Source organism: Pezoporus occidentalis, unplaced genomic scaffold (assembly GCF_034315485.1).
Source record: "Pezoporus occidentalis ecotype Australia unplaced genomic scaffold, CSIRO_AGI_Poc_V1 ctg91, whole genome shotgun sequence".
In the NCBI taxonomy this organism is placed as follows: domain Eukaryota; kingdom Metazoa; phylum Chordata; class Aves; order Psittaciformes; family Psittacidae; genus Pezoporus; species Pezoporus occidentalis.
This window is the reverse complement of record NW_026916273.1, coordinates 1,935,037-1,995,984: the sequence shown is the minus strand read 5'-3', so window position 1 is coordinate 1,995,984 and position 60,948 is coordinate 1,935,037. Positions and strand designations below refer to the sequence as shown.

At 38.9% G+C, this 60,948-nt stretch overlaps 1 protein-coding gene across 3 annotated transcripts; it reads right to left on the bottom strand.

Moving 5' to 3' along the window:
* Positions 1–4,147: 4,147 nt before the first annotated feature.
* ATP10B (ATPase phospholipid transporting 10B (putative)) lies at positions 4,148–59,376 on the bottom strand. Of its 3 annotated transcripts, none has more exons than XM_062605353.1 (22): positions 56,694–59,376; positions 55,475–55,669; positions 42,602–42,806; positions 38,997–39,082; positions 36,203–36,309; positions 32,454–32,585; positions 30,095–30,222; positions 28,709–28,961; positions 27,450–27,685; positions 23,180–23,359; positions 22,030–22,615; positions 21,386–21,492; positions 20,535–20,661; positions 18,874–19,058; positions 15,414–15,726; positions 14,150–14,226; positions 13,478–13,603; positions 11,913–12,113; positions 10,057–10,137; positions 9,838–9,942; positions 9,422–9,609; positions 4,148–6,451 (listed from the first exon to the last, which is right to left on the bottom strand). In XM_062605353.1, the coding sequence occupies exons 1-22, from the start codon at positions 56,966–56,968 to the stop codon at positions 5,944–5,946; spliced, it is 4,401 nt and encodes a 1,466-aa protein (XP_062461337.1). In that variant the 5' UTR covers positions 56,969–59,376; the 3' UTR covers positions 4,148–5,943. The 3 variants fall into 3 exon arrangements, with proteins under 3 accessions (XP_062461337.1, XP_062461340.1, XP_062461338.1); XM_062605356.1 differs by lacking the exon at positions 56,694–59,376 and adding an exon at positions 53,379–53,460 and having other exon boundaries at positions 55,475–55,617; XM_062605354.1 differs by lacking the exon at positions 56,694–59,376 and adding an exon at positions 53,379–53,818 and having other exon boundaries at positions 55,475–55,572.
* Between the last annotated feature and the right edge of the window lie 1,572 nt (positions 59,377–60,948).

Genomic DNA, 60,948 nt, shown 5'->3' with positions numbered 1-60,948 from the left:
TCTCACGAAACTGCAAATCAGTCTAAGTTTTAAATGAATGCAAGTCAAATGCACACATGCTGCCAGAGTATTCCTTTTAAATAAGCTGCATTCCAAATCAGTATTAGGATGTAAATATTTATTTGGTGTGTGCTTGGACTCCTTTATCAAAAGGCGCTGGAGAGTTACATTCCTTTGGCCTGCAAATTTTAGCTTTGGGTTGGTTTTTTTTTATCTGAGAACTAATAGCTGCAAGCACAATTCTGGCTCTTTGATGTCTCTGGACTATATTCCTTCCTTACTGTGAAATTGAAGATTATAAAAAGCAGCAATGGATCTTAAGAACAGATTCCCATAATTTATATACATTCAAAATTTTTGAGAAATCTTATTTGAATCTTTAGAGCATTACCTCCACTCGAAAGAAGATTAAAAGCAAAATCATTTTAGCCTACTACAAAGTGTGGGGCCATTCTTCACAGTTTTCCGCACTTAACTGAGAGCACACAGGGACTCATGCCTAACTAGTTTTACTTATAAAACATGTCAGACAGACACTTCAAACCTTGAGTGACCTCTGAACAATGCCTAAAAGTCATTTAAGAAGCTTGTTTGGAAACTTCCAGAAGCCCTTAGACATGTTCTTCCTTTATCATTATGGTGCATTCCTGGTATGGAACTTATTAGACCATCTCCTGTCCCATGTACACAGTAACAGAATGAAGAATCTGCTTTCCTCTTCAGATCTTGATTTAGACCATGACATTACTGGCTTCAAGCTGCCTAAACATTACGAAAGAGGAACACTTCAGACTGAGCACGTATAGATGGTAGCTGCTCTTGACAAAATTCTTCAGAAGTATTAACAAACCAAGAAAGGCTCTAATTAGATTTCTGTTGAACCCAGCTGGTTCTAAACAAGCTCTATTGGCCTGCCTGCAGATTTGTCCATTTTTTGGTGTTTTTTTTTGTTTGCTGTGGGGTTTTGATTGTTCGGTTATTTTTTTTTAATTGCAACAAATAAAGGTACAGGTTTTCCCTAAATGGTCTGAGTTCAAATAGAACAATGTTAGTAAACCAGGGAGGAATACCAGCATACAAAAGGAAGGTCCAGCTGTGTTTAGATTTATCTTCCAATGTATTGTCTACTTATTTTACATTGTTTTCAGTGCTTGGAATACATTGTTTCCATTTGAGGTTCTTTGGATGCCACCTTATGCAAAGTACAATGTCCAGGAAGACTGAAGTACCTGCTGACCCACCGGAACAGCCCAGGGTACAGTAAGCATAGCAGCTATTAAACCAATGCATTCAACTGCAGACCCCAGCTTTGCTTTCTGGCTGGCTTCAAACTCTTTCCGGGACTGCAGGCAAAGTGGAGAACAACTCCACATTGTGGAGAACAAGATCTGAACAATTGAAAGCATAACACACAGCTCTGACAAGTTCCTTGTTGGGGTTATCTGAGGCAGTTGAAGAGATTATCTGTGGCTCTTGTGCCACCCTCATGATGAGGGCGATGAACTGTGGTGGAGAAATAACCCCCAAGGCTGGCAGCAAAACTGCTCCCCAGTCCCATAGAGATCTTGACTCAGCTTTGTGGTGTTGAGCGGATGACAACAACAAAGCAACAGCTTTTGATTTCTGTGAAGTCAAGGTCAAAATCAGTTTCCATGCAGCAAAAACTTGACCTTTTGGTTACAGTGGTGATCCTTTACAGAGCTCTGCTTTCCTGTTGAAGAACACAATAACCACTCAAGTTCTTTGGGCACTAACACGGAAAGAAACCTGCAATGTATGCCTGGAGGTGGGAGCATCCTTCAGTAGCTGCACTGCGGATGGAGAATAAATGACCGTTGCCTTGAATGTCTTCAGAAAACAGACAACTACCCCTCTGATGTGTTTGGAAAAATAATGATTCAGACTCCGTTCGGTCTTAGTCTTGTTTATGCAGCTGAGAATAATCAGGTGTTAAATTAAAGAGCAGGGCAGCAAGTTCTGCTCACAGTTTTCTCATGTACTGATAATTGCAGCAAGTTCCAATCACCAGCAATGTCAAAAGTACTTTATAGATCTTCAGTGTTATTTGGTCATCTTTCTAAATCCCACCCTCTGTGATCATTATCTTCAAGAGCCTCTTGTATCCACGTTTATATTTTTACTCATGAGTGCTGCTACAAGTACCTAATCATGCCACATCCTGCCTGCAGTCACCTTGCCCCTAAAGCAAATAGCTCTGTACTGGCACACCACCTCAAACTGCAATCAAACAAATGAATTAAACATTGCAGCATCAGCCAACAGAGTGACAAAATATACGTAATTCATCCTTGGGAAAAGTGGTTTCTGTGCTACAGCACGATGCAAACCTAACTCTACATAATTTAAAACCTGAATTTGTATTTCTGAGAGATAGAAGAAAAAAGAACAAACTGGATTCTTCCCTTTACCCCACCTGAATAATTCTGGATTTTAGACTGAACAGCTATTACTGATATCAAGCAGATAATCAACTGTAACTTTCAAAGACCACATCTCCAACTTGCTGTGCTAAGACACAAACAAAGTGTAGACAATGGGTATGCATTTCCCGCACCTTGTATTACGAAAACCTGAACAACTTACTTCTGTTGAGAACACGATGGATGGCTCTTCACTGACCATTGCAAGCAGCCTGTCATTGCATCTGTTAGTCAACCAGTAGACCTGGTAAGCCAGCTCCTGTTCACCTCTATATGAGGTGCCACCTTCAGTTTGCCACATAGGTATAACTCTATATAACTCAAAGCACTGTTGCATATACAGTATTATTATAATAATATAATAGACCAAAAAAAAAGAGTATGCAGTAATTCCATAAAAACACATTAATTTTAGTGTTTTATAGTCCAAGTACATGAAATATTGAATATCACCAGAGGATACATTAAAAAGTGAGACTCCTGTTCTGTTGTGAAGCATTCATTCCCATTAGAAGTAATGGAACATGTATCTTGACAGTATTATTAAATATATATTGAAATAATAAAAAAAAAAGCTAGTTTGAATTCCAGTTAGGTCTAAATAACCCATTTAGTAAATACACTTCCCCTCTTGTATATAAATTCTTTGGAGGGATTGCTTTCTTACTGTAGGCTTATTTTCATTGGAAAAAAAAATCATGTTTTTTAGCTCTAGATCCTACTTCCCAAAGGGGTTTCAGCTCATGATCAAAGGGAAGTGCCTGTTCACCATCTTTTCAACATGAAATAGTTCATCATTACTGCTTACCCAAGAGTACAGGGAAGATCACACTTGATTAGGAGTGACTATAGATCCTGATCTATGTCAGCATCTGCTTTGGAGGAGGGATGGTAGCACTGTCACCCAGGAGGTAGGGTATCAGGGGACAGATTTGTAAAGCTGTAGAGTCAGCTGGGATGCAGAGGCCAGGTCTTGCCTGATGCTGCCTTTTTGTTTTTCTGGTTGTTTCAGCTTTCTCTCTCCTTGAGGATCAGGAATGCTTTTCTTCTATGCTGCAAAATCTTCAAGAAAATGAATCTATTGAACTGTTTTGTTATCATCTTCCACAACAGAATTAACAGATTGTAGGTCTAGCTGTAGAATTACTTAAGGCAGCCATTCAAATCTGGATTCTTTCCTTTAAGTGAAATAACTATTTTTGGTCACAGTCTGGAGGCGACTTACGGACTGTCTTCTACTTATTTCATCCCTTAATATAGTGAGGCCTCTATCACCATAGCACTTTTAAGGGTAATTTTGTAGGAGATCATAAGCAGTCCTTCCTTCATTCCCCTTCTTAAAGGGCCCTCCTTTAGCTATATGCCATTCCTGAACCTAAGCCCAGCTGTCAGGGCAAAATGCATGGTAGAACTGTTTTGCAGAAGCTGTGATGAGAAAACATGGAACTAATTGGTGCTTTGAATTCAGGAATGTCTACAGGTCTTCTAGATTTGCTTAAGCATAACTTGTCCAGCCCTTTCCCATATATGCTAAGTCCCTTTGTGCATTCAGAAATATTTGATATCTAGTTCTTGTGATAAGCATTCCTATGGCATGGCCTACTAAATAGAGGAGCGACCTCTGAAAACATGAGTTTGCCACTCATGAGTGACATAGGAAAACCACTCTTCTGCCTCTGTTTTTGTCCTCTCAACAACACACCAGATCATGACCATATTACATTTATTATTACAAAAACACTTCACATTTTGTAATAAAATGCATAAGAAAATTGTATCTTCTTTAAGCTCAATAGAAATGGACCACGTAATGTAAGAACATGGTTGTGAATTGTGAAGGTTTCATCTTAAGTCTTGTCACCCAAGGTCCATTCCCAGCTAGTGAGCAAACATTTGAGCAATCTCACACTCCATTAACAATAATCTCAGCTATGCCTAATTCCCTTCATTTTGTACATCATGCAAAAATATCTCTTTCTGAATTGTTTTACAGCTGACAGTTAATACTTTAGCAATTACAGCTCTACGTATGCTCTTGCTCTGGCTACCAGAAATCCCAGTGGCAGATATGCTACTCAATTTTGCCTGAGTTGCTTTAAAGTAACATCTTGAAGACTTTAGTTACAGCAATTATTATAACACACAGAAGTTAAATTAGTATTTTCTAAATATAAGGTTATGAAACAGATCACACATTGTGAGGGTAAATAGCCAAATTAATATGGCATGTATAAAAAAAGGCTTAAAACCTACTTAAGTCAGAAGCAGCGGTAGATTCACAAAAGCACAGTTGCCTTGAATTTTAAAAAGTTCAGATTTCACCCCACATTGTGAAGAAAAACTTGGGAAATGGGCTTAGTAGTCAACATTTCTATAAGAAATACCAGTCACCTTTCATTGCATTGCAATACATAGTGATGATGGTGACATTTTCTTCCCCCCTCCATCTCGCTGCTCTGAGATACTGAAAGGGATGAATGTATTATGCATATTTTGGTCATTATACACTATTTACTTACTGCAATGTGATTAGTGACCTTCATATATTGCTTGTAAAAATCTTCATTATTGGATCTCCATCAACTACTAAATGTAAACAACTGTGGGGAGGAACATAATTTATACTTGGTTGAATGCAGCAACACTATGTAATAATATAGAGAATGTAAGGAAGAAACTGAATTTCTAGATGAAAAAGCAGGGACAACTTTAGAATTCTAGAACGCATGTCCTTGAATTTGACTTGTTAAATCTATCTCCTTCTGTAGGTATGAAGTAGACTCCACTTGTCCCTGAGTTATTCTCTCAGTTCTTGTAGTTCAGTATTTGCATTTTTCTACTTCATAAATTCTTTTGTTCTTTTCTTAACAGTATCGGGTCAAAACACTGGCTGCATAAAAATAGTGAGCTTACTGTTCGGGGAAACAGACTATAAACTTGATATTGTTATACTGATGAATTCCATATATTAAAACCTGGAACATTCTGTCATCTCTTTCCAATGCTGCTATTCTGCAAATACCTTTAGTCCAAGAGGTAACATATTTTCCAGGCAGAACTGTAATTTTTAAGTTAGTAAGGTCTTTTTAAGATTTTGATAGTAAAAGCTAGAGTGGGATGTGTTGCTCTAAGACTTAATATAGAATGGATTCTCTTTCTATTACCTCAATAGCATAATAACATTGAAACATTACTAGTACAATTACTCCCAATTACTGTAAAAGAAAAAATATCCCTTGATGAAATAAAGTAATTGTGCATTTCTCAGAAACTGTGTGATGCTCATTTGACATTCCTCTAATGAGACAAAACCAGGAAGACCAAGTCATGTAATGACAAACTACATGCACGCTTAGGAAAAGTCACATATTAGAGATGTTATTGTACTACTCCTCATGTCTCCTTTTGTAGCGAGCATCATGGTTAAGTATAAATAGACTTTTTATTTTTCTTATAGTATCCTTCTCCACGTGGACTGTGTATCCCATTTCTGAATGTTTCTTCAGAGTGTCACTGCACTAACAGATCGCCGATGACTTCCATGGTTAAAACTGTTCTCATTACCTTTAGTCAGTTTGTCACTGTCCTGTCCAGGAGTTGTTATCCTGCTGGGTACAAGGGGGTAGTGGCCAGAGAAAGGTCCTGCTGAAGGGTCTGTAGCAGTAGATTCTTCCTCTGCCCACCTATTAAAGAAATAGTAGCCTTCTTCAGGAGTCTGTTTCCTGAGATGATTCACGTTGGAGGTTGACAGCCTCTGACTTTCTGCGTCCCTGTGAGACACCGCTGCTGCTTCTGGATGTAAAAATGGTGACTCACATAAGTGGCTGATGTTTTGGTCAAGATCATAATTAGATGTAGGTGATGTCACAGGTGTACCAGAAGTAGGTTGTTTTCTTGATCTCAATTTCTGGATTTCAAGATCCTGTTGCCCTTTAGGAAGTTTGTCGAGTTGCTGTGCCTTCAGAATCAGAGGTGTTCCAATGGTTCCTCGCAGAGCAAAAATAAAGAACCTGATGAAACAGGAAAATAATGGATTATTTTACTAGAGGGTTCCTTCCACAATCTGCATCACAGAACATGGATCCAGTTGCTAATTTTCCATTGCTCTACAGGCATCTAGTAAACACCTTATACCTGGGTTGACTCCTGGATTTAATGCAACATGTAAGTATACACCTACCTTGTCATGTCAAGTCAACTACATGTAGATAAATACTAAATAAATTATAATAGAACCACCTGATTAATGAACACTGTAAGAACGATGCACAGAAACTTACCAAGAGATGCAGTATTTGAAGAGGTGGAGTTATATTTACACTGCTAAAAAAGGCTAAAGAAGGGATCTTGATTCAATACATATTATGAACCCAGAAATTTAAAAACCTTGGCTTATGTATTTGCTCAGGAGGCAGTAAAAACCAGAAAGTGTCCTACCTCCCGTTTGCAGAACAGAGAACTTATGTAAGCATATATTGTGAGCAGTGAGAAAGCACACAGCCTCTCTCCATGTTGTGTCAGTTTTGTCTGAAAACCAAGTCTCTTTCAAAGCATCTTTTTAATAGGATTTGACCTTTACATAGATGGCCTCGATATGCATTTTAAAACAAACATGGGGACTCTTTGAAACTGTGTTAAGAAAGCTGCTGTCCTCACATCCTGCTGCTAAATGTATGCATAAATAAGTATAACAAGATTAAAAAACCTAACAAGCCAAACAAAGTACAGAAAGGTCTTTTAAGGCAATGGGTTTCTCAGGCCTATCTGCACAAGTAGGAGTGGATAAACATATATCTGGTGTGCCTGGGCTCAGGCTGGTTAATCCCATAGCATCTCAGGACTGGGAACTGTTCAGTTGCTAATTAGAGTTGGGCAGCTAAGAGCACAGCCACAGAGAGATCAGGTCTGGCTGTGCAGATCTGGTGTGGATCATATTGTCCTCTCTCCCCTCAAGCTGTCCTCTGTATCTTCTGTGCAAACTGCAGGTGGACCAGACAGGAAGACAGAGAAGGGACGGAGAACTGTGTATTTCATCCCATGAACTGCTTTCATTTGCTTCTGCCCTTCCCGCAGCCCTGCAGAGTGTGAGACCCAATTACCTGTCAGGCCTTTGCAGTGCTTCCTGGCAGACCACAGCCTGCCTTCCATAGCTGGAGAAGCAGATCTGGTTCATATGTTGAAATCCTCCAGAGACACAGTACTTTCCCTTGCCAGTGAATGAACATGATATTCAGAACCCTTTCTTCTCAGACTTGAAAGCTTTAGTACCTAGCACAGTGCAGTTTGAGTCCCAAAATAAAGTTCAGAGGCAGTTTTGAGACGTGGATGCATGAAGGATGCACTCCAAAATGCTCCAGGAAAAGCCTGTGTGCAGGGAGGGCACAGGCAAGCTCCCACCAGGCGCCTGCACTGTCTCAGAAGTGCCAGCTAGCATAGAATGCAATAGCAAAAGGGAGAGCCAAGGAGAGCAAGGATGTCAACAAAACATCTTAGAAGCTTCTTACAAGTAAACCAGAATCTCAAGGCTCCAAGGTTTCTGAAGGAGACAGGGAGCTGGCAGTGTGGTGAGATGAACAAAGTGAACTTAAGTGCACTTTGACAAAGGGTGGTTTCACCACTGCTGTGATACGTTGACACAACTAAATTATAGCAGAGATACTCTGTGAACTGAAGGACTCTGCAGAACATAATCTGGTGTACCTACATGAAAGAACTGTAGTTCTCCAACTTTGAAGATAGGAAGATACAAATCTTTAAGCTCCGTATCCTGCTGAGACAGCAACAATCTTAAACTTGCTGAATTCCTAAAATGGAGATAAAAGTTCTCCAACCACATGTTTGACATAGCTCTCAGTAGAAAGCTCAGGGTCTAAAATGACACAGTGAATAAGGGCTGATAGGAAAACAAAAATCACACAGAAGCAGAACAGACTGGGAAAGGATGCCCTTCCTAGAAGACATGAGACCTATGTGTTATTTATCCTGACCTGCAGTTATATAATGTAACCTGTAATCATAAGAGTATCTCAACTCAAAATGGGGAAATAATAATTTGAAGAGAAATATTACCTGCCTCGAAAGGTTCTTGTTTAGACAAAGTTAAGGCTCAGATTCTAATGCCTTAAAGCACTTGCAGAATCAGACACTAAAAATATTTTCCTGTTTCTCCCAGTGCCAGTGTGCTGCACTACGTGACAATTAGGATGAGAAGGACACTAGGAAGACAGTGAAACCAACCATTTCTGTCACTGCCCAAGGACAAATAGAGATTTTAAATAAGTAATGAAACTCAGACAAAGCATATCTGCTTAAAGAATGATTATGGTAGTAAGTATTAAAAGCAGTATGGTTACCACATACATATATAGGAACAGAATTGCTGTGTTTTTCAAACAACCTTTCTCAGCAATCTATCAAAATAACTATCCCTCTCCAAATAGTATTCAGCCTCCGTTAAAGCTATCTTTAACCTACCTGATTTGTCACACAGAGTAAAACTAAAATTCTGGCTGCAGAAAATTATTTAATATATAAACATGTTTTTTAATTTGGTCTAATAATGCACTATAATGTACTTATAAACAGAATACATTCTGTAACTTTCAAAGCATACAGGACTATTTCAAAGTCTGTAGTTTTTATCAGCTCAACAACATTGTGTTTACAATAAGGAACAATTACGTAACAGATTTGTACTGGTAAACCTTCTTAAGCACCCCAGAAAGAAAGGTTTTCCTGGTGGGAAAACAAAAGCAATAGATATAAAATTATTCTTTAGGGCTGTATAACTGAATAAATTGATGGTTCATGAACTGGAAAGTTGAACTCGGGCATCTGACTTCCACACTCCTCACCTGTCCCTGTGTAACACATGTGCCCAACATACCACATATCTATAACACAGCGTTACTGCTGTTTCACTCAAATGCCTACAAACTCACGAAATGAAAATTGAGAGGAAAGCAGCGCATCATTCAAACCTTGGCAAGAGTGCGATGACGGGGGTAATAAGACACAGCAAATAGAAGGTGGGGTCTGAAAGCTGTTTCTCCATAATCCAGTAGGGATTGGTAGGAGGGTTGCAGAGCACACAGGAGGCATTGTAGATCACAGAGAAGACCAGGTAAAACGCCACACTGCCAATCATCGTTACCAAGTGGAACAGGGTCTGCAAGCAGAACGTGCAAAATGAGAGTGATGATTGTGACACAGACTCGGGGTGTAAGACAGGAGGATATAAAGTCGGATTAGAAAGAACATATCCAATAGTGCATCTGCCACCCACTTTTTCTGACCCGGAATTCAGGTAGATGGCTCTAAAACACAATGTCTATACAGTATGCTGCGTTCACAACAGAAAAACAGTAAAAATGATCAGGACAGGTCAAGCACGTACCCATGTTTTCATTTCTAGAGCCTGGTGCAAGAGAATGGTCAGGAGGGAGACGGTATTCATAGGGTTTCCAAAGGAAAACACGTCTATGTCAGAGTCCTCATAGGTCTAGAAAAAAGGCAGATAGACTGTGATGAACCTTGACAATTCAGAAGTGAATTTATCTGTTGGTTTTTTTAAGGAGAACAGGAAAATGAGAATATTAATGACCCTGATACTTACCAAGTAAGGGACAAAGAAGCAAATGAGGCTCTGATAGAAGGCATCCAACATTGTAATAATAAAAGTTGATAGGTTGTATATCTGTAGGAATTTACAGATAAGAGTTATTATGATGGGAAACACATCTCCAGGCTGCCCTGAAGACATAATTGCTGCCTGTTTTTCTTCTATTCATACTACTGATTCTAGATAATGGGTCTCTCTTCATGAGTAAATGGCTCCTGAGCAGCTGATTTAGACCAAACGCTTATCTGTGAAAATGCATTTTCACTGTGTTACCTGAAGACAGACCTTGACTGAAGACAGACCTTGACTAAAGACAGACCTTAGGAAGATTAGCCAGTCAACTAAAGGTCTTATAAGCTGAATGCCATGAATGTTCCCCACCTCCCCAAAGGATCCCATTCCTCAAACATTTTTCAAACAAAGCTCTTACCGGAGCTATAGAATTGGTAAGATTTCCTTTCAGTGCTGAAAGGAAACATCTGTTTTATACCATTTTAACTTGATTACTTGGCATATTTATACTTATCTAGTGACCTGTGTGACCACAGCTCCTGTGGAGCGGGGTACGTTATTGGAGTGACAAAAGGCTGGACTCATGTTTTTTTAATGCAGACAAAATGCCAAAGCAACAACAATAAACTCTTCAAAATGGTAAAGAACATATATTTTTGCACATATGTGAGGTCCAAGAGTTCCTAAGAAAAATGATAGAAAGTCCTAAAAGCCTCAAATTCTGCACTCTCTTGCCTTGGTTTTTCAAACCATCATTAAACACAGTGTAAACCACCAGTGTTCATCAGTGCCAAAAAATCACAGTCCAGGAAAATGAAAGTAAATATTAGGAGAAAAGGAGCAAATTCCTAAGTACCCTGCAATTTTAAACTCCAATAATTTCAAATTTTGCTCATTAACAATCTCATAATTTCATATTAAAAATATTAAGGCAATTGGGAGTAAGTGCTACTGTACTGTATTTATCTGCAAAACCAGGTATGTATGTCTGTATATGTGTCCTTTTTGCAAACATATTTATATCAGGCTGGTTCTTGAAACCTCATAGGCAAACTGGGGTAAAAACATGTCATATTTTCTGGGTGTTGTCAACACTGAGTAGTCGCAGTTAAAAAAGTAACTAAATGAAACAGTTCATGCCTGGAACAGGCTAAACACCAAACTGTGACAAAATCCTTTATGCATCAACAGGTGTATTTCTGAGTGTGAGAGCAGGAAAAAAAGCCAGTCAAGTTGGTTATCAATTCAAGTCACTTTGCTGTAATCTTTTAGCAAGCTTTTCTTCTTCAGTAGGTTGAGACTGTTCAAAGCACCAAATCTGAGTAGAGTTTAATCATGGACCAGCTAAACTATTTTATCCTAATTAGTTACATTTCTTATCCTGTTTTCTCCTTATGCCTTCACTGAGAAATTTTCCATCAATATGGTGTGTACATATATATATATATATACATACACACACACATATTTGCTCCATCATCTCTTCTTCAGATCAGAAACACCAAACAGAGGGCTAGCACATCACTTATTAAAACGCAGCACGCTGGTACCAAACTGGATTGCTCTATATATTTAATGACAGAATAAACCTTCCCATTTACATCTTCCAACTATGGAACAAACACCCAGCCTCACTTCCAGCAGGCAACTTCAATCATATGTTCCTTACCAGTTCTTCTGACAGCCACAATTATACCTGCTTTTAGTGAACATCAATAAACTAGAAACCATAAATGGATCATTTGGTTGCAAATAAATCTATAATTCGCTCCTCACAAAACCAAGACACCTGCAGTCCTTTGGCTTATCAAGCAGTTATTTCAGCAATCAAGACATACCTCTGAATTTTGTCCATTCTTATACAACTCTGGCAAACTTAGAAGTGTTTCTGCAGAAACATCTCTATCCAGGACTCCAAAGAGAAGAGGGGGCATTGAGGTGAAGAAGAGATTGAAAAAAATCATCTGCCAGTAATCTATCATTGTGCTGCCTGAGAACCCACAGAAGAACTGGTACCAGAAGAGCAGGTTGACATAGCTCTGTGCAGAAGCAGATACAAACACAAATATAAACTCTTACAAGCCGAACTGTGATTCCCCACACGAGCAGAAGCACATCCTTCAGGCTGATATGATTTCATTTCTCTAGGCTGTGGGAGTTTTGAAGCTGCACCTTTTCTGGGGCCTCTTTTACATCCACTTCTTTTCCCTACACTGTTCCTAGCTGTTACAGCTGATATGGACTTTAGTTTGTAATGCACAGATGATCTATGTCTCTCATAGTTCCACATATGAGGTTTATGTAGTACACTGGTTATTAACAGAGTCTCCCAAGAATATGTTATTTTGGTTAAAGGTACCATCAGGAGACAGCTCAGCTCTTTATTTCATAAAGCAGTATATCCTAAGGATGGTCTTCACACTGATCCACTGTGATACAGCTTTTTAAAAGCCATTAAGTTTCTTTAAGAACATATCAGAGTATAATTAAGCAAACTGTTCACAGCTCTGAGCACCAGATTTTTCAATCCTTTTGCAAACTGGTTGTCCATGCAGAATCAAAAGGTCTCCTGTGCCGTAAGGGTACTGGGGAGATAGTCGAAGAGCAGCACCCCAGTCTGGAGAGCTATTTTGCATTGAAAATTACTATCTTTTGAACTCTAAAAGGATGCCCAATCAAGAAAAAAGAAATTTCCATTTTCATTATAAATGTTAAAAGTGATAAGAAGCAATCTTTATTCAAAATTATATATATAAAAAACCCCGATCCAGATACTTTGAATTCTAAATAGTCTTTCATGCTCAGAGTGTATTTCATGTCAAATGGACTTGTTTGCACAGTCTTGTAGAAACTGTATTACTATCAGGTTTTTCCACTTTACATTATTCTTCAATGCACAGCTCATTTGCATATACATTAAATTTTTAATAAAAAATGCCAGATATGACCACATCATTACTTGCAAGTGGTTCCTATCAAATTAAATGCAGAAATTCAGAGGTTTCACAGGCAAACAATTCTTAGTGCAATGTCATCTTACGTATTCTGGCACTAATAATCTGCTCTTCCTTATGCAAATTTTATTTTGAGGCTCATGGGTATTATTAATAAAGTTTCTTGAGCTACCTATAAAAGTTACTAAGCCTTGAGTCCTTTTCCCTCTGGAATAACGCTGTTTCAAAATACATTTAGAACCCATATTTTCCTTAGTGCTTTATAAAGCACACTACTAAGAAGGAGGTAGCATGTTATAAACTTGAAAACTGAAGAAACAGGAAGTCTAGCTTCATAAAAAGTAAGAGAGTATAACCTGCAGAAAAAACCAAACCAACCACCCAAAAAATCCCAGCCCTGGATTTAATCTTTGCTAGGATGGAAATTTCCAGAGTCTGAAGAGTCTTACCACGTTTTTGTAGAAAAAGTAAATCACCATCTTTGCCAGGCGAGCATAACACCAATGTCCGTGGACGAGAAGCAGTTTTTTGAGGTGCTTAAATCGGGATATTGCAAAGTCGCTAGCCATGACTGCCTTCGGTAAAAAAAAACAGAAGTTAATTTACAATATGTTTTTTCCCTATCAACATAATGAACATGGATGAGGAAATGATTTCCTACTATTGAATGTTGTAGAAAAAAATCCAAACCCAATAAACCAAAACCTTGAGAAAATAGTTGGAACTTTCCATCTCTGCAGAACTGTCTATCTTAGAAAAACGAGGAAGGGGGATACAGAAGAAGGAATCTGGGGCAGAAAACACTGAAAGACAATAAACAAAACCTGGAAATGTTATAGCAGAGAGGATTCAGACGCCAGATACCGACCTAACACTGGACAGGCATCTGCTAATTTTCCAGGCTTATGAGCAAACATACGCTTGTCCGTGCATTGTAATTGTTGGCTCAAAACACTCTCTTTTGGCTGAACCCATAATTACAAACTGCATATTAATTTATAACAGTAATGATGCCAAATTGCATTTTTAAGATGACACTCGAGTATAGGGCTCCTATGAAACTTCATAAGCAGCAAGAGACCATCTGACAAATGAGGAAAGGAAATAAACTGAAGGCATACCTGCATGCCTTCTTGGCCAGATATCCCAATTCCAATATCAGCTGCTTGAATCATACTTACATCATTTGCACCATCACCTAGAATGGGAAGATAAAAGGGACCAATAAAGATGCAAGAAAGGGTGCTTGGTACGAAATGCCTATATGAGAAGAAGAAAAACCCCTTAGCTATGCTGATAAACAAAGGCTATTCTGTACTGCCACACATCTTAGGTTTGAGTTACTTAGGGTAACTCATCATCGAGCAGCAAGCAATCATGACCTCTAGGCTCTGATCTTGATTGGAACATCTTTTCCAGAAGACCTGGATCCACCAGGGCTAACCCCAACATTGGGACCAGCTGGGTGGTGGTATGGACACCCCGACACGATCTAGATCTGCATTGTTTTGTATGTTTGTGCTTAGTGAACTCCTTGCACTCAGAAACACGCTTTACAGCACCCTACTTCACTAAATTCTCTAAATCATATGATAAATTTGATTGGTGCTGACAGTGTAACAAGCCAGTTTCAGAAGTTATTCTGCTTATTTCAACTTGCAGCAATGTGTTTTATACATAACCAAATTTCCATGGAAAGAACAGCCATGGTTGTTGCCTGCAATGTGAAGATTTTGAATGAGGTTAGCTGACAAAACACAACAAATGAAGGGGAAGGCTGAAACCCTGTATTTTGAACTCTAAGGCAAAGCAAGAAATTTGAAAATACATCAGACACTTCCTTTTCCATTTGGTCCAGAGAGGTGCATTTTTTAGTTTTAAGTCATAAAAATCAGTTCTGTAAGCATTTTAGTGGGAACACTTACCAAAAGTGAAGCATGAAACTTAAAGCATTTCACATTATTTGGATGTGAAAAGCAAAAGAGTCTGTGTTTAATACCACTCTTGGGATAACTCTGTTTTTATCAGTTTGGAAAATCTGACAGGAAAGAGCTTTATGAAAAGGCAAAACAGTGACTACTACTGACTGCTTTCCACACCCAAAGGAATGTGAACATACATTTGTACTGGTGAACATGAAAGGTACTGCTGGGAGATTCTGAATTTGGAGTGCCTTTATCTTGCTTAAATGGGGGACAGGATTGCTCAGTGAAAGCTGAAGAAAGACTTTTATGTGGCTTTTGATCGGGAAAGAGTATTTAATGCTGGTTTCCCACTGTATCTATCTGAGGCACAAAGAATAGCTCATACACTATATTCCATACACTTCCATAACTCATAAGGAAAAAGCTTCCCCCTTTCTCCCGAGATTCAGAATGGAGGTACCTATCGACAGGGTCATCACGTTAAGCTGCCTCCGGACGAGCTTGACCACCATGCTCTTCTGAAGAGGTGTGGAACGGCAACACAGCACTGAGTGGCAGTGCTTCGTCAGGGTCAGGAACTTCTCCTCCAGGCCCCCCTGGAAGATGACGCTCAGTGTCCGCCCATCAACCACCAGCCCAAACTCAGGGCTTGGGGCCTCAGAGGCTGCAAAAGATGCTGGGATAATGCCAAAAAATTTCCTCCGTGGTTTTTCTACCTCATAGTTCTTCCTCACCTCTTCCAAGGTTAAATTCAAGAGAGATTCACAGGTTTCCTGTGGGAAAACAGAAGTAGTTCTAGAAATAGTTATCTCCATCTCCCTTTACAGCACAGCACCTTGCAAAGTGTATATTTGTGTATTCACACCAGTGGGTTTAAGCCTATCAGGTAAACATTAGAGAAAACCGAGAAACTCACTGATTTGTCAGATTTGAGAGTCAAACCCTTCAGTGAAACACTGTGGATCCTATCAGCTAGTTAGCTGTAGTAAAGAATTACTTTAGAAGAAAATAATCTTCCCATCAGGAGGACATATTTGTATTTGGAATTAGAGTTGAGAAATTTTAAAAAACCTCCTTTTTTCTAAAAGGACGTTTTCAAAATCTAGTTCTGACGTGCAAGGTGTGAGATACTGCAGTGTTTGCTTCCCTCAGAAACAAAATGGTAGAGAAACAAGAGCTGCAGATTTTCAGAATTAATTGGTAGCTTTTTCAGTTTGGCCTTTTCTAGGTCACAAATCAGGTGTGTGTCACACGCACATTTCTGTTAGGGACAGAAATAAAGCTTCATATTGCCCAGCACTGTGTAACAAACACAAACTAAGTCTTTCCCTCTTTGCAGATCTGCCTCATTTTGGAATGATGTCCCCTTTTAGATGCAAACAACTGGAACTGAATTAGTATCAAACGCAAAAAGATTTAAGGTGAGCATTTTTACCTCTCCCATACAGATCTCCTAAATTGCCACACTACAATCAGAGAAAAGCCAGAATGATCTAAAAGTATTTATGCTACCTGTTAATACTAAAAGTCCTCCTTCTATGGCATGGCACTGAATACCTGAGGAGCTAATCACTCCCTTTTCTACCTTTTCTGTCAGCTTTATTGAGAGATGATTCAGTTCTAAAATGTTATTTTCACTTTATGTTGCATAATGTACATGTGTAGGATGTTTGCAAGATTTAAATTACACTTAAGTGGGAGGTTCTGGAATCAAATGTACCTCTGACATCTAATAAAAAGCTGCATCTAGCCTGCACACTTAAAACCTATAAAAGAAATATCAAAGCAGCAGCTTCTTTCCATGAACAAACCAAAAATTGCAGTGGAAATTCCTGCTTTGCCTTGGCTTTGCTTTTTAAATGAATGCCCCAAACAACCTCCTTGTGTTGCTGTTTACTGGAAGATACTATTCAGCATTCGAATAAGCTGCTGGGCTCAGGGGGTAAAGAGATTCCCTTCCCACTGAAGCCAGTTCAAGGGTTACTTCTGGCTAGATTAATGAGGTAAATGCTTTGTATGCATTATTTGTTTTTCCCTGCTGCTGCCATTGGGAGACCCTTTCAGAACCAATGTCCTCGGCTTCATTCTGCGAGGGAGGGAGCTAAATCTTATTGTAGAGCAACTCCAGTGCCCACTGAACCACCCGTATTCACACCAGAGCCCATATACACACAGCTTGCATCTGAGCCTGGATCAAGGGCTGTATAGGTTGTTATGGATAAATGCTCAAGCCTCTGATTCCAGGAGTCAGGGTGGTCCTGCCTGCAGCACTTCTCTGACAGAAACCATCTTCTAATTTCCATCCTAAATATATTCATTCTGCTTCCCGTTAAAGCAGATATGCGTATCAAATGAAATTACACATTGAAGCAAGGAATGCATTCCGTGCCAAATTCTGTATCATCTATGCGTGTTTCCCTATTTCCATGGCATTAAAAGAGACAGAGATTTGCATAGGATTTTATTCTTGTTTGGAGAGCTACTAACTGCAGACAAAAGCATTTAGAAAGTAGGCCATCTAACTGCTGTATACAATTGTCTATCACAAGAAAAACAGTCAGCATTTTAACTACAATTAATCCTCACAATAGCTTTATAGAGAGAAAGGCAAGCTTGTGTTATTAACCCCTCTTCTGTGGGGAAGAAAAGCCTGAGGTAACCAAGACCTTGTTGAGGCTCGTCTCTTGTAACTCCTGATACTGCTGAGTATGGGTCAGACGTGTAGGCTGCATAGAAAGGACAAAGCAACACAGCGGGAAAGGGCAGTGACTCCTGCCTAGAGCATCCCTGGGCATCCAGAGCTATAAGGGAAATAAGTCACTAGCAAGAAAATAGAGAAGGGCATCACAGCTGGCATTTTGGACCTTGCTTTCAGGTTTTAAAAATGCAACGGGTCTGGTTTAACTATAATGCCTGAACTTGCTCTCCCCTAAGTCCATCTTACAAAGCCATTTCTCCCACCAGGACACCTGGAGGGATGAAATGGTAGGCTGTGCACAGTGGTAGCCATTCTGCTTTCAGAAAGCAAGGTGTTGATTTCCTGGTACCCTACATTCACAAACCTGCTTCATGAACTGCAAAAGCCAAGGTTGTTTTTCCAATGTCTTGTACTCTCACCGTCCTCAATGGCATTTATCTTCTTCGAAGGTTAGGACTCATTTTCTCTCTTCTGTTCAGACAGTTTCAACAACAGCCATAGATTACACTACAGACTTCTCACTGTATTTCAGTGAGTCATGGGAGCTGACAGATGCCCCTTGAAGTGGTTGTCCTCATTTTGGAGCACGTTTGCTTTGCCTACTGCCTTGCTTATTGCCCATGCAAATTCAGGGAATATCTGTACACATCAACAACTATGTCAAGAAAGTGATTATTTTTTAACTGGCCCACAAGAACTATATTCAGGTTTCCAAGAAGGTGAAATGCTGTTTACACAAAAAATACTGGATTAAATTGTTCACTAATAAATTTCTGATTAAAACTAATCCTATTAGGGAACATGCAAGTAGAAAGTTCTAAACTGAATTGAAACTACACCTACATACCTTTTCCAGACTGAATTACACAGTACTTTCCAAATGTCTTCCCACAGGTAGCACAGAGGCTTAAAGTATCATTGTAACTGAAATTTCCATTGCAAGATCAAAAACCAGATATCAACATTATTAAGGACTCAAGCAGTCTATTTTTTAAAAAGAATATTTTAATTTGGAAAGATCATTGTATGTTAATTAAGTAAAACTCTAACTGTCTTGTGTTTCAATTCATGCTGTTACATGTGATCTAAAGGGTTTCTGGCCTAATGCTGCTATGTAGGTTTTAGGACGTCTGTTTTGTGTTGAATGCAGTCTAAAGCAAAACACTGTCAAGCTGCAAAGAGAGAGAAAGATAGTAAATTCTGTCTCTCTCTCTCTACTCACCTTACTTTCAGTGTTAATGGTGAAGACAGTGTCTCTTTGGTTTAAGAGTTTACAGGAATATGCAATGTTAACTGCTGTTTCCTGTTTGTCTCCTGTCAGCACCCAGATTTGTATCCCGGCTTCTCGAAGAGCTGCAATAGTGTCAGGCACTCCATCTTGCAGCCGATCCTCAATCCCTGTTGCTCCTGGGCAGACAGGAAAAGAAGTTAAGTAGTTTTCTTTCATTTCTTTCATTTCATGTCGCTATTTTCTTTTTTAAGAAGAGGTCTTTGACTTCCAGCCGTGATCCTGAACTGATTAAGAGCTGATCCAAGATCTTGTCCAGCAAACAAACACACAGGCACAAGATCTGCATTTGGATTAAGATCTGAATGTGTCAGCAATCAAGTTCTGGCATTTCATTTTACTCGTTGCTAGAACAATGCATTTCATTTCTTTTTAATAATCCAAAATGACAATGTACTGGCAGAGAAATTACACCACATGCATTTTTAAAGTACTGCACTAAGTCCCATCAAAGCAACCAGAAGAAGATGAACCTTGACTATTTAAATGAATGCTATCCCTATTATCCAGTCAAATGCTTCACCCATCAAAGGGAGAAGCACTGGAACAGTAAGTTTTCTTTTTGAAAATGCACAAACTTAGAAGCAGATGAAAGCACTCATCCTGATAACCAGTCACCATCTGTATGTTGCAACATTTCTCCACTTATCTCTTCCACTAGAGGTCAGTTTGAAGATGCAGCAACTCTGATACATTAAACATGGATATTGATTTAAGCTAAAAAAAAACATTTGTGAAATTAAGAATGAAAGCACACAAGATCCTTAAGATTTGGCAAAGGTTAACAGATTCTGACAAGATCAACATTACCTCTTATGTGGTTCTGCTTATGGCATTTACTGTTATTACTCTAATTTTTTAAGTCATTGCAAAGATTATGAGAAGCCATAACACTAATGGCTTGCAATCACAGAAATTCAGGATAATGAAGTACGGGCACAGATTGTATTCACAGAAAGGTGAGACTGAGATAGCTCCAAAAATCAAAGCCCTAAAGAGCAAAATGTTTGGAAACAAAATGAATTCCTCCATAATTTGACAGAATAGTGTTAGATATGGGGATGATGGATGATACCCAAGTGCCAATGAATGTAAGCTTTAACATGAAATATTTTTTTTACAGAGTGCAGAAAGCAAACATGACAATGCAACAGCAGCAGGAATTCACTAGCAAAAATACCTATGCTTTTAAGTTACAGGTTTTTATAATACAGTTTAGTTACCCGAATTCCCTTGGAATTTGTGCTCAAACCTGAAGTTAATTTATAGTATTTTAAAGGTTTATCTAAGGACACAGACCCATGATTGAATTATGGGAACTTCATCATGTACTGTGTTAGCTAAGCCACAGTATCAGCTGATGTACATGGTTTTTACTCCTGGCACATGTTTTCAGTACACTTTTTTCAAAGTTAATGCTGCTCAAAATGTTTAGACAGTCATTGGTCTGTATACCCTAGCCCTGAGATTTCCAAACCTCAGAGGAAGGCTTTTTGATATAAATTAGTATAAGGTGTTGTCTGTCTCATTGCCAAGAATATCACAGGAGAGCAAGTGAGATACTTCATACAATGACAATTCTTATTTTTAGCTACCCAGCAAGGTGAGTTTGGTCTCCAGATGCTGTGCTGTCTCCATTAACAACTCATCTCTGTTGTCAATTGCAGCTTCTGCCTCCCGACGAAAATTGGCCCATTTCTGAAAGTCATCTTCATTCAAGACCTGCATAACACAATTTAAAACAGAGCTCATTTAAAATTTAAATAAGAGAAGAATGCAAACATTCTGGATCACAAAGACTTAACTCCTATCCAGGCTGGTAAAGTACTGTGCCATCTTTAAAATAACACAAACTCTTCCAGGAGAAGACTGCAAGAACTAGTAGCAATGAGAAAAATAGACCTGCCTTCCTGTGCGCATACATGGCCTACAGCTGAGACTTTAAAAATGTGACCCAGAGAAACTCTTGAACACACAGCCCTTCATTAGGACTTGGAAGTGGAAAACACAGTTTCTGAAGGTTACTCTGTGTTTCTGCAGGTCTCGAATATGACCTATGTGTTGCACATAGACAACTTCTGTATTACAGTATCAGGCTAAGATGTACTAACCCAGTCCGAGGGCAAGATTTTTGAAAGCTGAATGCCAAGCAAAACAGAAATAGGCTGGCTCCTCTGTGGGCTTTTTATTTCTTGCTTGGAATCATTGTGGAAAAGGTCAGCTAGAGTTACCATAAGAGAAATAGAAATTAACGTTTTGAGACTGACCAAAAATCCATCATCTGCTCATACTGAGGAAAAAACAAAGACAGACTGCAGAACAACCAAAGAGAGGGACAAAAATATGGGTTGTGCCTGACTTGTTCTTATAACCATTACATATTTCTAATAAATCTATTGGCTTGTATGGAGCAAAACCATAAACAGTTAGGCTAATGCCCTCCTACCTTCTTAGCTATGCACAGAGTTCGTAGGCCATCACGGGCATAGTAGTCCAGATGCTTCTGTGTTTTTTCTTTTATTCTTTTCATTCTCTTCTCTGTGCTAATGTCATCTGTGAAATACAAGGAAAAAAATCCTTAGTTTAAGCACAGACCATTTCAGTACCTAATGGCCTAAGGTTAAAAAGGAGTGGGCATTAGTGAACACTTGATTCCAATATAACAGCAATTCCTTTAAAAGCCCAGAAACGCTGGCAGCGCATCAGCTGAAAGCCTGCTAAAGATGCTTGTTTCCCTTAAGACACCATGGCTTGGAATTTTTTGTTTGTTTGTTTGTTAATGTTATAGCACTCTTGCTGACAAGCTGAAATACGATGGTCAGGCCCTTATGACAGTATTATTGCAGTGTACACAATCCACATGGGTTAGCGCTGTCAGGGAATTTTAATTAGCCCATTCCATATTCTGAGCACTACTCAGGTTAAATAAATACCTCACTTCTGATCTGCAAAGATAACACTAGAGAAAGCTGCTTCTTTTTTTTTGTACTTCTAATGCCTAGATAGAATATTTCATGCAGAAAAGAGTACTGCAAACTCCTTGTGCTTCTTTATAGGAGACACAACAAAAATAGCTCATCGGCTAATTACCTTTGGCAGAGTCTTCCAGCAAGTCCATTATAACTGAGTCAGCTCCTTTTGTGTAGACAACAATCTCTTTGGTTAGAGGGTGTCTCACCACTACGGACATCCTTTTCCTTACTGAGTCAAATCCCAAAGTGTAGAGAATATCAAAAGTCAGGAGCGTGCCCTGTGGCAACCTTACGGTCACCTGCTCAGGAGTTCGGGACACTAAAGTAAAGCTGTATGCCTGGGCAGCATAGACAAGCGCTGCCTCATCTGGGCTCTCAGCCTCATAACAAAAGTCTGTTGGCAAAGAACTGTTAGTCACAGATTTGAAAACTTCATCCAAGGAAGCACTACCAATATCGGCGCTGTCCTTGCCCTGGAGTCCATCGTCTCTACGGCTGGCACAGCAGTCGTTGTCATTGTCACAGCAATCCAGTGCAGCAAGCTGCTCCTCTGTGTTTCTTGCACTTAAGCTAGCACCTAGGTCTGAGCTAGACTGAGATGATGAAAAAGACTGACTAAGGCTTGCTAATTTTAGCCTCTGAAATATCTGGTGAATCTTCTCCAGAGTGATTCCTGATGGTTTTATTGGCGGTGGTACCGTGACCTAGGATTATGAGAAAACCTATGATTAAAAAAGAAATAAACATGAACTACAAGATACTTTTCAAAGCCTCAATATATTTTTCTGTTTATAAATGAAGATAATGAGAAAATCAACCTTTTTCTTTTTTTCTTTTTTTTTTTTTTTTTTCCCTATTTAACTGTGGTGAGGAATTCAGTAGGGGAATCACAGGTGAGTTGGCATCCAAAGTTGATGGTGATTTGTATCTCTACCTCCGAAGCAGAGATGGAATCAAACCCTTTGTAGTTCTGTCAATAGCCTGAGAGATCAAGAAAACTCAGTATATTCAACATACTTCTTATAGCATATATAATAGAAAATCTAAAAGAAAAAGTGAAGTAGCCATAGCTATTCATCAAACATAAAAAGCCATGTTAGGAAGGCATATTCACAGGCAGGGAAACAGTAGATACTACAGAAAAGGTTAAAGAACTAAAGGAGAATTTCCAAACCATTTTTTCACCATTTCAGGTTTCACGGAACACTACAGTATGTTGTTAAATAGAAGCATAATCAGTTTTCCTCATATACTTGAAGTTAGATTACCCTTTGTCTTGGCTCAGTAGCTGTGGAGACCAGGACTGTATTGCAGATGGCAAGGGCAAGAAAAAAGTCAGTAAGGGATGTGGAAGTCTTCATATGTATAAAAGGAGAAAGGTTTTCAGTCTGGAGCGCAGCTTCTCTCACTCGCCTCAGCAGCCTGCTGTCAGGAGTCACATCCTTTTCCTGGAAGAGAAATTACTTAATGAAGATTTTTTCCCATTCACCCTTGTCCTTAAGGAAGAACTATCAACTAGAGAGCTGCTTCTAGCCTCTTACTGAATTTACATCTAGAGTTATGTAAGGCAAACACCTTTTGTACTTAACATCTAGGGAAAAAAGGATACATTTCTAAGAGCTGTATAACTAGATAGTTTGAATGAAATGCATCTTGGAATAGAAGACGATTTCAGAAATTTATTTCGAGATCTACTAGAAATCAAAAATAATCTATGCTGTGTCCCCCAACTTTGAAACTGCTGACTACTGAACTAAGGGCCATTCCAAATGGAAGTGGACTTGTGATCTCCCATTTCAGTTTAGGAGCTGATTGTTATTTCAACAGAGAATATACTGTGCTTATGGCTTGGCTATAACAGTATAACTTTTTTGTTTCCAGAGTCATTTTGCTTTGTGTCCAGAAGAAGCAGCTGTCTCAAACTGTTCTTTCTCAGTTTTTACAATGAATACATACATACTTCATTTGTTCCTGAAATGTTACTGTAATTTTACTACCACACTCTTTCTAATCAAACCTAAATTTGCAAGCCAAACTACTTAATGTCACTTAAGATTTAATTTGATATAGGGGTATGAGAGTATTACTTTTAATGGAAATTTCATTTTAGCAGAGCCATAGTTATCAAAAACTTCCAAATTTAAGAGAGACCTTCCTGTAAGCCAATGCTTTTGGATGCCTTCTTTAAGGAACTGCCAAAATGATTTATCTGCTTTCTAGCTTATCTCAGTTATTACCCTCTCATCCTTCAATCTGGCACAGTTTTCTTAAGTTCCATATATATGCAACAGAAGTCAGGCATTCACCTTCACGGCTATGTTGTGCTGAGCTCAATATGTTGCATAGTAACTCCTGCTTGCTAAAGTGAATAGTGGTTCTTAAATCATCCTAATAATTACAAATAAATCTGCTGTTTATTTTGCAGCACAGAGTGCAATTGAAATCCAAAGAGGAAACAAGGTTTTGCACTTTCTCTGCTGCAGGAAGCTGTGGTTCCTGTGGCTCAGTGTTTTCATGTTTCTTTTGTTTCACATATGGAGGAATGTTTTAAGTACAGATGCAGTCATTTCTCCAGCAAACTGATACATACTGAGCATAAGCCTGATTTTTGTGTTATCTTCTCTGGTCTATTAAAAGGAATCAGGGGCTGAAAAATTAAAGCTGTCATTCTTCCACAAAACTTCACTGCAGGAGACAATTGCTATGGGTAACTGTCTGTTGCCAATACTGTGCTTAGTCCGTTTAGCAGTCCCAAATAGCTTAACCGAACAATTCTAATGAAGAACACATATGTGCAGACACAATTGTCAAAACAGTTATGTTGGGAATTATATTAGACTTAAAACATGAAGGATCAGAAACTCACTGACTTGCCCAGCTATTCGTATAATGTCCTTGTGCATTTTCACAATTGGAATGAACCCGATGAACCACAAATTACTACACACAGATCTCAGCCTCTCCTACCTGTCACCATCCCGCCCAATCTCTTTTGCACCTATATCTTCAACATCAGCCTCTAGTTCATGCCAAAATGCCGTAGTGGATATTCCACTTTAGCAGAAACTTTCTGAACTCAAAATTTTCCTCTGGAAAAAACAGAAACCTGTCAGGTCAACTGTGGCCTCAGGTTTTAGAAACAGCGATATAAAAAAACCCTATTTATTGAAAAGGTTCTCTCACTTTCTTTTTCGTGGTGAAAATAGGGTGACCTGAACTTCCAGCCTTATGGAACTTCAGGAGATAAAAATATTCAGAAAAACAAGTCTGTTCATTGACCAGCCTGAACTTATATAAAAACAAACAAACAAACAAGTAAATTAAACAACACTCATGATGATGATCAGTTAAATTTACCAACTTTTCAATGTTAGCAATTTTTAGTGAAAAGCCAATGTTATAAAATGGCTGGTGCCATTCAGTTTCTGAAATATCCTTATCAATTTTATAACATCTCATCTAATTTATGACACTAAAACCTTGCGACAATAGAACAATTGAAATCTTCATGAACTGTTTTTAATAGCAAGACACTTTATTAGAATTATTAAATCTAGAAGGAAATGGACTGTCATGATCTTAAATCATAAGAATAGCTAAAAAGCAGACAGAGTAAATATTAATTCCTTATCTTCTTCCTTTGTTCAAAGATGTATTTTTTAAAGAAACTTTGACTACTGAAGTACATTCAGGCCCATGATACTTTCTGTGTAACTGGAGTACTCAAGATGCTCCAGATTTGTATTAAATTACAAATGTATCAGAAAAAGGTGATAAAAGTTCCAAAGCGCAGGAACCACAGAGGCACAGAAAATTTTATTATCCCCATTTCATTAATAGGGAATTGGCTTGCCTGATAAAGAAAGATACTACTATGCATCATTTGAAGGACATCAATACATATTACACCCTCTGGGCAATTACTACTTATTCATATTTGTCATAGAGGTTAAATGATATATCCAGATAGAGTGACACCTATTAGCAGCTAAGGCTGGTTATTTCCATGACAGAAGCTTAATCTTCCTCTGCAAAAATCTTTGATACTAGTTCCTCAGGTATTGCCCTTACAGTGGGGAAAAAAAAAAAAAAATAACATGGCAGTGTATTTATAGAAGATGTCTGGCAGTAAAAACCATAATCGGTGAAATATGCTGGCAAGAAATTAATTTATCACATTTAAGAAGTCTTATGAGGACCATAAGAGGTCCTCAAAAGTCACGATCTATGGGTTCTCAAAAACCAGTTGAGGGGTTCTCAACATCCCATGAGGACAGGGCTGGCAAATGCTTAGGATAACAACTGACAAACACCTCATATTCCAAGAGCAGAAGTACTGACTGTTATCTGCTACATGACAGAGGAACTAAATGAGGCAAATAATATTTTATAATAAATTTACATCCTCCCCAAAAAGTCAGTAAATCTAAAACCTTGCCAAGAAGTTTTGAGAATTTTGAAGGGTTTTCCAGGCATTTAATTTTAATTGGAGTTCTAATTTTGAAAACGTTTGACATTGTCCTAGAGTCCATAGAAGCCTTGTCTGAAATGTCTGTTAAGAAGACTTTCAAGAAGAAAAGAACAATCTGATTTTAATTGGGTTGCCTTAGATTTCAATACATTTCAGGTCTAAAATTCATCAGAATCCAAGACTTTCCTAGAATTGCAATGAAGACAATGTGTCCTTCCAAGTCAGTACACACCAGGTGAGGCAGAGGTCACCTAGGTACTGAAGGAGGACAAGGCTTTTCAGAATCTTGCAGATTTCGACATCTTGCAGGGTTTAAGACCTTATCCTGAAAAGTCCTTTTAGTTTAATTTCTATTATCTTTGTGCTGCTTTCTCTCTTTTGCCTTGAAAAATGCAATATTTATCTTTTGACACACTAACAGACTCCCAGAACTGCTCTGGAGAGTGAATCTTGGGCATTTTGCAGGCACAGCGCAGGCGTGACTATACTTTGTTTAACAGAGATATGTTGCAGTGCTAGATGCAGAAGTTTGTGGCTTTTTGAGTTATGTCTGAACTCAGATTTCAAAGCCATATTCTCTTCCTGAACATCATCTCCCAGGAGGACCTGTGCCTCCTGTTTCTGCAAAGCCAGGCTCCAGACACGTCCGTAGGTCCTCTTGCACAATCCCAGCCCAGAATCCCCACTTCATTTTGGTGAACCAGAACAGCACAAAAAGCTCATTCCTCTTTCTGCAAAGTACCTCTTTCCTACTGTTATGAACCACAGCCTCAGTCCTTGGACCCTAAACACATGTTTCCTCCTCCTGTCAAGCAACCATCACAAAATCTCACCTGTATGTCCCCACTCTTCTGCTTCAGTCTTTGATACAGGGACCCAGATTCCCAAACTCTCACCTAGCTCCCTGCAACTGCAGCCTGCACACTCCAAGCAAGGACCCCAATGCTTTGCCTCCTTCCTTCAGCTCCTCTAGGAGTTGGATTGCTCCTGTCCCCACCTGTTCGCTTCCCATCACAAAACGCCACAGAAAGAACTTACAAGCATGAGCTCGATCTGTTTGTACTCACAATGGGACTGCTGAATGCCACTTGAGACTGGTTGCTGTCACGACGACCCAGCGACCTGTTCCTTGTATGACCCTGAAAATGAGCCCTAGCACTCTGGCACCTCCTTAGAGGTCTTGTGGTCCTCTGCTTAAAAGTGCCTGGTGTCTCAATATTAATTGGAGGAAGAGTGAGGTGCTGAAGTTTTGCAAAGTCCTCATTATCTAAATCCAACTCTTTGTGGGTTTCCAGGCGCTTGGCTGTAAAAAAGAGAAAACGAAACCTTACTTCTTACTCTGGGTTGTTTTTTTTTTTTTTGGATTGCCTGGGAGGAATTCCTTGGCTGGTCAAACCAAACCAAACCAAACCAAACCAAACCAAACCCAACCCAACCCAACCCAACCCAACCCAACCCAACCCAACCCAGCACAACCCAACCCAACCCAACCCAGCCCAACCCAACCCAACCCAACCCAACCCAGAACATCTCAGGAACCAACACCATAAAACTTCACTATCCACTTCATTTTCTGGCAGCTCCCACTTTCCAATGATTGTTATTACAAGTGAACAAAAATACATTTACAAACCAATCAGTCATGGTTTGTATGGACTTCTGCTGGTGCTTGGTCTCTTTAGTTGCATTTTGCAGTTGACTGGAAGACGAGAGTGAAATATGGTAATTCACAGATTTGCTAATGGTTTCAGTCACAGAGCACAAACATCTTTCTGGCAGCTGCTTGCCAGCTTAATAAAATCCTTTGTGCAATGTAGAGAGAAAGCGACCAAGAGTGGGCCTGTGTCAAACCCCTAGATTCAGAGCACTGAACACCAAGAGACTTTAGATAAGGACTGCAACTAGGGTCAACGCAAGAAAATGTGCAGCTGTAGCTTTCATATCACACAGAAGACTATGGTAATTACTTTTGGACCCACTGATTTTAATTACTAACTAATCTCAATTTGTGAGCTTATAAAAGGTTGGCTGGCATTCATTTAGAAATCAAAGAGAAAATGTTCTCTCTGCATGCTCAAGTGGGTATTGAATGCAAGGCAGAGCCTGAGATGCCTGCAGAGGAAACTGGAAAACTTTTCCCATCTGACTTCTGAATCATTTAAAACACCTTCACTTTTGTGACTCTCTAACAGGAGTCCCTCACAAAATGAAGACAAATTCACAAAGTTCTACATTCAGTCAGAGGGCTCATTAGGATTAAATATGAATATTTAAATTAATAACATTTAGTTGCTTAGAGAGAAAAGCTAATATAGAAGTCTCTCACCATTTTCCTGATGTGAAAATTCAATTCCATCAACAGTACAGCGTCGGAATACCATTTTGTTTTCTGTTAGCGTCCCAGTTTTGTCTGAGAAGATATACTGGATTTGTCCAAGATCTTCAGGAATATTTAGGGCACGGCACTGTATGGGCAAATCTGTTTCTTCGTCATACAGGTCAATGTCATTGTGAATTAAGAAAACTTGGCCCAACTTGACTAACTCGATGGACACGTAAAGAGAAATGGGGATTAAAACCTGAAAGAATTTAAATTGAGGGATGAGATAAGTTTTACTGCTTTCTGTCAGCAATGTCCTGGCTCAAGTATACCAACATTTCTGAAAGAAACAGCTCTTCCTAGAGACTGTTGGACTCAGTAATACTAATAATTCAGAGGAGAAAAAAAAAATCCTGCACAGAACAGCAATGGATAAACAGGGACAATAAGTGGCAAATTTAACAGAAAATTCCTATAATACCAAATGCAAAGATGGGTCCTTTAGAAGACGCTCTTACAAAGCGCATTGTCTGGACTGAGAAGCATGCTTGCCCTTACCCTCCTGAAACTCTGAAAGGGATGCAATAGCACAGACTAACACTTAATGTAAAAAAGTTCAACAAGCAATTCCTTTGCACACAACACTTCCCACTCAGTAGCTTCCCTGCCCTGAATAACGAATTCTGAAGATGCACAAATATTCTGTTTCAGTAATGAAGAATAATCCCCCAAGAAACCTCTGAGCAGCTCTGAAAGTCATTGTCACATTTCATTCATATTAAAGAAATTCTGTCCACTTAAATCTCAGCAATTACCTCAAGAAATCTGGAAAGTAAATGTGATTTTTTTCCACCTGTCCCATAAAATGTTCTCTCCCAATTAGGCTTAATCAGACTCAGATATGCAAGCATCCTACTTCTAATTTAGTTTCTTTCTTAAACCAGCTGAACTAAATCTAATTATTATTCCCTGTTTGGAAAAAATTACAATTTCCGTTTCACCGTTTTCCTGAGATATTAAGTGGTGTTCTATTTTGGAATTCTGGACATAAGCAGAAAAAAAAAAGAGGAAAAAAAAAAAGGAAAAGCTGACATTTGGATGTAAACATCCTCTCTATTGCGTATGCTAAAGATTCTGGAGTTATTTAAAGATATAATATGCATCCTTCCTATCTATATTCTTGTGGGTTTCAACTGTGAGAAAGAAAAATCTGCAGTTAGAAAGGAATAAAAAAGAATATATTCTTTTACACATGCATGATTTGAAACGTCTAACAATATTTTCAAATAGGATTAAAGAGGTGCTGCGCAACCATTAGTCGATATTAATTTTTCATTAGTGATTACAGTCAGTATTGAAGTTTCTTCCTTGAAGAAGGCTTTTGTCTTTTACCTGCAACAGGATTATCATTGTCAAGAACATGTAGAAACCGGCAAGAAATGGAGACAAAAAATTGCCATTCTCATCCGGGACATCATAAGGTGGATGCTCTGAGAAGCTTCTAGTCCAAATGCCATGACCTGCAGGAATGATATCCAATATTGAAATATGCTGAGAAGTAAGGTGATTAACAAAGCTTCTAAAATTTGCAGATACGGGCTGCTATGATAATTAAAAAAAAAAGAACATTTCTAAAGCAATAGACCCCAAGCAATGCTGCAAACTTATTGGAGAATGCAAAGTACATGAAGAGCTTTATAGTACATGCATACAATTGATATGCTAGTAAGAAAGGAGTGGTCATGGATATTTTTTTTCTCTCCTTCAGCACGTGTTCCCCAGGGCTCCTGGCTCTGCACAGACCTTTCCTCATTCTACAGCTTGCTGCTGAAGGACTCCATCTCTACCACTTTAAAAATTCTCAGCACTGGATACTCCCATTCCTCTTTCTAACAGAAAGAAATCTTGTAACCTCTATGGAGACAAACTGAAATCTTCCTTATCCTTCCTGACCGTTCAAGATTTCAGTTTGTCTTTTTTAGAGCTTACAACTCCCCTATAATTCAGTCTGGGCAGCTTGTTTTTACATTCCTTTCAATTGAGTTGTACCCCAAAGCTGCTTCTTCCTGTGTCTTAAATGTCAGTAGACATCTTTGCACTACTAAAACAGAGCCTTCATTTCTGAACTTAACAGTATCCCATCATGATTATTTTACCACCTTTCACATTGCCCTTACTGAAATAAACTTTGCTGAAGGATGTTACTAAATTTATAGCATCAGAAACTTCACACAGAGCTAGGACAAACAACTCGGTGTCCCTCATTGCACCATTGCTCCAGGTGCCAGAAACCTCTATCAGATCACTTCCCATATCCAGCTCTGATAAAACTTATATTAACATCAGCTAAGCAAGCAGTTGCTTTGCAGCATCTGCCTACTGAAATGCTGCCAAAGAAATGCAAATTATCCTCACTGCTAGAGACCACAACTGGTCAGAGCAAGGACAACTATGCTCTATAAGCCACTTCTTACCCTATTTTTCCACTGTGTGCAAGAAAAGTCCTTAAAACTGATCCATCAGTGATATTTCTTCCTAGAACCCTACATTTAGACAAGGCCGCAAAGCAAGAACTCATGGTAGATCTACAAGATATATTGAATTGACGAAATGGACTTGTTAACGTTTACGTTTCACTTGCCATTCAGACACTTCATGTTTGGGGTTTTTGTTTGTGTTGGTTTTTAAAATCTGATCAGATAAATTGTTTATTAAACGCTGAGACCACTTTAAAACTTACTTTTAAGGATGTTTCTCAAGGGTGCTTACACACTAAACAATGACTAATCTCTACATCTACATGACAGCAGCCAAGGAACAACAAACGTAAAGTGTCTCTCTGCCTCTCAAGGGAGCCCATGTTATCTTTCAAGCAGTGACCCATTCAGAAGTCAGTGGGCTTAAACTTTGGCCCTTTCCTCAGGATTATTCCTCCCCATGGCAAGGGGGTGGGAACTAGATGATCTTAAGGTCCTTTCCAACCCTAACTATTCTATGATTCTGTTCTGTGATTCTTTGATTATGAGATCCCATTAATCCTGATGTGCCTGGGCCAGACTGCAATCAGGGCTGGAAGTCAAGCAGGTGCTTATATGCAGTGGTGATGATGCTTTTGAAATTAGCAATCTAGTAAACTCTAGTCAGCTAACCCCAGTTACTACATTCAAGACTGCTCACTTGCAGGGACCCCAACGAAATGCAGCCTGCTCCTACTTAAACTATTAATTCACCTTACAGCCATTTGTAAAGGGGTTCTTAAGAAGGAAGGTAGCTGTCAAGACTGTAAACTGGGTGAATTAGCCATGTGCAGCTCACGGGTTGTAAACTGGGTAGCTCTGGCAAACATCACTCCTGAACATATTAGAAGATGTTACTGAAATGAAGGTAAAGCTACATCATTTTACCTTTGTTGCTATACACAAGGAACAAACATCCACTCAGGAGACAAATCTTACTTGGCAAGTACCAATTTCTGCAATGTATTAACCCAATGACTTTCACTTGCTAGCTTTACACACACTATGCCACAGTGAAGATGGGTCTTAACTGAAATAGTTGTAGCCATGGATGAATTTTCTCCCATCTGAATTGCTCAGATTTTCCATTTTAACTTGTCTATTGGAAAGACCAAGCAGTCTAAAGAGCATTCAGCTCCGGATCTGGTCTCACTCATGTCTATAAGATCAATTTTAACCACCATTTAAAAAAAAAAGCAATGAAACAGAGGTTTATTTTTGTCAGTGGTTCATACCTACAGCTCCAACAAGACACATCACAAACAGGAGTCCCACACATAAGAAAATATCCATATTCATCTGTCGCTCTATCTTGCTGCGCTTGTAACGAGGACCGCTGTTATTTAGCATGGCCTTAGTTTCATGACCTTCAAAACACAAATGAATATCATCACATTCATGTAATATTTTGTAGGGTTTAGTGCATTGTTTGTACCTTGGGTTTTTTGTTGTTGATTTTTTCTGTTTTAAGTATTTCTCTCATAAAAATGAGAGCAGGATATTCATGACAAATATTCATTTGACTCTACTTTCATTCAGTAATTTCACTGCGCATCTTCATATTTAACTGAGTAGCAGAATATATATTAGAGACTAAATCTAGAAGTTTACAAAAGACCTCCATTACATTACAGATTTCAGCTGTCATACACATTTTATTTTCCCAAAGACAGCAAATTCAGTAGGATCACAAGGTTTATATAAATATTCAAAAATCAAACCTCCTTGAGAATGAAGGGAAAAAGAACAATAATAATATATTTTTGTATTTCATAAACAACTTGATTAGGTGCTAAACTGAGTCCTGAAATCTGCATTTGAACATTTTTCAGCAGCTATTTATAAGCCACTAAACCCATTACATTCATTAACTTAAATAAAATCCAACATGCCAGGTCCAGCAGTGACATACTGAAGTTACACAGTTTTTCCGCTATGTAGTTGTAATGTGCTAACAAAGCAGTAGGACAAGAAACACCCACCCCTAGAGCCCCACCCCAATCCTTAAAACTTACTGAATTAGAATGAGCTGATATATTTGTAACAGAAAAGGGAGTGCTATGAGAAGCCAAGAAGCAGAAATTGCTTTTATCTAAATATTACCTAAACAGTGGCTCCTCAATTGGGATGTTTGGTTACCATCTGTTGCTATATTAAGTGCCATCTTTAATATTTATTTCTGTAGTCCTTTTTCTTGAAAATACAGACCCTGTAGACTTGTATTTAGTTTTCATTTGTATGTGCATGATGTGTGTGAGAGGGACTATTTTCTAAGCTACCTACTCTCTTTCTCTAGGGAAGTGGTTGGAACCAGAAGCTGGAAGTGCGATTCAATCATTCCTGCTGGATTCATTCCAGGTTTACATCAAAGGTTATTAATTGAGGCAGAGAGCAAGAGAGAAAATTACTCTCCAGCCTTATGTTCAGGACATTCACCCAAGAGCTGGGACTCTTGGCTTCCTGTTCCAATGCATATGTAATTATTTACAAAGCCTGGAGCTATGTCAGTGGGACCAGCTTATACTACCAGTGCTCCTTCCTTTCCAACTCATGTCTATGTACATACCCACTCATTCCACACAGTCAGGTATTCATGGTAGAATGTGTGAAGCAGGAGATGTATGTTCACTCCCATACAGGCAGAACTGACAGCAAAACCCAAGTCTTCCCTCCAGTGAACAAATGCTCTAACCACCAAGCTACACAGAAGAGGAGGGTACTGCTGCATGCACTTCTGTTCCTCCAGCAGCTGTATGATTCTTGTTCCTCACTTTTCTTTTATGTCATGCTTAATAGAATGTTTTGTATTGAAAACACAATCCCTCCTAGAAAACCCTCAAGGAAATGCAGATGGATTCATTTCAGGAAGATAATAGGAAGAGATTCCTTTCCAAATATCAGCTCTATCATTCCTTTCCATTTCAGCTGACCAACAGGAAAATAACATCTCTGTAATACAGATATCACCTTGCAAGAAACAATATCAGAAATAAGAGGAATAAGCTACTCTGTTCTCCACTAATCCTCACAGTTCTATATGCTGCGCAACACAGCATCTCACCTACCCCCGCACTAGTACCTTGTCTCTCTATTGCTGGATGCTGATGGGCTTTTCTAAAACTTCATTCTTGTACTTTATTATCCAAAAAGCATATAGATCTTGCTGCAGTCTCTATCACAATGGGAAAACTACATTGGTTGCCACTCAGTAATGAAGTTTTTGTACATTAGTGCTATTACCTTGTGAAGAACCATGGGTAGCCATGAAAAGTATAACCATATTTGGGTCAGATGAGAACTGCACAAGCTAAACAATCACATTAAGTGATGGTTGTGCTTTTCCATTAGAAAGAAAGTTTGAGGAGTAATAGAGTTATAAAAACTGAGAATGAGCCATCTTATTATGTAGCTGATTTTCATTGTTCAGAAAAGGTCACAGACCATGATTAAAATCCAGAGTATAAGCAAAAAACCCTAGAAATTAGGCTGGTACTGGCTCAAGTGAGTCTATTTTTAGAAGAAAAAGAATAAACTTTTATCCTGACATTAGGAATAAGATGTCAGTTGGAAACTGAACACTTACTCAGATCAAAGACACCCTTACCTTGAGAATGACTTTAAAACTCCAACCTTTGCTACTAGCATTTTAAGCAACATTAACAGAGATCCACATTAGGATCTGTGCTGCTAGTCAAAGGAGTGTACTGGGAAAGGTTGACTAAAGAGAAATAAAATAGAAATTCAGTCAGGAGAAGGGAAGACAAGTTACTCCAACTGTGTAGGGAATGATCCCTACAGAGATTTTTATATAGTAGTTACAGCAAAAAAAATGAGTGATGAATTTGGCTCTGGCTTTCCTCCTCTATCTGGTAGGCACCATCCCTATATGTGGTGTCCAAAGAGACAGGCAATGAAAGATTCACAAAGTGAAGGCTGCTTTAGAAACATATGGGAGCTCTGGACATTCAGAGTCCATGTCTGCAATAGTGAAGAAAAATGGGCAGTTGTCAGGTAAAATAATCTGGATTGTGGAGATCAGTCTCAGATAAGTGACTCTTGCAGAGATGGTGATTTTTCTCTTAGTTGCCTTAGCCTTGAACTCTTTGCTGCTGATTAGACACAAAACAGGTGACATGACTACTGGGAAGATAAAGATAACCAATAATGGGATAAATTGTTGTGTGTAAACTGACTTTTATTTAATCTACAAGTAAAGAGCATAGCTGATACACTCTATCTGAAGCAGAAGAGGGAACAGCTGGCAAAGTCAATGATAAATCATGCTCACTGAGTAAAAGCAGTGGTAACACTGCAAAGGTAAAAGACACTGAGAAAAAGATGGACCGACCCTCTGCTGAACATGGCACTGCTGCACTTGATCTGGGTACTGATGCTGTCTTGCTTAGTTCACACATCTGCTGAGTGAGATTCATGGTTGCATACACACACTAAATCTATGTCAGCACAAACCTGTGCTGCTGCTGCATCCTCTGTTACCTGCAGCTGCTGCTCTCACTGCCGCCTGTGCGCTGGCACTGGCACGCTTGGCTTTGCGATGATCTTTTATTTTCCTGCGTAGATCTTCAGCTGCACCACTGTCTACCCTGAGGAGCCAGTGAGACCTCCCTTAGGGCAGCCGTGTAGGTTTTATGCCAGATGGAATTAGTATTCTAATCAGAGCTGCAGAGCTGAGAGTTAAACTCACCTTAGCAATTCACTTGTCGGGGTATTTTTGCAAGGTATTGCACAAAGAGCAAAATATCTGACATACACAAGGATGCTGTCACTTGCTATAGACTCAGCTCAGGACTTGCTGACTTTGGAGATGGATGGTAATATCTTTACTTCAAGAAGTTGCATAATTTTCCCATGCACAACTAGTTCTTAAAGTGCCAAACTGTTGTGCAATATTAGACTACACTTATTTACTTAAAGATATTTACAGGGAAATTCTATGTTTAACTAAATAGACAGTACATCTTACCTGCATATATAACAATTCCTACTGCAGCCTCAGTATTTCTGATTGTACATCCACGAAGCAAGAGACTTTCAATGTTAAAACCAACCCGTTCATGATTTGGTTGTTCCCTAGAAGAAATAAAGGAGAACAAAATGATGCTTTTTTCTGTTCTAATACTGAATTAAACAAAATTTTTGTGTGCATGTCTGTTTTAAGTTGAAACCAAGGAACTGTGAAGGTCCTATTTTGTTTGTATATCACTCAGCTTCAGTAAGGACCCCAATACTGTTCACATGGTGTGCATGTCATGATGTCAATAGGAATCAAGTTCGGCTTTCAACTGGTACTTTATCTGGCAGATTGAGCACCTCATAAAGGAAGCCAAGATACATGAAGCTCTGTCATTCAAATTAAGTTCTTTTAGAAAGCTAAACAGGGTTTGCCTGCTGTTGGAGGTTCAAACAAATACATTGCACCCTGCAAGAGCCTCTGACTCTCTGTCAGCCACCAAAGGGCTTCTCCTCTTTGCGAGCTTCACTTGAGCAGTCTCTAGGCTGAGGCTCTTTTCCTCACTTTCACACTGGATGGAAGACTTTTTGTCCTGGCTGTAGATGTCCCATCACACACCAGATCCTCCTGACAGCAGGATAGACAGATGAAAACTTAATGGGAATTATAAGGAGAGTGCTGCATCAGGCAGGTAATCTCTTACTTGCTTATGCAAACAAAAGCATAAACCTACTTTTGCTCACAGTTTTTATTATATACTCTGATAGGCTCCTTAGAGATTTTTCACTTCAGTCACTTTATCTGGTTTTGTCATGTAAATATCAACATCAGAATTTATATTTTTTTCTAAAATACGTATCTTTTGCTACTTTCTATTTCATATTTGGCACTGCATATACCAGTAAACTACAGTGTCACCTATAGGGAGAGCAAGGCTGGATGCTACCTCAGGGCTATGTACAGCCCTATGTCTATGTGCAGCTGCACATGATTACATATCAAACTAGAGATGTGAAACAGATTAGGTGCCAACAACCTACAGCTTGTGGAATTGCAACCCCCCCCTCCCAAAACCCAATAATGCCCAAAAACTGTTTTTCAAGGAATGTAGATTCAGCCTTGGTGAACTTATTTAGTAGAAGTTTTTCTTGCATCCCCCTGAGCAGTATGTGCTATGGCCAAACATGTCAGATGGATGTCACCAAGTTCTTTCTTATAATTTTTAGCAGAGAGAGCACTGCTGCTATTTTGTTGCAAGCCAGTAAAGCCTCAATATTTTATTAAGGGTTCTTGGAGAAAAATGCAACCTACTCCAAGTAATTTGTGTTTACAAAATAGCTCAAATAACAGCAGACCAAAGACAAGCTCCACTAACTGTTAGTAAGTAATTTTTGCTGGCAAATTCTTCCATTTACCCCTGAAGCAGGGAGAGAAAGGCAGCTAATTCCATATTCCACCAAACAGACGAGATAATAGGCATTTACAAGAGATTTCTGTTACAGACTTTCAATAGAGATTTTAAGATCTTGAAACCAGTCCTGGGGCCTAAGGGTATGTATTTGTGTGTGTTTTCTTGTGACATATTACCTACATTTCTATAATCTCAGTGTTCCTGTGCCATATTACAGCAGGATAATTGGAAGGATTGCTTCAATTTAGGTTATACCCAGTGGTCCTCAAAGCCAGGAACCACAGCCAGCGATCAATACAAATCTGACCTCTTTTTCCCTTGTAAGATATCACAGTAGAGGGGAAATGGCATTTCTATTAGAGGCATCTTACTTGCAGGGCATAAATTCTCTTGACCAGAATAAGTACAATCAGTGCTAATAGGTGATAACCCCCTGGTTTACTCATGTCAGAGGATCTGTCCATTTGCAGCTACACCAAGGCATCACTTATTGCATTCTTCTAGAGCCATTAGTTCCTAGTTTAGCTACGAGTAACCTTAACAAGGCATGGATAGGGATGGTGACACGTTCATACAGTTAAATTATTTGCATGATGTGGGACATGCATTTGGTATGGGGCAGTGGGTATTTCTGTGATGTGGTGTGGGAACCGGCGTGGACCAACAGCTGCTCTGAAGAGGGTCCTGGGGAACAGCTGCTGCATATTAGAAGGCAGAGAATTTTAGGACATGATCCATGCCATACAAATATACCTTATAGTCAGGGAGTGGCCTTAAAATTGCTGAATTTGCAAATTTGTCAGCAGAGATTTCCCCATTATGCTTGTGTCAAAATTATTTAATGAAGAAAGAACATAAGGAAGAGAGGATATAGCTTTATCCTCACATAAATGGTGAAAGACACCTTTTTGATACCACTCGAACACATTGGTTCAGTAGGATTTTGCTTGTTTGCTTGCTTTTTCTAGCTGTAAGAAGTAAATCTGATTTGTTTGTTAGATCCTGGATACCTTTTCCCTGTAGCTGTAAATATGAAGAAACTAGAGCCATGCAGGTGAATACCCTGAAACCTTGGGAAGGATTTAGATTTAAAATCTAGCCTACTTTGACCCGCAGAGGTCAAACATAAATGAGCTTATGTGTGAATTCTGAAAGGAGCTGAAGCTTTGTGACAGCAGTGTGTATGAAACAACTGAAAATTCATTGTCAAGCCTTTGCTCTGCCTTGCTTCAGAACACATATTCCAGTCTACATTTTACATTGACTTCTGAATCCAGGAATAGATAATAGTGATATTTCATCATTTTCTGCAAAATATAATTCTTCCACCCAGTTCCTCCAAGAGAAATGTTAAAGTTTAGATACAAAATACATTTGTGGATAACAAATACTTACATGTACCCTTTGAATTTATTGAGATCATTGTTAGGCATTTCACAGATGATGGTGTTTTGGAAAAGTTCGGGTTCAAACAAAGCATTCTGCAAGATGAAACACAGTGAGAATTAGTGTCAAATATGATGCATACTTGAAATGCGAAAACACTAAAAGCAGCTAAATAGATGTCACCATCATAGTTGGAAGCTACAGCACTTCCCTTACCAGAGGCAGAGAGAGCTTAGCTCATTTTGCCTGAAGCAAAGCTTCATAGGGGCTGACTAAAGATCTGATATTTTCCTCTCTTGGATTAACAACTGGTTAAATTAAATGCAGAAAATGCTGTGCATTGGACAACACATCACAGATGCCAATTAGTGAAAACATCTGTCTTCATTTAAAGAGAATGTAACAAATAGTTCAAATTAATTATGAAAGTAAAACAACCTTCAACCAAAAGCAAACTCAAATGAAAATAATTTCAGGATTTATCATAACTTTAAAATATGTTAGAAGAGTTTTATTACTGGTCAGGGTGGTATGATCATAAAATAAGAGCTCACACATTTGAATAAACTATTACATTCCAATAATACTAAAAGCAAGACTAACATCAAACAAAACCCACCCAAAAAACCCAAACAAAAGCAAAAGGAGGAAGGTAGCAGAATAAGACCAAACCACTGGCACAGAAAAAACAAGACAACTTTTCAGGCCAAGTGTTCACTCAAAAAGGGTTTGGAACTGAACTGAGATGTGCAATTTTGCTTGATTTCCCCTGTGTTCAAGGAAACAGGCCTGGGATTTTGACTACATGAAGCAGTCTGGAAAGCAGAGAGATTGAGAGATACTTGACTGACATAAATGTGTTTTGTCTTAAATGAAAAAATACAGAGAACTTTTATTTTAGATTAAGAAAATGTAATAAAAACAGGAGGTGAGGAATGTGAAAAAGAATCATTATTACTGCACCATAAAATATTTTAAAAAACTGAAACTCACTTTAATCCAAACTCCTCCCATTAGCAAAGCTGGAAATCAAATCTGCTGTTGTGTCTCCCTACCTTTTCCTACAGCAAGAGGGACTTCTGGAGATTAGATTCCTTTAGAACCTGCAAACCCTGGGAATTCTTCATTGGAATTCACAAAACCTTGCCAGACTGCAGGACAGCCTGGTTGATTCTATGATTCTATATCTTCCTTACACTGCCACTCCTCAATTCTCATTTTTTTTCCCACTGTGTTTTAGTATTTTAATTTTTATTTTATTTTCTCTGTCCTGTTCTTATTTTTTTCACTGAGCAATACACATATATTTAATATTTGTATAATATCTAAGTACAAGCAAGTAGAGAGTTTGATTCAGAAAGTTAGAGGAAATATAAAAGCTTGATGTCTATAATGGTATTTTGTATGCCTTCTGACTCATGTGGCTGAATGCTGTTCAAGTATCTTTAAAGCGATATTGTTCAGCTCTGGTGAATCTCACTCAACTCAGTGAACTCATCAGGAAAATCAGTATATACTTGATTGTGTTAGAAATACTTGTACAACAGGAGAACAGGAAGATGCAAAAGGCAATTGGAGGACTCATTATTAATGAAGAAAACTAATAGGCTTCTAGCTAGGATACAGAAGGATGATTTTTCTCCCAATTTTTTTTTCTTTTGATGACAATAATTTTGTATTTGAAAATTCAAGAGAACAAAAAAAAGTATAATCCTTCCTCTCAGTCTTTTTTCAGGTAGGTGAATTCCATACTCCTAAGCATATCCTGAAATAAATAACTAACCCCAGTGCATATGTGTTTCCTTTTCCTCCCTCCCTCCTTAAAGACTCATACTTTATAGACACAATTAATTCTGAGTAATTTACACAGCACATAAGTTGCAGGACCAAACCAACCTCAAAGAACAAGGAAGAAGTTAGCACAATAAAACCTGTAGGTACGATATTTAGGGCATTGGTTTGTTTTTTTTTTTTTCAGCCAAGGTATTTCCTACACTAATACATTAAAATGATAGAGTAACAGAGTTGACTATTTAAGCTTTGACCTTCCTGAGCACTGGCTATCACCACGGTCAGAACTGCATTCCACTCTGCCAACGTAACAAAACTCTGTAAGTATAAACACTCCTGGTCATACAGTTTACCTAAATAACAGCTCAAAGTCTAAAGAAAATAACCATGAATAGGTAGTCTGGAGCACGATTTGGCATGGGGGAATTTTCTGATTTAAAGAACGACTTCCTCATATTGGACATGACCGAGGCAAAAGTTTCATTTTGTTTAATGGTAGAACATTGTTTTCTCTAGAAGCAAAAACACACAATGCAGCATTTTAATTTTTTTTACTGATGAAGCCAGGTTTGTCATCATTGCAGGGCACTGGAAAAGGTATGCTTTGTATTGTGGCATCCACCTGAGAAAGTCCATAATTATGCGTGCAAAGTAATTTCCACTTGAGCAAAGAGAAACTAAAGCTGGAATCCAGTCCTGACCACAACTGGCCGTGGAAATGGTGTACTTTTGTTTAATAAATCCGACTGCTCACTGGCAGCTGTGTCCGACCCACCAATAACTCCAAAAGATCTTCCTAATGGCACTGCTACTAATGGATAAAAAATTGAATGTAATTCCTAGAATTATCTGCCAGGTTTTAGGATTTCTTGTCTGCTGGAGTGATTCCAATGGAAGAAAATATTCTTCTTCACATACTACAGCTCCTTAGCCTTGTTCTGTGTTATTTGAAAAACTGCCCTGCTATGTTTGAAAGGATATTTTAAAATGTAACAATTCTAAGTTGTATTTTCTTGTTTACTTCAGGTTTGCCAAACATGAGCCAAGACTATTCCAGTAAACTGTTTGTAAAAGGGAAATGATACAGCCTGTGGAAAAAAATGTATAGTGGTTTTAAGCATTCAAACTGATGCCTACTAACAATGAAACTGATGTAAAACACATAACTTTCATTTAAGTTTTCACATTTTAACTTACCTTGAGTTCCTATTCAATTACTTACTACACTTCTATAAAAGATCCCATTATATCGTTACAACTTAGTGTGCCTTAGAGCAGTTCCTGGTTGAGCAGTTAGTACATCTACCTGCCTAGCAAACAAACAAGGGTACAGCGGTTGCAACAGAGATGCAAAATCCATGAGGAAGCCTGCTGCCACGTTGGAGGTGGGGCTATGAGCTCTCTTCCAATTTCCGTGGAAGAATGATTCACTCAGTAGTAGTGGCTTTGCTGTGGGATGTGCTGTAACAACCTGTGGTGTATGAATGGCTTGTACACAGAAAAGACTTGCTGGTCTCTGGGGTGGTGGTAATGTGTGTGGTTTCTTAAGCATCTGCTGATGCAGTTTGCTGCAAAGAACAATTGCAAATTAAAATGAGCTAATCTTCCTATTTATAAAGCCATCCCTGTGCCAGTATAACAAAAATCTTTTAGGACAAACTGCTCCTTTTCATACAGTGCATTAGCTGCAACAGCAAAACCCTGTCATAGCTGTATCAGCACAACCAGCCAGTCAGGACTGCTGCACTTTATGGCTGGAGCTGGTGGGCAGATAAGCCGAGACCAACGCTGCACTACACAGACTGCATTTTCAGCAGACTTACCTGGCTGGAGAAGCCCATCACAACTTGTCGTTGTTTAAGGTTGGTCTCCCCGTCGAGGTTGGCAGTTTCCAAGTGACAGATCCCATTCTGATCAGAGGAGTACAGCAGTAGGATATCAGCTGGGATGGTCTCGTTACACCGCAGCTGCACAAAGTCCCCCACTCGGACATCCTTCCAGCATTTCTCAACATAAGCATGTTCTTCCCTGTTGCATTAAAAACATGAAATAGGTAAACAGTGACGTTAGGCATGCAGGCTTCCTGATTAGTGGGGCTTCAAAAAACAAAAGAAAATAAGGGGGTAGGGTAGAGGTATATTGCTATATTTTGTTTTAAAAGTCACAGCACAACAGCTAGAAATCAATGATTTAAACTCTTTCATTATCACTTCATTCATCACGTTCAAAAAAAATCTTTACATGGAATAAAAAGAAACTACAACAAAAGTTCTCCATTCTAGCATTAGCCCTATAATCTCCAAAGCAAAAGACAGAAAGTCATTCAGACTAAGAAAGGTGTTTTAAAGCTTCTTATTCAAGAAATGTAGACATTTTACCAAAAACCACTGGTTTTGACCAAGTGACTATTTCTCAGATAGTTTTCAACAACACAGATCTTGAAAGAAGCAAACTGATCTCTCAGCTACACTTGCTTCAGGACTTTCAGGAACTCTCTACAGGTAATTACAAATCTGAGCTTAGCCCAGAGAAACAACTTGAAAAGGTAAAACAACATTAACAAATGACCCTTTAGAATTATGCAATAGAGCTCAAGCTTCATGGAAAAGTTAAGGTAAGAAACAAAAAGCTTCTAAATTAATTAACCCCCCACCCTGAACACCAACCAACCAGCCAACCAAACTGCCCCAAGCCAAACAAAGGAGAAAGGAAAAGGAGCTTAAGGGTTTCAAAGACAAGAAATTACTATTTCATCAAAAAATCAGTGCTCAATGGTTCAGAAAACAGCAATTTTTTTTGATATTATATTTTGAATAGTTTATCCTTCAACTGCTCTTAATCATCCAAGCAAACTAAAAACTGCACAATAAACAGGGGCAATAATAGCCTAGGTCCTCTAATTCTTTGACAAGAAATTATATTTCAGTATGAGTAATTGAATCATCTTATATCTTGCTCCGTAAGAGAAACAAATACTCCTGATACTTTACCGGACAGACAGTAAAAGGCTTTTTGTAATGACTCAGAGTTTCATTTTTGCTTAAGTTTTTAATCATCCTCATCTATTGTCTGAAGAACACTGTCTTTCAATTAAGCATTTGTATCATGAGAAAGGGAGCAGTGATACAGCAGATAAAGAGTTTTTGTGGCAGTTCAAAGCACACATCCAAGCATTGTTCCAGGGTCAGACCAAAGGCTAAAAGGCTCCTTCCTGCTAACCTATTTTCCTGGCCTTCCACAAAGGAGAGCCAGTCATAATGCTGTCAGGCAAACCCTTGCACTTGGCTGATATCCTTATCTGTGAAAGGTGAAACAACAGCTTCCTGAAAAAGTTATGCACAGTTAAATTCTGTGCATATCCCAGTGGCATCCCATTTTTACTCAAAAAAAAAAAGAAAAAAGACATTCCCCGCCCCCCCCCCCCCATTTTAATCCCTTCATTGCTGGACATGAGGCCCTTACTAAATAATGGTATCATAGCAATAATTTTTTCTTCTTACATTAATTTTTAATTCCTGAATTCTTCATTCTTCTTTCTTTTGTCTGACTACTTATCTGCAGGTCTTTCACTTTTTTGCTCAACAGCAGACACGAAAGGGCACACTGAACAGGTTTGTTGTAAGCAAATTAACGTTGCTGCACATTATAAAACAAAATAAAATCCAGAACAAGTTCTATTTGAAAAGTATTCAAGCTGCTGCATGTTGAGTATTGCTCTACAAAGTAGACACTAATGTTAGTATAGCAAATCAACTAAGTAACTATGAATCCTTCCTGTGTCAAACAATTTCTGGGTAGAACTTCTTAATCTGTTTGTTTAAAACATTAAAGTGAGAGTACAGAAGCAGTTTACAGCAAGAAGATAGCTTGTCTTGCTGTCCTAGACATCTGGATGCTGTGTATAGTTTGCATAAAGTGTTTGCCATAACATCTGCAGGGCAATCCTACCTCGCCGTACGTCACCTTTTGCGCAATTCTGAAGTTTATAGAACACACTTCTGATTTTTTTCTGGTGATAAAATGCTATAGAAGGGCCTTGCCCAGCTGGCTCTCTGCCACATCAGCCTAAAGAAACCAGATTAGCAAAAATAACCCACAGAAATCACAAATTTGTGGTAGTTTTCCAATAATTCCCCATGAAACATGCATTACACGTTAAGCTTCAGGTTCTGCCCATTCACTAATTACAAAGGAGACAGTGAGTCAGTAAAGCCAAATGACCTCCTTCAGATCAGAGTAAAAGTTTTACTTAGCACATGCACTAGATTTCAGGAATTACTAGAATCCCAAACCTGCATTCAGGAGAACAGACTGTCGCTCTGTCCCAACAAGCACTGAATTTGGTAAAGAAACACATTTGCTTTTCCTGAAAGAACTATTCAGCTGGAGCTGTAAGATTAACAATTGCCTACAGTACAAAGGTTTTCCACAACTTTGTAGAGAGCTACCAATGGATGAAAGGCAGAAAAATACTTCAGAAGGAGCCTGGTGCACGACACAGCAGCACAGACCAAGTTGCCTAAGAAGATTTCTCACATGAAGCAATTTCCTTTCAGTGATTCCTGTAACTGGGAACGCTGCCCGTTTTCTGTTCAGTGATTAAAGTTCATAGCACAAGCTCCGGCTGCTAAATAAACAGAGGAGCTTCATAAATATAAGGTGATCTGACGAGAAACATACAGAAAGGGCAAACACATTTATCCAGTAAAATAAACAAGATGTGGTGATTTTCAATAGGTGGAAAGTTAATTCTTATAGCACATGGCATCAGGGCTGTGAAGCATCAAAGACATTATCCAAGATAAAAGTTTCTCAGTACCTTTTCTCATTTACCACTGAATTTATCTACAGCACACTTGGAAAGTGTTCCCTTAGTGTCCCGGGATAATGGGTGGCATGAAAATGCCCATCAGAGTACAGTGCTGACAGAAAGAAGCAGTTAGCCTTGAAGAGTTGAAGTCTGCCAGAATTTATTACTGGATTCATCATATCTTACCAGAACGCCTGAGCTAAATGGACTTTACAAAGTAACTTCTGGGAAGAAAGGATCATAAAATGATCCTGCTGTGGTTGGAGATTGTGGGGTAACGTGAATAAATTATTGACTTTGTGTCAACAATTTCATTTCACATTCTTGGGTGCAATAAAGAGAAATCTCAAACAAAAACTGGGTCAAAATGGATGGTGAATGGGAGGAAATAATTATTGTTCTGCTCCTTAGAGAGATTAAAGTAATTTTTCATGTGTACCCCACAGCACGCCCATGAGTCCTGGATTGTCTTAGAGAACTTTATAAAAAATAAAGTTCTGAAATTCCCAGTTCTACACTGAAGTACTGAAGTACACCAGTGTACTTCACCTATACAGTCTAATTTTGCAAACAGAAAACCTACACAATTTTAGGCTATCAAAGATCACTCCAGCTTTTACATGGAAAAGCCTCACAAAATGTTTTCCCCTTTATGTCTGTGACTTCATGGATAGAAGCTAATGCTATAAAACTTTGAAGACCTGACAACAAAGGAGCAGATTTAGGACTCGAGGAAGGCACTAGACTGGAAAGGAACCAATTCTGAAACCTGCCCATAGGTCAAAGTGCAGCACAACCTGGCTGACTATATTCCTAAGCAAGAGGCATTATCTGAGAACAAGAAGATACTATAGAGCAGCTGGGAAGGTTGTTTTTGTGATGTAGACATCAGCCCAGCAGTATCAATGATGTCATTTAGCAGCAGCCAGTCCTGCAACAAGCTCTCATTAGCAAGCAAAGACTATTTAGTCTTTCCCCATAGTCCCAGTCTCTCAGGATTTCAATACTACTTTAAGACAGCAATGAGCATCTTTTAAAGATAATGGGAGTGAAATATTTCTGAAGTCTAATAAAATCCATCTCTAAACCATTTTGGTATTCCAAATTCCTTAACATTAGCAATAGATCCTATCTTTTAATGTACTAAAACTGTCTATAGTATCCTAACAAGGAAGCTATTCTCTCAATAACAAAAACGAATATTCAACCTCTGTAATCAATTCAAGTTTGCATGAACTTTAAGTAAGTACCAGAACTTTAAAAATGTATTATACGCCCATATATAAGGTTTGGGATTTCTTTTAACTTGCCTTTTCAAAATCTGTTTCAATTTTATAATGACCTGTACCAAATGAAGAAATAGAAGTTATGGATTATTGTATTGAAGAAAATCCAATATTTTTTTAAAACTGCCTTGATCAAAATATGATTGCTATGTTTTTGTCTGGCACCAGCTGGAATGAACAGGTAATTCTAAGGTCACTTACTTACTGGCTGCTAATCATTAGCATTAGGTTCTAAGGACTCCCATTAACTTACCAAGTTTCAGGAAGGCACAGCCTGTATCATCTTTTTTTGCTACAATTATCTCCTTACAGGACCATGCAGCTCTTGAGGTAACATGGTAGAAACCTGCTCCTCTTTGGGTCTTAATGGTGCTTTAAAAATTCAGACGGTCAGGATGAAACTCAGTTCCATGAGGTCATGATTTTGCAGGCATCTAAGCCAAAACCATAGGTTCTCATTTAGCTGCCCTTTGTCTTTAGTCATTAGCTTCTGCTGCTGTCTGCTAAACCAGAGCACTTTTTCTGTGAAGCAGCATTAAATGCCTTGGCAGGTAATAGATCTCAAAGAAAGCTCTGATAAAGCAATACACAAACCAGTTGTAGCCTTGTAATGTATTTATGGATTTTCTTTCGCAGAGACTGAGGACCCTCACTGCAGCAATACACACTGACCAACTAGAATTTCTAGCTCACTGCTTTTATGACGTTCAAGTGCTGCTGCCTGGACCAGCTGAGTGTTGAAAACTTGACATTCTCTTTTGCACTTAGTCAGCAAGACATGTCCCATGTTTTTTCACCACACAATCAGCATGATCACCATAAACTAACTGTCATTTTAATTGTTCTTTCACAGTTTTGGAGCCACTTCTTTCAAGCAGTTGTGCGGTGACATAGCAAACCTGTTTACTGCTGGTTAAGGCCATTATCTCAGCTCACTGGAAGTTTGAAGAATGCCTTACCTTGCACAAGCAGATGGCACTTCAGTAAACCTCATTGTTAATTCAAGTATCCATAGTTAAAGTAGGTACAAAAATTACTTAGTCCTAAAGTATGTACAGGTGACAATGATTGGATCTGTCCTAATAGATGGTGACTTGCAATAACATCATACCACAGAATAATCCTGCAGTCATTATAATTTATTCATATTGCTACTTTTATAGAAATAATTAATGTATCAGTTGCTCAAAGTTCATGCTTTGTGGCTGTCACAGGGATGCATCTCAGCCATTCAAGAGCTGGAGATCTTCAGGAGATCTTCAACTTCCAGGTGATGAAATTAATGCACTGTTCAGACAAAGCACCACTGAGGTGTAGAAGCCTTGATACTGCTATGCTCAGGAAAATTTTGCCTGAGGGAAAGTGATGAGACTTGAACTTGGCTACAGGATTTAGGCTTTCTCTTTTTTTTTGGTGTATACAATGAACTCACTGAAACTTCCAGCAGACTCCTAGTCTTTAAAGTTATGCTTTGCTAGAAAACAAAAATAATAAACAGAAAGAAAAGGCTCTGTAACAAGTGAAAACTCAGTGCTGATGAGCAAGGCTTCAGATGAAACGTTGGCAACAAAAGTCTTTTTGCTTATTGTGCCCTTGGCAGGATGGTATTTTCCTCTCATCCTGCTTTCTACTCTACAAGCTTTCAGGTTCATCTTGGGTTGAATGAGCTGCACGTATGTCTCTGGGGTCAAGAAAAGCTGTCTTTTTGATTTCACAGCAGCTCAATTCCTTTCTTGCAGGCATGCTCCCTGCTCTTCTTTGCTGTGTTCCAGGGGCCACAGACCTCTGCTGATCACTACGTCTCTGGCCAGTCCCAGTTGCAATCCCATACATAGGGAGCATCCAGGGGAGGCGCAATCTCTTCTCCCTTCAGAAGGTCCAGCTGATCAAAGCAAGTGAATGTTAAAACAGAAGCGCAGCCTTTGTCTTCACTATCCAGTTTCTCTAATTTTAAGAAAATAAAAGGTATACTGTTCATACGGTAACCTGTACACAGCAGATCTCCATTGCTGTCATAGAGATAAATTGCCACACTTAATAACAAAACTTTGATTGACTGCAATGCTTTAATTCTCTTTCAAACCTGTGAGTCTAGCTTAAGACAATTCCAGCTTTTCAGCTGTTGGCAGTTCTAACTTCGTGCAACACAGAGATGAGTTCTTTGCATTTCCAGATTACCGCTCTAGGACTAACCGAGTTAGTGTTGATTCAGAAATCTTTAAATGATGTGAAACCTTACACTAAAAGCAGATAAAGAGTCACAGCAAAGGCCATCCCTGAAGTTTCTGTATCACACATGCCACCACACCTACAGAGGAGGAGGAGACTGATGCTTTTAGGAACTGCTCGAAAACCACAGGGCCTGAAAGCACTGCAGGAGAACTTTCTACTGAAAGAGTAATCAGGCTGTTTCATTTAGGATGCTTAGTGACCTAACTAGTTATATGACAGCTCTACAGGATGATTCAAAGCACGTAAACTAGGCTTCTCTGAGTAGCTGTCTCACATATCTGAGTTTAGGTGATTAAAATTAAGTAATGTGAATAATTTAAATAATGTTTTTATGGCTGCTGCTGTCTGATGTATGTGCATTCAGTCAAGTGTGTTGCTGTTCCATCTTGCACTGGGCATAGTCCTTGCCTTTGTATCTGAGTGACTATTGAAACTCTGAGGGAAAAAAAAAAGGTTAAACTTTCTAGAAGTGTGAGATTCTGTCTGGAAGCTAAGAAGTTCAACAAAGCCAAGTGCAAGGTCCTACACCTGGGTCAGGGCAATACCAGGCACAGCTACAGGCTGGGAAGAGAAGAGATTCAGAGCAGCCTTGCAGAGAAGGACTTGGGGGTACTGGTCAATAAGAAAGATAACATGAGCCAGCAGCTTGTGCTCACAGCGCAGGAAGCCAACCGTATCCTGGGCTGCATCAAAAGGAGCGTGACCAGCAGGTCCAAGGAGGTGATGCTGCCCCTTTACTCTGCTCTTGTGAGACCTCACTTGGAGTATTGAGTACAGTTCTGGTGTCCTCAGCATAAAAAGGATGTGGAGCTGTTGGAGCAAGTCTAGAGGAGGCCACAAGGATGATCAGGGGACTGGAGCACCTCCCGTATGAAGATAGGCTGAGAAAGTTGGGGCTGTTCAGCCTGAAGAAAAGGCTGCGTGGAGACCTCATAGCAGCCTTCCAGTAACTGAAGGGGGCCTATAGGGATGCTGGGGAGGGACTCTTCATTAGGGACTGTAGTGACAGGACAAGGGGTAATGGGTTTAAAATTAAACAGGGGAAGTTCAGGTTAGATATAAGGAAAAAATTCTTTACTATGAGGGTGGTGAGGCACTGGAATGGGTTGCCCAAAGAAGTGATAAATTCTCCATCCCTGGTGGTGTCCAAGGCCAGGTTGAGCAGAGTCTTGGGTGACATAGTCTAGTGTGAAACATCCCTGCCCAAGGCAAGGGAGTTGGAACTAGATGATCCTAAGGTCCTTTCCAACCCTAACTATTCTACAATTCTATAATTTATAAACAGTTATAGCTTAATCCTAGGGGTATATCAGATCCTGGCCATACATTAATTACATATCAAGTAGTTCCTTGACAATTATGTCAAGAAAATGAAATAATAGCTTTTAGTAACTGTGGGGTTGACATTCACTTACAGCTTACTTACAGTTAGTGCTGGCCCACGTTGTTAGTAAGTCAATGACAAACCAGGGAGAGTTCAGAGAAAAGTAACCACAGTAGGTTTGGAGGGATTGACTGACAAGAAAGATGAAGAGAGTGATCTACACACAGATCTCGACTACAAGGTGGCTGGGCATAGCAAAATGAACATGTGAAACATCACACATAATTTAAGATTATAATTAAATGTTCTGGATGAAGAATAACTGATTAAGTTTGCATGAAACCAGGTGATCTCAGGAATTAAAATGCAATTAAAGAGGTATAATAAAGCAGAACATCATAGAAAATGCTTTGACAATTTTGTAGTAATGGAAACTGACTTGCTTGTAAAAATTTGAAAGCAGACAAAGTATACTTTGAAGAACATCAGGAGAAAGAAGGCAATTAAACATAGGTCTGTGCCATCTGCAACTGAATCTTTTGTTCTCTTCTTTTGGTGTTGAGCGATTCCTTCTGACAGCACAACAGTTGGTATGCAATTATTTTGATTCCAGAACTTTTGGTTCAGAAACTGAAACCTCCACAATCAAATATTAGATCTAAGTTATTGCATCTCCCCAAAACACTTCAATGACTAGTAATTGTCTCCCATTTTCTCAATTAAATGTTCTTTAAATACCGCTTGAAGTGTCTTTTTCTTCATTTGGCTAGCAGACTAGATTTCCCATTCCAGCTGATCCTTGTGAAGAGAAAATGAGAAGAAATGTGTTTACAGGGCAGCCTACTTAAATTAAATTTCCCCTGTTCTGTGTTGAAAGAAGGCAAGTTACTTCATTTCCCCTAGTCTTCAAGAAAGTTTTAGATGACATTCAGCATTTGGTAAAGATTGTTCTGCCTTTGTATCTAATTGGGGATTTTTTGAACAGGAACCAGAGTTCTTGTTACTGAAATCTGAAATACCCTATACTCTCCAAGATTAACTCTTAAATTTGAAGTAATATTTCATCTTAGAATGGAAGATCAGTTGCTTTATTAAAAATAATATTTTGCTGCCACAAGACTTACAAAGCTTTCTGTGTTTTTTAAAAGGACTTTCACCTATGTTAAAAAATTACCTACAGAAGATGACTCATAAGGAAGAAAACTGGAAGACATTATGCTCTTCCATGACTTTGCAGGCAGCAAGAAGAACAAGAAATATCAGCTTCCCAAAGCGCTATAGAAGCCTGATTAAAATTATTCATGATATAATAAGCTGTAGCTACTGATCTGATGGCAATTATAATTACCAATGATTTTTCCAGACAGGGTGAATGCTATAGTCTGAAGCCCTCCTCATTTTCCTTTCCTTACATCATGGTTTTGGGCAATAAAACCTTAGTGATAGACAAGATTCTAGGCAACACTTATTCATAGATCAAAGTCTCTTTTATGGGATGGGATAATCAATTTTAAGAGAGGTCCATGTCAAGTTTTAGGTACTCATGACTATAATTTGAATTTGGACCTGTACATATATTATAATTCCATTATGGACATTTTTCTCTTATACTAAACAGGTCTTATTGTATTTCCCAATTCTCGTGTTCCCATGATAAAAGGCTTTCAGATAATTTCTATTTAACATGGTTGCTTTACCTAAAGCAATGATTTCTATGCAGATTCATTCAGTAGTACCTACTGCACCACCTATTCTCTTTCATACTGGTTTTAACAAGTGTTAAGAAATAATCCATTGCTTCACGTGTTAATGCAATATTGAAAAGATTAAAAAAATCCAAGTAGATTGCAATCTCAGAGGTAGGCAGAAGAGGCAATTTAGCCACCCCACCCAAAGAGCTACAATTATTGACAGTCTTCATGGTGGAAGAGAATAAATCTTAAAGCAACAATATATAGAAACTTGTAAAATGTCTGTTTTTTTGGACAAGTTGGCAAGGAGAGCAGTGAGGTTTTGTTTCTGGCAAGTCATTATCTATATGTAGGGCTAAGTTTAGTCCCCTGACAAGCAAATCCATTGTTTTCCTATTTAACCAGCAGGATATAAAAATAAAAATCTGACAAACACATACAAGAGAAACAAACAGAAATGACAGTGCTGTGTGATAAAAGCCAGAGTTCTGAAAGATCTTGCTTGTGAAACTGTACATTATATAAATCACTATTGATTAATTTGACGTATGACAGGCAGCATTCACAGAAATGGAAAGTTTTGCTCTTCTGACTGAGACGTGAGATTTTAACAGGAAGAAGCAATTTTCCACTTTGCTGAGAGAATGGTTTTGATACAATTTTCTTTGTATGAAAACATAATTTTCAAAATTCTAAAACTCCTAAAAGCAAGAAGAGGTCATGAGACATGTTGAAGTAGTGAGCATGTATGGATACATGTAGTTAATTCACTTAGAGATGACTGAGCAGACACATATATTACTATCTCCCATTTTTAAACAGTATTTTTACAGTTTTATTTTAATAAAACCTAGTAAAAGAAATACAACTGAGAAGAGAGTACAGTGTAGAGAATAAAACTAAACGTAGTTCAAAGGGTTAGGGTTTTAAGAGGTTTTCTTTTGTATCTAAGAATGCAAACAGGTCTCACAACAGCATCTGTTTTCACTCTGTGTTTAAAAGGCCATAGCCACACCAATAACATAAAACTCAAATTTACCTTCCCAGTCTGAAAATGAGGTTTAAACCAAAAAACAAACATCTTTCCCTGTATCAGAACAAATACCAGGTGAAATATAGTCCTTAGGATTTTTTCCTATTTTACTTAATCACTGTGACTTTCCTGCAGTTATTTATTAATTTTTATAAATAAAGCCTCACCATTTCTAAGAGATCTGAAGACAACTTTTTTGGAAATAAAAGATGTATAAAACTCACCTGCTGTAGATGTAGCATCCCATGTGATTGATTTCTTTGTCTAATTTATACCGCCGGAAGTCCTCCCAAGCATCTTTAATGGCTGTCATGGCCATTATAACACAAATTGGGATCATAGAAACTTCTGGTTGGAAAGCATTCACGATGGGCACAAAATTCAGCAGTGCAATGACCACAAAATAAATATTAGCAAAGCGGTGAAACTGCTCATAGATATTTTTAGGGAGGAAAGTCAAGATGGTATATTTTGTAGTCTTAATTTTATTGGAGTCATAGTATCTGTTTGGATTTTCCTTCCACTTCTTACTGCCAAAGCTCAAGTTGGAGATGATCACTCGTTTATTTTCATTTTTCTTCTTTCTTTTCTTTACTTTTCCTCTCTTCTCCAGCTCTTCATTCTGGATTTCAGTGTCTGGAGTACCACAGTGGCAGCAGGTTTCCTTGAAAAAATGTTTTTTCCATATCATTCTAGAGAAGCAACCTGGAACACTTTTCCTTGACATCTTGTTTTCCTCTCAAAATGTAGCCTCAAGTTGAAATCCAACGAAGTTATAAGAGTTCAATAATCCAAACAAACTCCCGAGTCGTAGAGAAAAGAGTCGAGGTGTCTGAATCCCAGGACTGCCTCTCCTTCCACCCCAGCCTCCACCTGCCTAGGGACAGGTATTATCCTGACTCAGCTGCGCCGGGTCCTAGAGCCTGCTGAGGAGGCTGCACCTTTCATATGACAAAAGCATCCTGAATGTGTTGTTATTCCTGTTAGCATACACCTGGAGGCCCTGTTCAGAGCACTTCCCTGGCATTGACTATCTGCTCACATGAAGTGTCTCTGTTTTAACACAGAGCAGCGACAAAGCTGAGAGCACACTCACGATTTTCACGGTTCACTCCACAGATTTCAGAATCATTTTATAAGCTTGGGTGTTGCCAGGAAGTTCAAAGGTAATAGGCAGAGCTGTGTGTCCCAGGAGTCAACAGATAGCTGCTGTAAGTCTCAATGCTGACACTATTTCTCTCTTCTACTTCCTCTATCTGCTGTTTCTTTTCATGACCATAAAATGGATTATTAAATAAACAAACCTATGATATAGTAGTTGCGGGAATTATACATAAACATAGGCAATTGAAGGGCAGTCTACCCAGATTTCCCCTCAGCCTGATCTTTGATAGACCTCCTGCTTCTGGACACCTAAAGCGTCCCTCTCTTGCCCAGTCACCCCTTCCAGCCTCTCATTTCTTCTTCCCCATTGGTCCCTGTGCCTCTGACACGTAAGTATGCTAGCACAAATGAGGGCTAGTTTCTATGAAAGCTAATGAGATGTGTGCAAATCACAGTAATTTTTTCTCTATGACCTGGGCTTAAGGAAAGGAGAAAAAAGGAAGAGATCCAAACATTTAAACTTCTTCTAAATGAAAACTCCTAGCTATTTCATTGTATAGTGACAAGCTAGGTACTCTCAAGTCAAGTTAGTACTTGGACAAGAAACTATGATGAAATAAAAATGTTGCAATAAGAATTGCACATGAAAATATTTCTTCCTTCTGAGTCAGTACTGAGCAAACATTGCAGCTTACTGCAGGTGCTGTACCATCTCCAAAGTGAAACTGTGCTGTATTGATCACCTGCGGTTACTACAAGTCCTATACATTGTTTTTCAGTTTCTGGTTATGCTTAGATGTAGTTTATTATTAATTTTTGTATTAATGGTTTTAGCGTCAAAGGTCAGAAAGACATTGCTCCAATTTGTTAAACAGCTCCAGTAATCCTTTCCAGACTTGGATACATTTCATTTTCCCTCCAGATTTTTCTGCTACCTGGGGAGGATGTTGTGTGTGTTGGCAAGCTGGTTTGGAAACTTGGAATGAAAACTTGTATATCAGCACCCACTGTTGTGATATGAAACAAAACTTCAGTGATCTCAGGATGACTTAAGTGAGAGAAATAAGGCATTTCTAAAGGCAGAACAAAACTCTTTTATAACAGCTTTTCCAAACTTACTATACTCCAAAGGATCGGGGAGGGAATTGTACAAAATCAGATGAGCAGTTTCTACCACATCAAACACAGGGAAAAATAATCGGTTTAGTTTACTTACTTGTCATATACCCTGGTTTTAGAGGAGTTTATTGTCTTATCAAATTGGTATTTTCTGTAGTCTTCTACAGCATCTTTAATCATACTGGCAAGCAGCACTACAATCAGAGGCACCATGGTAATCTCCCTATGGAAGACTTCTACTTGTGGGAACCAGTTCAAGACCACCAGAAAGAAGAAATAAAGATTACCCAGCCTGAAAAGGTATAAAATAAATTAAAAGTAGTCAGAAATTAGAATGTGCCCTTTTCTTAATGAACACCCCCTAGTTTGTGTCAAAGGAACATTAATCTTTTCACTCCTTTACCCTCCCCTCTTCCTTTCCCAGAATGAATTAATCAGTTGCTTAACTGAGATGCTAATTTTTTCTTTAGAAGAGCCTGTGATGTACATTTTAATAATGTTACAGCTACCCTCAATTTTTCCACTTATTATGAACACCTTTTTCCACTAGGACCTGAAACTTCTTTAATGATCCCCCATTGCCCGAGTCCTGAAAATAAGCACAAAATCAAACAAAAGCCTCCAAAACCTTCAAAACCCCAAACCAGTGTGTAACAGAATGGGTGTAAAAACCCACATATTCAGAATGGAAGGATCCATAAAGTGTTCCACTGGTGGAAGATCAAACTATAAACGTGTAAATCTAACATACAGAATGAAAATTTCAAAGCTAGAGATGTATATACAACTTCAATTTATATTTATTATAATGATATTTCCATGAGCATCTTCTTGACACAATTTCTTATGCTGGGCACATAATTTCAAACCCACACTTGGAAAGAAACCTGACCTAGCATTTGCATATACATGTATACTGTTTATAAGCTGGTAAACAAAGTCCCTTGCCTTTGAAATCTACAGAACTTCATAGGTGTCTCAACACATCCAATGAATGTTTTTACATCTCCTTAAAAAATAAAGATTTATGCAAGAAAGAAACAGATGGATTTTGAAATAAAAAACTTGAAATTTTTACATAGAAAACTGTTCCAGCACGCAAACAGGAAGCTGGCCATGACACTGGTTAAGTGCACCCAGTGTTTACTTGCTTTAAACATTTCAGTGTGTATTAAGGGACATTTGGTTACAAATAATCATCACTAGATTTTAGTAATGTGACAACTACAAAAAGCAGCCCTCCTCTATCATTCTCACATATCATTGTCTCAACGACAGCTCTTAAACCTCATGTATCACTGAATTATGTTTTTTACCTGTGAAGCTGCTCAAAAAGATTTTTGGGCAAAAAAGTGAACCATGTGTATTTTGTGGTCTGTATCCTGTTTCCAGAATAAAATGAAGAAGCTTGTTTCCAGTCTTTCCACTCTCTTTCATTGTCAGGTAACACAATCCTCCATTTGCTTAAGTTGAGTTTTGGTTTGTCTCTGACAGAAGACAGCAGTGGTGTTGATTCTGAGGGAGTCTGGGAGGAACTCTGAGCTCCTAGTCGCTGCCAGCGGTACAAAGCAGAGTCCACAGACAAAGCCATTCACAGCAGGGATGTCAGGCTGAAAGACAAATGCATGACAAGAAATAAACCCCAATTCCATTCTGGTAGTAAATTCACTTCATGTCTTGCTAGCAGAGATTTAAAGCAGCAAACAATACTCAGTGCATTGCATGTTCAGTCTTTGATATCAGCACTATCTTCAGAGAATGCACAGAATAAAGATAAAACAAAATCTTCAATATGGAAATAGCTATTTATACCTTGGGAGGGGGTGGAAACCCCAGATCTATTTTGTGTGCGTTATAACAGCAAACTACCATAGATAAAGCCAATTTAACAGAGGTGAACTGGCTTTTCCATCACAAAGTCTGTATCATTTCCTTCAGTCATAAACTGCTACCAAACCTATTCAGGTATTTTTCCTCAAATGTCTGGCTTTCTTACAATACTTTTTCTATTCACACTTACTTACAGAAGGACTGATTCATGTGTCTAATCTTAAAAGCTCAGATAATAAAGAGCCACAGCATCAGCTTAATCTCATTTACACTCACATAGTAGTTTTCCAGAGTCTCTGTAGAAACATATTTTGAATGGAAAATGCCAGCCAGCACTAAAACAATTTGTGTTTTATTGGTCGGAGAGATAAAGGAATTAAATCTCCCAGTGCTAATCCTATTATCATTGAACACTTGTGTTTTGATTTGTTCATATATCCGCAACTGCAATTGCGATCCAGTGTGCAGAGCACTCAAGCTTCAGCAGCACAGGTACATACTGTTATGCTCAATCTAAACACAAGTAAAATCTCAAACCAACAGCAGGAGCCTGGGGACTGGAAGTTGCTTTACAGTGATGAGGCACTAAATGTGGAAAAGCAAATAGGAAAAGTTACTGGCCTTGAGCAACTTCAAGGTTTCACAAAACAATGTGTGAACTGAACCCACCTCTCTTAGACTTGAAATACAAGAGGGAAAAAAAAAAGTGAAACTTGGACAATTGCCATTTAGATCAAGTCACTTAAGAACGGGTTTAAACTTTATTTAATGGCAGCAGAATTTGAAGCAGACTGAGAATATCTGTATGTGTTTGTATCAGTCTAAAGAAACACATTTCAAATGCATTAAACCTTTGAAACTTTATAACAGCAAGTCCTTTGCTTCTCCAGCTTCCTCTTTCAAAAAGCCTACTTTTTACTGCATACAATATATGACTTCCTCTGGAAAAAAAACCCCATATTCATATTTAAAATATGTACATGTTTGAGCTTGGAAGGGGGAAAAAACATTCGAAGTGTGTTGTTTCATCAGCAAACAACAAGAATTGCTTACACACTATTATTCACTAGCTGCTCAAAAACCTTTAATTCAGAGTTCAGGTTGCTCAGCAGTGCATGGGGAACCTCTACAGTATTGGGAATGGCTGGCAATGAAAAGATAGAAGATGCAAATACACATTATTTTTGATCAGTAAGAATAAAAAGGAGCCTAAACTTGCCATCAATGTTAGGAGACGACCTAGCAGGAAAGAAGAAGGTACTCAAAGATATGTCCTTCTGAGAAATGATATTTTTCTATAATACAGCTAACTGCTTACATGAATTTGCTAACTTACTGGCACTTTGATGTGTTATGACAGTTACTTTCTGTAAGGTAGGTAATCCATGAAAATATTGCATTCCTCTGGCAATGTATCTAACACATCTGTCCCAGATCTTTCTAAAAGAGCTTCATAAAATCCCTTTTCTGCAATTCTAATATATTTTACATATGTACACCCATTTGACTTGTACTTTTACAGAGATATCATTGAAAGAACCAATAAGTGTGGTTTTCTTCAACACACATTTACTAAAGTGATTGATTTTCTTCCATCTGGCATGTTTGGGATTTGCCATATATTCCACTTCAGCACAGATGAGGTCAGAAATGACAGAGAAGCGTCAGCCATGGTTGCAGAAAGTTGCATTATGCTCATTTACCCTCTAACTGCTTGAGGTGCAATATGAGGAGAAATACAAGGAAAGCCTGTGTCTGTGCTTAAGCTGTCAGACTTGGAAAGTAAGGGACAAAAAGAACTCCTCTATGTCCTTAAAATTGTAAAAGTTAATAAGTGTGAGGAAGTCTGGAGAAATTATTCATGTAAGTCATAAGAGGAATATCCATTACAATTTCCTTCTATTGCTATATAATCATGGCAGCAGTATAAGGTTTTAGTGTCTCATTGTCCAGTCTTTTGTGAAGTCATAGTAAATTAATGCTATAACTATCATTCCAACAGAGTTGTAACAACAGTGTAAAAAGCCTCAGTTTCAAGAAACTATTTTCCCTCTTTCTTTCTATTCTATAATTCATGGATGTACTGTGGGTAGGTCTCAACAAGGCAGACACATTTTTCTCACACAGTTTTAGAGAGAGACAAAATTGGGCAATCTAACCTAGGACCAGTTGTGTGAATGCCACTCAAGTTTTCCACAATCACAGTCATATATTAATTACATGAATCATAATTAATCATTACTTATCTTATTCTTTCTTTTAGGAAAGGAGCTCCTTCCCTCATTCAAGACTTTAGTCACTCTTCTCTGACCTTCCAGGGGAGCTACCACTGTCTCAAGAGACAGGCAAGAAGCTAAAACATGTCTCGGTATCTAAATCCCTGAACTACTTGGGCCCACTGTAGGAGAGGATCTGGTTCGAGACCATCTTAAAAACCTGAATGTGCACAAGTCTGTGGGACCTGATGAGATCCATCCACGGGTCCTGAAGGAGCTGGCAATTGAAGTTGCGAAGCCACTGGCCATTGTATCTGAACAATCATGGCAGTCAGGTGAAGTTCCCGATGACTGGAAAAGGTGAAATATAACCCCCATTTTCAAGAAGGGGAAAATGGATGACCCGGGGAATGACAGACCAGTCAGTCTCACCTCTGTGCCTGGCAAAATCTTGGAGCAGATTCTCCTGGAAGGCATGCTAAGGCACATGAAAAACAACAAGGTGCTTGGTGACAGCCAGCATGGCTTCACTAAGGGGAAATCCTGCCTCACCAATTGGGTGGCCTTCTATGATGGGGCTACAGAGCTGATGGACAGGGGTAGAGCAGGTGATGTCATCTACCTGGACTTGTGCAAAGCATTCGACACTGTCCCACACGACATCCTTGTCTCTAAATTGGAGAGACATCAATTTGATGGATGGACCACTCGGTGGATAAAGAACTGGCTGGATGGCCGCACACAAAGAGTTGTGGTCAATGGCTCAATGTCCGGCTGGAGACCAGTAACGAGTGGGGTCCCTCAGGGATCGGTGTTGGGACTGATCTTGTTCAAAATCTTTGTCACTGACATGGACAGTGGGATTGAGTGCACCCTCAGGTTTGCCAATGACACCAAGCTGTGTGGTTCGATTGATGCGCTGGAGGGAAGGAATGCCATCCAGAGGGACCTCAACACGCTTGTGAGGTGGGCTGATGCCAACCTCATGAAGTTTAACCATGACAAGTGCAAGGTCCTACACCTGGGTCAGAGCAATCCCAGGCACAGCTACAGGTTGGGCAGAGAAGAGATTCAGAGCAGCCCTGTGGAGAAGGACTGGGGGGTGTTGGTTGATGAGAAAATGAACATGAGCTGGCTTCAGTGTGCGCCTGCAGCCCAGAAAGCAACCGTATCCTGGGCTGCATCAAAAGGAGCGTGACCAGCAGGTCGAAGGAGGTGATCCTGCCCCTTTACTCTGCGCTCATGAGACCTCACCTGCAGTATTGTGTGCAGTTCTGGGGTCCTCAACATAAAAAGGACATGGAACTGTTGGAGCAAGTCCAGAGGAGGCCATGAGGATGATCAGGGGCTGGAGCACCTCCTGTATGAAGACAGGCTGAGAAAGTTGGGGCAGTTCAGCCTGGAGAAGAGAAGGCTGCATGGAGACCTCAGAGCAGCCTTCCAGTATCTGAAGGGGGCCTATAGGGATGCTGGGGAGGGACTGTTCATTAGGGACTGTAGTGACAGGACAAGGGGTAACAGGTTA

What these genes read in the sequence shown, in the direction of transcription:
- ATP10B (XM_062605353.1), bottom strand. Translation starts at nt 56,968, where the DNA reads ATGGCTTTGTCTGTGGACTCTGCTTTGTACCGCTGGCAGCGACTAGGA. An exon ending in CAATGATAATCCTGTTGCAG is followed by an intron (nt 28,962 to 30,094) that starts GTAAAAGACAAA and finishes AAATTCTTTCAG; the next exon opens with GTTTTAATCCCCATTTCTCT. An exon ending in GACCAAACTCACCTTGCTGG is followed by an intron (nt 19,059 to 20,534) that starts GTAGCTAAAAAT and finishes CTGTCTGCCCAG; the next exon opens with GAGCAACAGGGATTGAGGAT.